Source organism: Triticum urartu, chromosome 2A (genome assembly GCF_056163025.1).
Source record: "Triticum urartu cultivar PI428250 chromosome 2A, HENAU_Tu73, whole genome shotgun sequence".
Taxonomy (NCBI): Eukaryota; Viridiplantae; Streptophyta; class Magnoliopsida; order Poales; family Poaceae; genus Triticum; species Triticum urartu.
Genome location: NC_141874.1, coordinates 170,241,184 through 170,313,272, shown reverse-complemented (window position 1 = coordinate 170,313,272; position 72,089 = coordinate 170,241,184).

Genomic DNA, 72,089 nt, shown 5'->3' with positions numbered 1-72,089 from the left:
GTCTCAACCTGCCCTATCGCTTCGCCACAAAGATCCACCCAGAGGGCCGTCGGGCCAAAGGTCCTTTCAGCCCCCAATCCGTGAATCACTCGCGGGTACTCTACGAGCCGACCCGTCTTTAGTCATCACATGTATCATCTATATGTATATAAGTATATACCGTGATCACTTCCCTAGTGATCACGACCCGATAGTATAGCATGGCAGACGGACAAGTATGTAGGGCACTGATGGAATACTAGCATCCTATACTAACCTTTTAGGATTACAGGTAAAGGTAACAACAGTAGTAGCAAAGACAGGCTATGCATCAGGATAGGATTAACGGAAAGCAGTAACATGCTACACTACTCTAATGCGAGCAGTAGAGAGAAGAATAGGCAATATCTGGTGATCAGGGGGCTTGCCTGGTTGCTCTGGCGAGTAGGGGTCGTCAAAAACGTAGTCAATCGGGGCACCAGCAGCGGCGTCAGTCTCGTAGTCTACCGGAGAGAAGAGGGGGAAGATATATTGAATAAAATGCAAATAGATGCATAACGATGCATGAAACGATAACAAGCGGTGCTAGGCGTGCCCCAACGCGGTAGGAGGTGATACCGGTGAAGGGCGAGAAACATCCGGAAAAGTATCCCTGGAGTTTCGCGTTTTCGGACAGATGAACCGGAGGGGAAAAGTTGCATGTTCACTATGCTAGGGATGTGTGGAGGACGAACGGGCTACGTATTCGGATTTGTCTCGTCGTTCTGAGCAACTTTCATGTACAAAGTATTTTCATCTGAATTACAGATTATTCTATACTAACTTTTAAAGTTTTAAATCATTTTCTAAATTATTAATTCAAATTGAAAATAGTATTATTGCATCAGCATGACGTCATCAGTCAATAGAGGTGTTGACTGGTCAAGCTGACGTGTGGGTCCCGCATGTCATTATCTAACTAACTAACTAACTGTTTAATTAGATTAGTTAGTAGGTTAATTAGGTTTAATAGTTAATTAACAGAATTAATTAAGTTAATTAATTAATTATTTTTATTTAATTAATTCCTTTTTTATTTTTCTTTCTGATTTAATTCATTTTAAATATTTAGGCATCCGTAAAAGCGTGGTTCCTTCACCATAAATACCTAGGAATGAATTGACACCCTACGAACATTTTAGTTTTAGTATTTGAAAATTTTTGATGTTTGACAAAAATTCAAAATTTGAATTTGAACAGTCTTGATCCAACGCGAGATTAGCAATAGTAGCGGAGGTGACGTGGCATTGTTAACGTGGGATTACTTTAGCTTAATTATTCGGGCGTTACACGTGAGTGATAGAAACAGAAACCCGGATAAGTGGGTCATGGCGTATGGGAATAAAGAGGACTTGATACTTTAATGCTATGGTTGGGTTTTACCTTAATGATCTTTAGTAGTAGCGGATGCTTGCTAGAGTTCCAATCATAAGTGCATATAATCCAATAAGAGAAAGTATGTTAGCTTATGCCTCTCCCCCATATAAAATTGTAATAATGATTATCGGTCTAGTTATCGATTGCCTAGGGACAAATAACGTTCTTGTGACAAAAAGATCTCTACTAAAACTAACTTAGTTGTGTCTTTATCTAAACAGCACCTAGTTTATATTTACATGCTCTTTATTATCTTGCAAACCTAGCCTACAACACCTACAAAGTACTTCTAGTTTCATACTTGTTCTAGGTAAAGCGAACGTAAAGCATGCGTAGAGTTGTATCGGTGGTCGATAGAACTTTAGGGAATATTTGTTCTACCTTTAGCTCCTCGTTGGGTTCGACACTCTTACTTATCGAAATAGGATACAACTGATCTCCTATACTTGTGGGTTATCAAGACCTTTTTCTGGCGCCCTTGCCGGGAAGCAATAGTGTGGGGTGAATATTCTCATGTGTGCTTGTTTGTTTTGTCACTAAGTAGATTTTATTTGCTGTTCCAAGTTGTTCTGTATATTTAGTTATGGATACGGAACACGAAATACCAAAAAAATTTAGGTGTACTTGCTACTCATGGAGATGGGAACCTCCTAAAACCCTCGATGATCATTATGTGAAAGATATTATGCACTACTTTAGGATGTCCGCGACGTAGTTCAAGCTCCCAAATCTGACCTGATGGCCAGGGGCGTAGCTTTTGATCTGTTCCAGATGGCCAAGTGAATTGGCCCACGATACGAAGCCACCGAACATGAAGATCTGTCCGGGGAGAAAGGTTTCTCCCTGGATGGCGTCATTATTGACGATTGAAGGCGCCATCAAACCTCTTAGCGACAGCACAGTGGAACTCTCAATGAAAGCACCAATGTCGGTGTCAAAACCGGCGGATCTCGTGTAGGGGGTCCCGAACTATGCGTCTAAGGTCGATGGTAACAGGAGACAAGGGACACAATGTTTACCCAGGTTCGGGCCCTCTCTATGGAGGTAATACCCTACATCCTGCTTGATTGATATTGATGAATATGAGTGTTACAAGAGTTGATCTAGCTCGGGATCGTAATGGCTAAACCCTAGAGGTCTAGCTTGTATGGCTATGATAATGAGTGTCCTATCCGGACTAAGTCCTCCGGTTTATATAGACACCGGGAGGATCTATGGTTACACAAGGTCGGTTACAAAGAAGGGAATCTACATATCCGGTCGTCAAGCTTGACTTCCACGCCAAGGAGAGTCCCATCCGGAATCAGGTGCAGTCTTCGGTCCTCGTATCTTCACAGCCCATCAGTCCGGCCCATGGCTAACGGGCCGGATGCCCGAGGACCCCTTAGTCCAGGACTCCCTCAGTAGCCCCTGAACCTGGCTTCAATGAAAAGGTATCCGATGTGTAGTGCTTTCTTCGGCATTACAAGACGGGTTCCTCCTTCTGAACTCTAGAATATTCTTCGGATGAATTGATTATGTCCGGATCTGCAACACACACCACACACAACCGTAGAGAGAATATAATAATACACGAGTCCAATCCGCTGACAACTTTTACAACATGACATCACGTCCATCCGGTCATAATTTCGAACCGTTTTTTGCGTGCCGCTCCATGTTTCGAGACGCAGTTGCCATTGGCACGTCTTGTCGAAGCAGAGATCGTGTCCCCTTATTATAGGTATCTCATCCGGGTGTGGGTAGCCCAACCGTGCCGTTTACACAGCCCTCGGGAGCAGGTGAATGTTGAGGCGAGTGGGGTGGCGTTCAATATTCACTGCCCTTATAAGGAGATAAGATTCCCCTTTCTTCTCCCACGCCTTCTCTCTTCTCCTGCCTTTCCACTCTTGAGCTCCAGCGCCCAAGTTCTCATTTGTTTCCCACTCGAGAAAGCACTCCAACCATGTCCGGATTAGGAGCTGGTGGCAAGGGGATGGCTTCTTCTATCAAGAAGAAGGACATCAAGGAGCTTCGAGAGGCCGGATACCTAGCCAAGGAGATCGTTCACCATCTCCTGGATGAAGGACAGATCGTCCCTACCCCAGAGCCCCATGAGAGGGTTGTATTTCTTGCACACTTTGTCCGCGGGCTCGGATTCCCACTCCACCCATTTGTCCGCGGACTGATGTTTTACTACGGGCTAGATTTCCATGATCTAGCCCCCAATTTTGTCCTCAACATGTCAGCATTCATAATCGTTTGCAAGGCCTTCCTCCGTATCCCGACTCACTTTGGCATATGGCTGAAGACGTTTAATGTAAAGCCGAAGGTGGTGAAAGGCTCACAAGCAGAGTGCGGAGGCGCCATGGTGGGTAAGATGCCCAACGTGATATGGCCCGAAGGTTCCTTTGTGGAAACGGTGAAGGGGTGGCAGTCGGGGTGGTTCTACATCACCGAGCCGCGCGATACCAACTGGGCAGCACCCCCCGAATTCTGATCCGGAACTCCACTGTGGCTTACCTCCTGGCAAGAGAAGGGACTCGCCTGGGGCTCTTCGAGCGAGCTGACCGGGCTCCAGACGTGCGTTTAGAACATGCTAACCAAGAGGATCAAACTCGTCAACGTGATACAGGTTATGCTCATTCGCCGGATCCTTCCATGCCAACACCAGACTTGCTTTTTGTGGGAGTTCAATCCGGCCAAGCATCAGACGCTACAAGAGCTCTTCGGCATTGTCGATGTTCTGGGAATGGGGGTCCCCAGACTTGCCTGCCTGCGGCCCGCGGCATGGCGGAGCCAGCAGGCCGTACGACCCATCTTCACCAACAAGGCAGCCAAGACCCTCGCGAGGGGCCAAGCCTCGCGAGGAGGACGACTCAAGACCTCCTCAGGAGTGGCCTGGTCAGGCAGGCTCGCGAGGAGAGGAGATATCAAGGCGGGGCAAACCTCGCGAGGCTCTCGTGACGTGAGCCATGACGATCGACACCAGGCAGGCGCCAGCACGCGCAGCATCCTTGTTTCCTCTTTGGTGCAAGGGAGGCAGGCACAGCCGCGGTGTACCGAGGCATCAGGAAAAGGTTGCCATTTCGGTGCAACAAGACCAAGACCAGGAGGACGGCAAGGCGGAGGTCATCGTGGAGTTCGAGATGGCATCACCCCAGCGCCTTTCACAGGCGCAGACTACCTTTTGTCAGGATAGCTTGTACTAGTTGTCCCCTTCAAATTAGCCCGCCATTGTTGGCTCCCTTCTCGCTCGATATTTGAGAAGAGGACCAGGGCCTCTATAAATAGGACTAGCCACCATAGGAGGGGGAGAGGGAATCCTCGCACTACAAGTTCGTACGCACAAGAACACCTCAACCTCAGGAGGCAGTTCATCCCTTGTACTGTTCATCATCAGCCCAAGAGGCAATCCACCACCACCACACTGGAGTGGGGTATTACACCACAACGGTGGCCCGAACCAGTATAAACATTGTGTCTTTCTGTGTTGCGAGTTCATCGAGTTCATCTGCAAGATCTTAGCGAGCTAGAGCGTAGATTGGTAGAAGGGAAAGACTTCACGCGCACCCCAGTGTTCGAACCTTAAGGGTTAGCCGGAACCCCACATCCGACATTTGGCGCGCCAGGTAGGGTTGCACCGTAGCTTCCTTTCCGTTAGTCCGTCGCTCCGCCGTCTCCATGTCGTACGCTCGCCGTGCTCGAGCTGAGCGTCGGGTTGCACTCGCCGCCTGCGTTGCTCAGACGGCTCCCGTCGGCGTGCCACCTCGTCATTCTACGTCCCCTGCCGCCAACGCTACCACCGGCCCGGTGGGGAACGAGCAGCAGGCGTCCTTGTTGCATCCTTCAGTGCGGCAGGACGGCTGCACCGCTACTCCATCACTCACCCCTGCTGGTTCTTCATCCCACGCGCACCGCGCTCCCATGGAAGCACGGGCCGCTCTCATCGCGGCAAATGAGCTCCTGCGTTACTGCTCCGTCGACAACCTCTATGAGGAGTGGCTCGACCGCGTCGCCGAGCTCGTCCGTGCCACAGGGGGCTCTCCGACGTCGTCCCACTCTCTGCCTCCCCCTCAACCAGCCGCGGGCGACGGGGCTCATGGCGTGCCTCCACCGCCTCGACTCCAAGATGGCGCCTTGGCACCATGGCGCGTGCCTCCACGGCATGATCCACCGCGCCCGGCGCCCGCGTGTGAAGAAAGAAGCTGCCAAGAAATCCCGCGGCCGCGAGAAGCTGCATCGGCGCTCCCCGTGCCACCTCGTCAAGACCGCATGCCGCCTGAAGTGGCGCATCGTGGATCTCACCAAGACCAAGCTCCGCCTTAGAAGCGGGCCCCGGCGACCAAGGCTGGCTGCCGCGCCTTCACCACGAACTGTGTACCGTCGCCTAGCCAGGCAAGTTCAAGCCAGATCTACCTCCTTGATACGACTGCACCGCCAACCCTGCGGAGTTCCTGCAGCTCTATGAGTTGAGCATCGAAGCGGCCAATGCCGACAAAAAAGTCATGGGGAACTGGTTTCCCATGGCTCTCAAGGATGGGGCCCGCTCCTGGCTCCTGAACCTGCAGCACGGCTCGATCTCCTCCTGGGACGAGATGCGTGACCGCTTCGTCGCCAACTTCCATGGCACTCGCGACCACCCACCGGCCGCGGGCGATCTACACCGCATCAAGCAACAGCTAGGAGAAACCCTCCAGAAGTACATCCAGCGCTTCAACAACACCCGCCTCAAGATCCCCAAGGTCACGGACGAAGCCATCATCTTAGCGTTCTCAGGCGGCATCCGTGACGTCAAGATGAAGGAAGAGCTGGCTATCCACTAGGAGCTTTGCACATCTCAGGAGCTATTCAACCTGGCGACCAAGTGCACAAGAGCTGAGGAGGGGCGCCTCTCTCTCCTTGAGCTGCCAGCTGCAGGAGTGGAGGAGAAGAAGGCCAAGGCCATGGATGTGAAGCGCAAAGAGGCAGTAGTGCTCGCAGCGGAGCCCGACACCAAGCGAGGCAGAGATCAGCCCGAGTCATCCAAGAACGATCGCCCGTTCTGCGCCTTCCACAACCTGAACACCCACACCACCAGCGACTGTCAAGAGCTCAGAGCCATTCGGGAAGGACGCTTCGGTCGACGCCCCGAGCGCAACGACCGGGGCTACGGCCGCGAAGGAGGACGCGGAGGCGGACGCTGGGACGACCGTGGCCCGCACCAGGAGTGGCGCGACCGGCCTCGTGAAGACCGCTGGCAGGACCAACCTCGCGAGGGCGCCTGGAGGGACCCGCCTCGTGAGGATCGCCCCCAAGGCAACGCCGGTCTTCCCCCGTTGCCGCCACCAAGAAGGAAAGACCACCACCACCAGGATGAGGGGCTGGAGGCTTCCAGGAGCCGCGTGCGATCGCTTGCATCTTAGGCGGTGCTCAGGCCTCAGCCTCTCAGCGCATCTTCAAATAGTTCGCTCGCGAGGTGAACGCGACGCTCCCCAAGCTCGAGGCCACGCGCCCACTCAGGTGGTCCCAATGCGTCATCACCTTCGACTCGGCCGACCAGCTCAAGTGCGCAACCACCGCTGGCACCCTGCCAATGCTGTGCTCCCCAGTCATCAGCAATGTGCAAGTCACCAAAACTCTAATAGACGGTGGCGCAGGGCTTGACGTCTTGTCCGTCGACACGTTCGACAACCTCCATGTGCCCTATGAGCAGCTCCAGCCAACCAAGCCTTTCTCGGGAGTGATCGACGGTTCCACCACACTGGTAGGGAAAGTCCGCCTGCCTGTCACCTTCGAGGAGCGCAACAACTACCGCACTGAGCTCATCGACTTCGATGTCGCGCACATCCGCCTGCCGTACAATGCCATCCTCGGGTATCCGGCCCTGGCCAAGTTCATGGCAGTCACTCACCATGGCTACAACGTCCTCAAGATGCCAGGAAGTGGGGGAATCATCACGGTCCCATGTGAAGAAAGGGAAGCGGTGTGCTCCCTTGAGCGCGCCTTCCAAGCTACAGCAACCGACAATGCTGACAGCAGAAGTGAAGGCCCTCAGGAGACCATCCCCAAGAAGAAGCTGTCGCGCCGTGCAGGACCCCAAGAAGAAGGCGTCGTGTCAGGAGCCTCGTCGGGATTAGCGCCCGCTCCAGGGGCGCCTCCCTCCACTGCATAGGAAAGCGCACCCGGCGCCCTCCTCGGGCAGGGCTCGGGGGCTCTCTTCTGGAGAGCCTCAGACCTTGCCAACCTCACGAGGGAGGCGCTTGGGCACCACTTGGAAGCGTACTTCACGGCACGCTTTCCTCGGGAGAGCACAGGGCAAGGAGTGCCCACCACTCAGGAGTTCATCACCAAGACCACCGAAGAACTGGAAGAAGCAAGGGCCATGCGCGGCCACGGCCGCTCACAAGGCGCATCACCCCATCCAGGTGAGGATGCCGGGCTGCGCGTTTGCATCAACATCCAAGGGCTCAACAGGGATGCAACTCAGTGGCGCTTCTGGCCATCACGTGCGGGCCGCTGTGAGGGTCCACCACACATCTACGTTCGCATGCCCTTCGGCTTGCCAAGCATAGCGTTGGCCTATCAGCGCGACGCCCGGCAAGTCCTGGCGGCTTAGGAGGCCAGGTCCCATGCCGCTCTAGGGGAGATGGGGATGGCCTTCAGGGAACCTCCCGAGCCCCCAGAGCCTCCCGAGGCTCAGGGTCCCGGTGGCTCATGAGGAGCCATTCCATCGACGTGTGGCTTCAGCTGCACCAACTCTACTTCATCTACAGGACCAGGTGACATCTTCCAAGTGCATTGAAGCTGGGAGCGCCCCTCAGGCTGCATTATTCCTAGGCCACATGGGTTCGTCCCTGTGGCATGTATCCCTTTTGCTTATGTCTTTAGCTTACCTTGCTGGGGGCGCCCCTCGGGCTGCATCATCCCCACGCCGCTCGGACCAGACCCAGTGGCATGCATCTTCCTGCATTTATCCAAGTCGATCTGCTATTCATGCTTAACCTGCCAACTGCTATCACCTGCTCGATCACCGCCCGCCGCGGGTCTGTTTATCCCATGCAACCCGCTTGCACGTTAAAAGGGGGGCTCCTGAGCATCGCGACTCATGAGCTCTTACTGGCTCTCCAGCCCTCACCCCTGGCCTTGACCACAGCATCATGACCTGGCATACCAGCGGCGGCTGAGCTCGCACGAGGGCCGGGACCTGAGGACGTAGAGTGCTTTCATCTAACCATCTTGCAAGAACATACAGTCACCAAGACTCAAGACCAGGCGCAACCCGCCTTGAGGTAGGGCTTCGTGAGTCCCGCGCTGGCTCACGAGTGCCCAGATACACCTCATAGCCCTGCCATGCAAGCCACGTGTCAGGGTGGGGCTGTACACGCCCCAAAGGCTCCTCCCGGAGGGGGGAGGGCCATCCCACGCCCAAGTGGAAGCTCCATGCTCCGCGCTGGCTGTCGACACTGCCGAGGAGCGGCTATGCCCGTGCACAAGCGGAAGCACTATGCTCAGCGCTGGTGATAAATAACTGAGGGTGACCCCACGGTCGCACCAACCTCAGGGAGCCTAGAGCTCAGCGCCCAACCTCAAAACGACGCCTCCCCTCAAGAGAGTCGCGCGAGGGGGCTGCGCTTAGGTCACACCCAAGCGCACGCCACCCAACTAGGTCCCCCAGACCTGGGCATCGCGCGGCCCTCCCGAGGCCTTGGCGAGGGTAGGTATGGAAATTGTTTGAACATCAAGGGGGACTCCTGAGCATCGTGACTCAAGAGCCTAACTGGTCACGTAGCCCCTCACTCCTTGGTCCGTCCTCGTCTCTGGTCGGCCCAATGGCAGTTGAGGTATGCGCGGGGCCAGGCTCTGTCGACGAGGAACATTAATCTATCCTCACGAACTCTCCCTATATGCTGTTCGCACATCAAGGGGGACTCCTAAGCATCGCAACTCAGGAGCCTAACTGGTCATGTAGCCCTTCACTCCTTGGACCGTCCTGGTCTTCGGTCGGCCCAATGGCGGTTCAGGTATGTGCGGGGTCGGGCTCTGCCGACGCAGAACAAAGCAAATAGGAAGGAAAATGCAAAATCTCGAAGCAAATATTATGAGCATATTGTTCTCACAATACCAAATGAAAAGTCTAAACGCCTCCACGAGGCCTGATGTATGTCGCAGGGACTTGTCAAGTCGTGCAGTTGCTGAGGCGGCATGGGGAAGCGGAGACGCCCACGTCCAAACAACCGCCACGCGCCAACCAAGGCCGCAGGCTTTTGGGGGCCTGCGGTGCTCCGAACTTGACCCTTGGCTTCGCCGCGAAGCCAAGCCCGCGCACACCTTGGGCCCGGGGGCTACTGTCGGTGTTCTAGGAACGGGGGTCCTCAGACTTGCCTGCCTGCGGCCTACGGCGTGGTGGAGCCAGCAGGCTGTACGACCCCTCTTCACCAACAAGGCACCCAAGACCCTCGCGAGGGGCCAAGCCTCGCGAGGTGGACGACGCAAGACCTCCTCAAGAGTGGCCTGGTCAGGCAGGCTCGCGAGGAGAGGAGATATCAAGGCGGGGCAAACCTCGCGAGGCTCTCGTGACATGAGCCATGACAATCGACACCAGGCGGGCGCCAACACGCGCAGCGTCCTTGTTTCCTCTTTGGTGCAAGGGAGGCAGGCGCAGCCGCGGTGTACCGAGGCATCAGGAAAAGGTTGCCATTTCGGTGCAACAAGACCAAGACCAGGAGGACGGCAAGGCGGAGGTCATTGTGGAGTTCGAGACGGCGTCACCCCAGAGCCTTTCACAGGCGCAGACTACCTTTTGTCAGGATAGCTTGTAGTAGTTGTCCCCTTCAAATTAGCCCGCCATTGTTGGCTCCCTTCCCGCTCGATATTTGAGAAGAGGACCAGGGCCTCTATAAATAGGACTAGCCACCATAGGAGGGGGAGAGGGAATCCTCGCACTACAAGTTCGTACGCACAAGAACACCTCAACCTCAGGAGGCAGTTCCTCCCTTGTACTATTCATCATCAGCCCAAGAGGCAATCCACCACCACCACACTAGAGTAGCGTATTGCACCACAACGGTGGCCAGAACCAGTATAAACCCTGTGTCTTTCTGTGTTGCGAGTTCGTCGAGTTCGTCCGCAAGATCTTAGCTTGCTAGAGCGTAGATTGGTAGAAGGGAAAGACTTCGCGCTCACCCTAGTGTTCGAACCTTAAGGGTTAGCCGGAACCCCACATCCGACAGGCACAACGCACAAAGATATTTGGAAAGTGCTCTTCAAGGCCGGCGAGACACCACCGCCCACGACCGAAGATCGCGAGCTCAACTTAAAGCGCCAGGACAATTCGGTAAGTTCTTTCATGTATTCAAGGTCTAGCCTTTACTGGCATATTTTGGGAAGGAGTCTAAGCCTTCCTATCAATTTTCAGGCCTGGATTGACATAGCGGTGCGGATTAATTGTCCCGCTCCACTTCCCGAAGACGAGGAAACCCCATTCCTAACGAAGATGCTATTCCCGGCGCCTTATGATGTGCCGGAGAAGAAGTCCAAGAAGATAGCCAAAGGGAGCAGGAGCGGCCTTCGCCGAAAGGGTGCTTCGGACATGTCGTCCGAAGATGAGACCGACTCTTCGGTAGCCGGAGACGACGACAAGGGGGGAGAAGAAAGCGGCGTCCCTCCGAAGGGGGGAAATAAGAAAAGAGAGGCCTCCACGAATCTGGAGGCGAAAGCACCCAAGAGGGGGAAGGGCTCCCTTGCGGATAACTCCGCATGGGATGTCGAAAGCAGTCCAGAGCGAATGCCCAGGACCAAGCCTCGATCTGCCTTGTAAGTACCAAAACCCTACGCACCTCCCATTACCTGGCCTTTCTAGTTTATAACATTAATATGTTTAAACTATGCCATTATAGTCCGGCCCCTGACGGCTCCCCGCGATCCTCGACAGAGGATTCGCTAGACTAAAAGAAGATGGCTAGCATGCCTCCGCCGCCGCTCATTCTGCCTCACCCAAGGGTGATGACGAGGTGGCATCCCAAAGGATCTTCGCAGACCAGGGGGAGATTCCAGAAATTGTTAAGGCGCCGCAGGATGACTCCTCGGCTGCCGGACACACGGGGGGAAATCCCCCATGGGGACTGGCAGCGGGGGCCAAGTTCCCTTCGGCCCTCAGCCGGATACCATTCCGGAGACCTATATGGCTCCGGAGTCCAGCGAACGGCCTTCCTCGAAAGGAGGAGGCGTGTATGTTCCACCGATGACCTCTGTCCAACCAGAGGCATCAAACAACCTGCTGGAGGCGCTGCAAGGCGCCGCCATAGTGGACGAGCACCGTTTCCTCATGGGTACGGTGATCGAAAAGGTTCAGTCCGCCAAAAGCGGACTAACCGAGGCCTGCACTAGCCTTTTAACAGGCTTTGAGGTAATAATTATAGAAATATCACAATGTGGACAGTAGCCCCTGATGCCCTGTTCCGTGTCCGGAAAGGAAAAGCCGAACAGGGGATCAAAATAATTTTCGCAGGAGTCTAATATAATATGTCTATGTGAATAAGCAGGCGCCACTGCTGGCTGCTACCGCTCATATTGTGGAGGTCCCCGGACTGAAGTAGGACCTTGTGTGGACCAAGAAAGAGCTCAGCCTCGTGAAGAAGCAACTGGAGGACAACAAAGGTATGCAGTATCCTATGTGTATGTTTGGGAAGGATGAATGGTTCGTGCTAACTAAAGTGCCACGAACTTTATTAGGGGCCACGACCGAGGTGGCGGCCCTCAAGAAGGTATTAAATAAAGCCGAGGACAAAGCGGCCAAGGAATGCACCGCGCGCGAGAAGCACGAGGCCCGGGTTGGCGAGGTTCGGCAAGAGCTCCAGGACGCCGTCAAGAAGTGCGAGTCCTTGGAGCGTGATTCCAAGACGCAAGCGTCCGAACTTGCGAAGGCCCTCCAGAGTGCGCAGGAGGCTCGAGCCGAAGCCTAGAGCACCCTTCAGGAAATCCAGGCGGCCCGGAAGATCGCGGCGGGTAAGGCTTTTGTTATGCAAAGCAAGTCTATGAAGGAAATGTTCCTATTACTTACCTGAATTTGGAGTTCTCCAGGGGCGTTTACGGATTTGCCGCGTAGCATATCAGATGCTACCGAGTTCTATTGGGCCGAAGAAGGTAGTTCTACAGAGAAGCTGTTTTGGTATCAATATCTTGGACCCAAACATCTGTTGTCCTTCAGCGACCAGCTGAAACAGCTCGTCGAGTTGCACAAGGCGGCCGAGCTGGCCATGAAGGAGCTTATAGTCCGACTGTGGCCTGCCGCGCCGATGCCCAGCAGCTACTTCAGACTTGTGAAGCGGCTTGTTGATGCTTGCCCATATCTGGAGGTGATAAAGCGGTCGGTCTGTATCGAAGGTGCATGGATGGCCTTTGCCCGCGTCAAGATGCATTGGGCAAATATGGAAGCCAAGAAGCTAATGACCAAGGGGCCACCTGAGGGCAAGGAGCACCGCCAACCCGAGTTTTATTTTGATGGTTTCTTGGAGGGGTCCCGCATTGTTGCGGATCATTGTGCAAAAGATATTATCTTTGAGTGAATGTACTCAAGCCCCCTCTACCTTGTAAAACAAAATATTTATGCCATATAATGCTTGTTATGTTTTTAAATTTTTACTTCCTGTGCGGCCGTGTTGTATGAAATCTGAGGGTTAACTAGTCGTCGACTTCTGCCCCCACGTAGGTAGTACGGGGGTGTTTGGGATGGAATCTAAACAATCTTGATCCAATTAGATGGTCCTTGAAGGAGTTATTTAGCGCAACGAACCAGGCAACCAGACTATGCGGCTGTAACGCCCTCACTTAGCCATAGGAGTGCGACAATAAAAACATGGGCGCAACCCCTAGTATCCGAACTAGGGAACTATAAGCGTCTGATCGGGAAGTACCAATCCTTCGCGTAATGCGGAAGATATGTGCAATGATTTGCATCCTCCAAACAGCTGACCGGCCCTCGCCGCATCATGACAGTCAGTTTTTGGCTTTCTCTACTAAGGTGCTCCTTTGGATAAACCAAGGAACAATTGCAGTAGTTCTCCCTTTACTACCTTAGCCGATGTAGCGGAACGTAAGGTAGCAAGCATAGGAGCCGGGCAACCCAACTATTGACCAAAGACATGATTCGGACCAATGCATATAATGCTAAATTTGGGGTGCCGAACTATACTTATAAAAAGTGTTCAGACTTTTGTTGTCGTAATGTTGGGTGCTATGGAGCCCCTGGCAAACATCAAGCGTACCAAAGTGTACAAGTGCTACCTAATAGGATTATCCACAAGGGAGCTGAAAAGGAAAAAAGGAAAGATAACAGAAAAGGTACAAAAAAGTCGAGTCCTACAGCTCCAGCCGGAAACTGTTCTCATTGTAATTTAATTAGTACGTCAAGGCGCATTGATACATGTAGTATGATAAGCAACGGGCTATTTGACATGCCGAAACCAAGGCAGAGCTGCATGAGGGTCCTGAAAAATAGGTAAAGTTATCGTTAACGAAATCACCTAAAAAGCCCCCATACGTCTGCGTTTGTCGCCGTCTTGGTGTGTTTATCCTTCAAGAGGACCGATGACCAGGCCATCAGATGGTGCCTGTGGGATTGAGACCTGAAAAAGGAAATAAGTAAAAATAAAAGTGTATGTGTATCCGACGTTGGTTGACCCGTATTACGGACCACAAGTTGGCTATGCCTCCGTGGATGCCCATGGTATTTTGAGTGCGTAATTATGTACGCGCGGCATGTATGCCACCACTTAATCGGAACTACGACGGAGGCCGGATTGCTAGTCGAGCTCCTGATGAGCCGAGCTTTCCTGCTGAAGAGTAGTTCGAACCCTCTTAACGGTGTCCGCGGGCTCGGCAGCCGAATTAAGGTTCTTCTTGAGAAGGCTGCTCTGTACTTCTGCTGCTGAGGCAGCTGTGTGCTCTTCTGTACGAGGGAGAGTTCCGTATTTTCCGTTAACCGTTATGACGCTGCGTGGACCGGGCATCTTGAGCTTGAGATAAGCATAGTGTGGTACTGCATTGAATCAAGCGAACGCAGTTCATCCGAGCAGTGCATGATAGCCGCTGCGAAAGGGGACGATATCGAAGATTAACTCCTCGCTTCGGAAGTTGTCCGGAGATCCAAAGACAACCTCGAGTGTCATTGAGCCCGTACAGCAGGCCTCTACACCTGGTATGACTCCTTTGAAGGTAGTCCTGGTGGGCTTGATCCGAGATGGGTTAATGCCCATTTTTCGCGCTGTAACCTGATAGAGCAGGTTAAGGCTGCTACTGCCGTCCATAAGGACACGAGTCAGGTGGAAACCATCAATTATCGGGTCTAAGACCAGTGCGGCTAAGCCACCGTGACTGATACAGATCGTATGATCTCGGCGATCAAAGGTGATCGGGCATCACGACCATGGATTAAATTTTGGGGCTGATACGTCTCTGTCGTATCTATAATTTTTGATTGTTCCATGCCAATATTCTACAACTTTCCTATACTTTTGGCAACCTTTTATACTATTTTTGGGACTAACATATTGATCCAGTGCCCAGTGCCAGTTCCTATTTGTTGCATGTTGTTTGTTTCACAGAATATCCATATCAAACGGAGTCCAAACGGGATAAAAACTGACGGAGATTTTTTTGGAATATATATGATTTTTGGGAAGAAAAATCCACGCAAGACGGTGCCCGAGGTGGCCACAAGGCAGGGGGGCGCGCCCCTGACCCTCGTGGGCCACCTGTAAGGTGGTTGATGCCCTTCTTCAGCCGCAAGAAAGCTAATTTTCGGAAAAAGAAAATCACGGCGAAGGTTTCGATCCAATCGGAGTTACGGATCTCCATATATACCCGAAACGGTGAAAGGGCACCAGAATGGAACACAGAAACAGAGAGAGACAGAGAGACAGATCCAATCTCGGAGGGGCTCTCGCCCCACCCGTGCCATGGAGGCCATGGACCAGAGGGGAAACCCTTCTCCCATCTAGGGAGGAGGTCAAGGAAGAAGAAGAAGAAGAAGAAGAAGGGGGGCTCTCTCCCCCTCGCTTCCGGTGGCACCGGAGTGCCACCGGGGGCCATCGTCATCACCGCGATCTACACCAACACCTCCGCCATCTTCACCAACATCTCCATCACCTTCCCCCCTCTATCTACATCGGTCCACTCTCCCGCAACCAGCTATACCCTCTACTTGAACATGGTGCTTTATGCTTCATATTATTATCCAATGATCTGTTGCCATCCTATGATGTCTGAGTAGATTTTCGTTGTCCTATCGGTGGTTGATGAATTGCTATGATTGATTTTAATTTGCTTGTGGTTATGTTGTTGTCCTTTGGTGCCCATCATATGATTGCGCGCGTGGATCACACCCTAGGGTTAGTTGTATGTTGATAGGACTTTGTATTGGAGGGCAAGAGTGACAGAAGCTTCAACCTAGCATACAAATTGATGCATACTTGATTGAAAGGGGGCCAATATACCTTAATGCTATGGTTGGGTTTTACCTTAATGAACATTAGTAGTTGCGGATGTTTGCTAATAGTTCCAATCATAAGTGCATAGAATTCCAAGTCAGGGATGACATGCTAGCAGTGGCCTCTCCCACATAATACTTGCTATCGGTCTAGTAAAGTAGTCAATTGCTTAGGGGCAATTTCACAACTCCTAACACCACTTTTCCACACTCGCTATATTTACTTTATTGTTTATTTATCTAAACAGCCCCTACTTTTTATTTACATACTCTTTATTATCTTGCAAACCTATCCAACAACACCTACAAAGTACTTCTAGTTTCATCCTTGTACTAGGTAAAGCGAACGTCAAGCGTGCGTAGATTTGTATCGGTGGTAGATAGAACTTGAGGGAATATTTGTTCTACCTTTAGCTCCTCGTTGGGTTCGACACTCTTACTTATCGAAAACTGTTGCGATCCCCTATACTTGTGGGTTATCAAGACCTTTTTCTGGCGCCGTTGCCGGGGAGCAATAGCGTGGGGTGAATATTCTCGTGTGTGCTTGTTTGCTTTATCACTAAGTAATTTTTATTTGCTGTTCTTTGTTGTTCTCTATCTTTAGTTATGGATATGGAATACAAAATACCAAAAAAATTAGGTGTACTTGCTACTCATGGAGATGGGGAACCTCCTAAAACCCTCGATGCTGGTTATGTGAAAAATATTATGTACTACTTTAATAATCTTGAGAAAACCCCATTCAATTATGTAATGGGAGTAACGTTGGATCAGCTTGACACAAAAAGGGAAACTATTATGGGATCAAAGTCATGTATTGAATTGGTATTCTAGGCAACTATGCTTGAGATATGATTATACTTGTAGCTCTAAGGTGAAGGCTCCACACCTTCCCTTTTCATGTGAATTTAATGATAATGAAACCTTAGCTTCTTATGCTAATGGTATATATGATTACTATGATGTGGAACAAGTAGAAGAATTTGTTGCTTTTAAGGGTTCTTATGAAATTGAATCTTTGTTTGAAAAGCATGAAGCTTATGATGATGATGTTTATAGGCCTGAAAATTTAGCTATCTTAAAATATTGCTATGATAATTATGAATATAATTCCTATATTAATGCGCTTATTGAGAAAATCTCCGCTGTCCAAGAAGAGACTAGTATTTGCAGGAGTCTATGGAAGAAGAAATTGATGAAACTGTGAGCTCATTGGATGAAAAAGATGAGGAGGAGAGTGAAGAACAAAAGGAGGAAGCGCGGATTAGCTACCCGTGCCCACCTTCTAATGAGAGTAACTCTTCAACTCATACATTGTTTAATTTCCCTTCATGCTTACCGGAGGATGGTTGTTATGATGATTGTTATGATCCCATTGATTCTCTTGAAATATCCCTTTTTGATGATGCTTGCTATGCTTGTGGCCAAGATGCCAATATGAATTATTCTTATGGAGATGAACTTGCTATAGTTCCTTATGTTAAACATGAAATTGTTGCTATTGCAACCACACATGATAGTCCTATTATCTTTTTGAATTCTCCCGACTACACTATATCAGAGAAGTTTGCCCTTATTAAGGATTACATTGATGGGTTGTGTTTTACTATTACACATGATGATTTTGATAGATATAATATGCATGTGCTTGCTGCTCCTACTTGCAGTTATTATGAGAGAGGAACTATATCTCCACCTCTCTATGTTGCCAACACGATAAAATTGCAAGAAACTGTTTATACTATGCATTGGCCTTTACTTTGTGTGCATGAATTGTTCTTTTATGACATGCCGATGCATAGGAAGAGAGTTAGACTTTGTTGTTGCATGATATATGTTACTTTGTGCTCACTACTAAATTACAAATCATTGTTAATTAAAATTGGCTTTGATAAACACTGGGATCCAGGTGGATCCATTACTTGAGCACTATATGCCTAGCTTAATGGCTTTAAAGAAAGCGTTGCCAGGGAGACAACCCGGAAGTTTTAGAGAGTCATTTATTTATGTTGAGTGCTTTTATATAGTTTAAAAACAACAAAAATAAAGAGGGGAACCCAAAACTTTTTCAAAAAGGAAAGCGGAAGTGAGAAAGACAAGCATTGTTGAAGTGGGAGCTAGCCTTGAACTTTGTTCATGCTCACGAAAACTTTGTGAATCTTGATTACAGTAACTTTTCAATAAAAATAATTATCCCCTTGTACAATTCCATTGTATTATAAAAATAATGTGCCAAGGTTTTCCTTTAGGATGTTTACATTTGCTTGATGGCTTGTACGGTGTAGGACAGAAACTTTGGCTGTAGTGAGCGATTTTACATTTTTAGCTGGAATGTCAAATAGTTCTGATTATTTTTGCACTGTCTTCCTACACAAATTTTTTTATTTTTTCCTAATTTTGGTAGAATTTTTCAAGTATCAGAAGTATGGTGAATGTTCAGATTATTATGGATTGTTCTGTTTTAGACAGATTTTGTTTTTGATGCATAGTTTGCTTGTTTTGATGAAACTATCAATTTATATTAGTGGATTAAGCCATGGAAAAGTTATATTACAGTATACACAATGAAAAAACAAAATATGAATTGGTTTGCAATAGTACTTAGAGTAGTGATTTGCTTTATTTTACTAACGGATCTTACCGATTTTCTATTGAAGTTTTGTGTGGATGAAGTGTTCGATGATCGAGAAGGTCTCGATGTGAGAAGAAGGAAGAGAGGCAAGAGCTCAAGCTTGGGGATGCCCGAGGCATCCCAAGTAAACATTCAAGGAGACTCAAGCGTCTAAGCTTGGGGATGCCCCGGAAGGCATCCCCTCTTTCTTCAACAAGTATCGGTATGTTTTCGGATTCGTTTCGTTCATGCGATATGTGCAATCTAGGAGCGTCTTTTGCATTTAGTTTTCATTTTTCTTTTATGCACCATGCTGGTATGGGGTAGTCCTTGGTGCTCTATGCACTTCACTTATATCTTTTGAGTATGGCTTTATAGAATGCTTCATGTGCTTCACTTATATCATTTGAAGTTTGGATTGTCTGTTTCTCTTTACATAGACAACCGCCATTTGTAGAATGCTCTTTTGCTTCACTTATATTTGTTAGAGCAAGGACATATCTTTTGTATAAAGAATTAAACTCTTGTGCTTCACTTATATCTATTTAGAGAGATGACAGGAACTGCTCATTCACATGGTTAGTCATAAAATCCTACATAAAACATGTAGATCACTGAATATGATATGTTTGATTTCTTGCAATAGTTTTGAGATATAAAGATGGTGATATTAGAGTCATGCTAGTGGGTAGTTGTGGATTAGTAGAAATACTTGTGTTGAGGTTTGTGATTCCCGTAGCATGCACGTATGGTCAACCGTTATGTAACAAAGTCGGAGCATGATTTATTTATTGATTGTCTTCCTTATGAGTGGCGGTCGGGGACGAGCGATGGTCTTTTCCTACCAATCTATCCCCCTAGGAGCATGCGTGTAGTACTTTGTTTTGATGACTAATAGATTTTTGCAATAAGTATGTGAGTTCTTTATGACTAATGTTGAGTCCATGGATTATACGCACTCTCACCCTTCCACCATTGCTAGCTTCTCTAGTACCGTGCAACTTTCGCCGGTACCATAAACCCACCATATACCTTCCTCAAAACAGCCAGCATACCTACCTATCATGGCATTTCCATAGCCATTCCGAGATATATTGCCATGCAACTTCCATCATCATCATATGCATGACTTGAGCATTCATTGTCATATTGCTTTGCATGATCGTAAGATAGCTAGCATGATGGTTTCATGGCTTGTCTATTTTTTATGTCATTGCTACGCTAGATCATTGCACATCCCAGTACACCGCTGGAGGCATCCATATAGAGTCATACTTTGTTCTAGACATTGAGTTGTAATATTGAGTTGTAAGTAAATAAAAGTGGATGATCATCATTATTAGAGCATTGCCCAAGTGAGGAAAGGATGATGGAGACTATGATTCCCCCATAAGTCGGGATGAGACTCCGGCCTTTACAAAAAAATAAAAGAGGCCAAAGAAGCCTGAATAAAAAAAGAGGCCAAAGAAGCCCAACAAAAAATAAAAATTAAAAAATGGAGAGGAAAAGAGAGAAGGGGCAGTGCTACTATCCTTTTTCCACACTTGTGCTTCAAAGTAGCACCATGTTCTTCATATAGAGAGTCTCTTGAGTTATCACTTTCATATACTAGTGGGAATTTTCACTGTAGAACTTGGCTTGTATATTCCGATGATGGGCTTCCTCAAATGCCCGAGGTCTTCATGAGCAAGCAAGTTGGATGCACACCCACTTAGTTTCAATTGGAGCTTTCATACACTTATAGCTCTAGTGCATCCGTTGCATGGCAATCCCTACTCACTCACATTGATATCTATTGATGGGCATCTCCATAGCCTGTTAATACGCCTAGTTGATGTGAGACTATCTTCTCCTTTTTGTCTTCTCCACAACCACCATTCTATTCCACCCATAGTGCTATATCCATGGCTCACGTCATGTATTGGGTGAAAGTTGAAAAGGTTTGAGAACATCAAAAGTATGAAACAATTGCTTGGCTTGTCATCGGGGTTGTGCATGATGTGAATATTTTGTGTGGTGAAGATGGAGCATAGCCAGACTATATGATTTTGTAGAGATAACTTTCTTTGGCCATGTTATTTTGAAAATACATGATTGCTTTATTGGTAGGCTTGAAGTATTATTGTTTTTATGTCAAATGATAGACTATTGCTTTGAATCACTCGTATCTTAATATTCATGCCATGATTACATTACATGATCAAGATTATGCTAGGTAGCATTCCACATCAAAAATTATCTTTTTTATCATTTACCTACTCGAGGATGAGCAGGAATTAAGCTTGGGGATGCTGATACATATCCGTCGTATCTATAATTGTTGATTGTTCCATGCCAATATTCTACAACTTTCATATACTTTTGGCAACTTTTTATACTATCTTTAGGACTAACATATTGATCCAGTGCCCAGTGCCAGTTCCTGTTTGTTGCATGTTTTTTGTTTTGCAGAATGTCCATATCAAACGGAGTCCAAACGGGATAAAAATTGACAGAGATTTTTTTTGGAATATATAAGATTTTTGGGAAGAAAAATCCACGCGAGACGGTGCCCGAGGTGGCCACGAGGCAGGGGGGCACGCCTGCCCACCTTGGGCGCACCCCTGACACTCGTGGGCCACCCGTAAGGCGGTTGATGCCCTTCTTCGGCCGCAAGAAAGCTAATTTTTGAAAAAAAAAATCACGGCGAAGGTTTCGATCCAATCGGAGTTACGGATCTCCATATATACCCAAAACGGTGAAAGGGCACCAGAACGGAACGCAGAAACAGAGAGAGACAAAGAGACATGTCCAATCTCGGAGGGGCTTTCGCCCCTCCCATGCCATGGAGGCCATGGACCAGAGGGGAAACCCTTCTCCCATCTAGGGAGGAGGTCAAGGAAGAAGAAGAAGAAGAAGAAGGAGGGGGGCTCTCTCCCCCTCGCTTCCGGTGGCACCGGAGTGCCACCGGGGGCCATCATCATCTCCGCGATCTACACCAACACCTCCGCCATCTTCACCAACATCTCCATCACCTTCCCCCCTCTATCTACAGCGGTCCACTCTCCCGCAACCTGCTGTACCCTCTACTTGAACATGGTGCTTTATGCTTCATATTATTATCCAATGATGTGTTGCCATCCTATGATGTCTCAGTAGATTTTCGTTGTCCTAACGGTGGTTGATGAGTTGCTATGATTGATTTAATTTGCTTCTGGTTATGTTGCTTCCCTTTGGTGCCCATCATATGATTGCGCACGTGGATCATACCCTAGGGTTAGTTGTATGTTGATAGGACTATGTATTGGAGGTCAAGAGTGACAGAAGCTTCAACCTAACATAGAAATTGATGCATACGGGATTGAAGGGGGACCAATATACCTTAATGTTATGGTTGGGTTTTACCTTAATGAACATTAGTAGTTGCGGATGCTTGCTAATAGTTCCAATCATAAGTGCATATAATTCCAAGTCAGGGATGACATGCTAGCAGTGGCCTCTCCCACATAATACTTGCTATCGGTCTAGTAAAGTAGTCAATTTCTTAGGGGCAATTTCACAACTCCTAACACCACTTTTCCACACTCGCTATATTTACTTTATTGTTTCTTTATCTAAACAACCCCTACTTTTTATTTACGTACTCTTTATTATCTTGCAAACCTATCCAACAACACCTACAAAGTACTTCTAGTTTCATACTTGTTCTAGTTAAAGCGAACGTCAAGCGTGCGTAGAGTTGTATCGGTGGTCGATAGAACTTGAGGGAATATGTGTTCTACCTTTAGCTCCTTGTTGGGTTCGACACTCTTACTCATCGAAAACTGTTGCGATCCCCTATACTTGTGGGTTATCAGGGGCGACTGGCTCTATCACGTAGACGTCCCTGAGCGCACGCTTGCGCTCCCTCTTGGGGATGTGGGTAGCATATATCATGTTCACCATTTTGACCTGAGGGGGAAACTTCTTTTGTACCCCTGTTTTCGGTTGCTGGGGCTCTTCGTCGTCGTCCTTGCTTTGCGATCCCTTTTCCCTATTCTTGGTGTTTAATTTTCCGGCCTGTTTAAAAACCCAACAATCTCTATTTGTATGATTGGGTGGCTTGTCTGGGGTGCCATGAATCTTGCACGGACGGTCGAGTATGCGGTCTAAGCTGGATGGGCCTGAATTGTTCTTTTGGAACGTCTTCTTCCGCTGACCGGACTTAGGGCCCCTGAATCCGGCGTTGACTGTCGTGTCCTCGGTGTTATCACTGTTGTTTCGGCGCTTGTATCTATTGCTTCGAGACTTGTCTTTGCTAGTTTTAGCTTCAGGGGTGCCGGCATCACTTGCATTGTTTTTTCTACGGGCCAACCAACTGTCCTCGCCCGCACAAAAGCGGGTCATGAGTGCCGTGAGGGCTGCCATGGATTTTGGCTTTTCTTGGCCGAGGTGGCGAGCGAGCCATTCGTCGTGGATACAGTGTTTGAAGGCTTCTAGGGCTTCGGCATCCAGGCAGTCGACGATTTAGTTCTTTTTAGTTAAGAACCTAGTCCAGAATTTCCTGGCAGACTCTCCGGGCTGTTGAACTATATGGCTTAGGTCATCAGCGTCCGGAGGTCAGACATATGTACCTTGGAAATTATCGAGGAAAGCATCTTCCAAATCTTCCCAGCTGCCAACGGAATTTGCAGGCGGACTGTTGAGCCAGTGCCAAGTTGGCCCTTTGAGTTTTAAAGGGAGGTATTTGATGGCGTGGAGGTCATCGCCGCGGACCATATGAATGTGGAGAATGAAGTCTTCGATCCATACCACGGGGTCCGTGGTTCCATCGTATGATTCTATATTCACAGGTTTGAACCCTTCTGGAAATTCATGGTCCAGGACCTCATCAGTGAAGCAATGAGGGTGTGCGGCGCCTCTATATCGGGCCGTATCGCGACGTGGCTTGGATGGAATCTGTCTGCGGCTTTTGGCATGCACGTGACTACGTTTGTCATGTCCGAATAGATGGCCATCGTCGCGTGTCGAGGCATGCCCTCGCGATCCGTAGATTGATCTAGTGTGTCCTGGTTTATTGTTCAGGGTTTGCCGGAGGCCATAGGTATGCCCATGGGCTAAGTTACCTCTGCCTGTGCACTGAGGCAGGGCTGGCTGGTGTTCAGCGTGAGTTATCGTTTTGTCTCGACCACGTGGTGGTCGGTCCGCCGCATTGTACGATGGAGGTATGTAGTTCGGCGCCTCCTCATCAAACTGAGGTAACAGTTTGCGCTTTGGGTAGCTTTTGGTTGGGCACTTGAGGCCGTACTCTTTATCTGCTAGGACATCGGCCCATTTATCATTTAGCAGATCTTGGTCAGCTTGAAGCTGTTGCTGCTTCTTTTTCAGGCTCCGTGCGGTGGCAAATAGCTGGCGCTTGATGCGCTCCTGCTCAAGAGGCTCCCCAGGCACGATGAAATCCTCGGTGCCGAGGCTCACCTCGTCCTCGGAGAGCGGAAGGTAATTATCGTCCTCCGAATCTTTGTGTGTGGCCAGTTTACCGGGGCTAACCTGCCCGCCTTCCCGTTCGTCTTGTCCATTAGTTGTGTCGACGGGGTCTTCATTGTCTTCAGCACCTTCTGGAGTGTTGTCTTCTCCTGTGCCGGTACTGTTGTCTTTGCTGCGGCGTGACTTAGAGCGGCGCCGCTGACGCCGGCGCTTGGACTGTGTTTCAGAAGGTTTATCCTCAGCGGGATCTTCCTTGTCCTCGCCGCTGTTCTCCTTTGGTGCATCCACCATCTATACATCATACGAGGAAGTGGTCGTCCAGCGTTCGGTGAATGACGGGTTCTGGACCTCTTCTTCTCCGATCTTGTTGTCCATACCGTCGATGTCCTCGGAGTCGTAGTCAAGCTCGTCGGTTAATTCCTCGACCGTGGCTATGTAGTGGGTGGCGGGTGGGAAACAAAATTCTCCACCGTCAGCCCCTAGTTCGAGCCGGATATAGTTTGGCTGTGAGTCCTCTGTCAAGGATAGGTTCTTTAATGAATTTAGCACATCGCCCAAAGGAGAGTGCTGGAAGATGTCCGCGGCGCTGAATTCGAAGATCGATAAACGATCAAGCTCGGCGTCCGCGAGCTCACGTGGTTCAGAACTTTCGGCCGGATACGAGTCCGGAGTTCCGCTGACAGAGACGTCGTGAGAGGTTAAGTTTGTATGCGGCTCCAACGCCGTGGAATCTGTGGCTTCCGTGGTGGGGTTGATCCTCCCGTCCTTGGGTGGCGCAGCTTGCTCCAGATCTAGGGCCAGAGCGGTTACAGGAGCGATCTCCTGGACGCAACCTGATGACAGATTTTGGTCATGATCATCGGAGTGGCCGGGAGCGGCTACCGCGGTCTCGAATCTGGCGAAGTTCATGTCTCCATGGATGTCCGCGATGTAGTTCAAGCTCCCAAATCTGACCTGATGGCCAGGGGCATAGCTTTCGATCTGCTCTAGATGGCCAAGTGAATTGGCCCGCGATACGAAGGCGCTGAACATGAAGATCTGTCCGGGGAGAAAGGTTTCTCCTTGGACGATGTCATTATTGACGATTAAAGGGGCCATCAAACCTCTTAGCGATAGCACAGTGAAATCTCAATGAAAGCACCAATGTCAGTGTCAAAACCGGCGGATCTCGGGTAGGGGGTCCCGAACTGTGCGTCTAAGGTTGATGGTAACAGGAGACAAGGGAGACGATGTTTACTCGGGTTCGGGCCCTCTCTATGGAGGTAATACCCTATGTCCTGCTTGATTGATATTGATGAATATGAGTGTTACAAGAGTTGATCTACCTTGAGATCATAATGGCTAAACCCTAGAGGTCTAGCTTGTATGGCTATGATAATGAGTGTCCTATCCGGACTAAGTCCTCCGGTTTATATAGACACCGGGAGGATCCAGGGTTACACAAGGTCGGTTACAAAGAAGGGAATCTACATATCCGGTCGTCAAGCTTGCCTTCCACGCCAAGGAGAGTCCGATCCGGAGTCGGGTGCAGTCTTCGGTCTTCGTATCTTCGCAGCCCATCAGTCCGGCCCATGGCTAACGGGCTGGACGCCCGAGGACCCCTTAGTCCAGGACTCCCTCAACGGCCCCCTTCTCCTAGTCCTAATCGGCCTCCTGCCCAAGGGGGGGTGCACCAACCCCTTGTGGGCTGGTGTGCTTCCCTCTTATGGCCCATAACTTCTCCCGGGGGGTTCCAGTAACCTCCCGGTACTCCAGAAAAATGCCCGAACCACTCGGAACCATTCCGATGTCCAAATGCAGCCTTCCAATATATGAATCTTTACCTCTCGACCATTTAGAGACTCCTCGTCATGTCCGTGAACTCATCCGGAACTCTGAACAAACTTTGGTACATCAAATCACATAACACATAATACAAATCATCATCGAATGTTAAGCGTGCGGACCCTACGAGTTCGAGAACTATGTAGACATGAACGAGACACATCTCCGGTCAATAAACAATAGCGGAACCTGGATGCTCTTATTGGTTCCGACATATTCTATGAAGATCTTTATCGGTCAAACCGCATAACAGCATACGTTATTCCCTTTGTCATCGGTATGTTACTTGCCCGAGATTCGATCGTCGGTATCATCATACCTAGTTCAATCTCGTTACCGGCAAGTCTCTTTACTCGTTCCGTAATTCATCATCCCGTGACTAACTCATTAGTCACATTGCTTGCAAGGCTCATAGTGATGTGCATTACCGAGAGGGCCCAGAGATACCTCTCCGATACATGTAGTGGCATATCCTAATCTCGATCTATGCCAACTCAACAAACACCATCGGAGACACCTGTAGAGCATCTTTATAATCACCCAGTTACATTGTGACGTTTGATGACACACAAGGTGTTCCTCCGGTATTCGGGAGTTGCATAATCTCATAGTCTGAGGAACATGTATAAGTCATGAAGAAAGCAATAGCAATAAACTAAATGATCATAGTGTTAAGCTAACGGGTGGGTCATGTCCATCACATCATTCTCTAATGATGTGATCCTATTCATCAAATGACAACACATGTCTATGGCTAGGAAACTTAACCATCTTTGATTAACGAGCTTGTAACGCCCCGAGACCGATGTGCCAGGTGTCCTCCGCTTATTTGCTGTTGTTGGCTTGTCATTTGCTTGCCTGTTGCATCTTATCATGTCATCATGTGCATTGCATCATCATGTTTTCAAAACTTGCATCCGTCCCGGTCTCCTCGTTCTCTCCGTTGTCCGTTCTGAGCCCAGACACACTTGCACGCACGCGCGGCATGTCCGAAATATTATTTTATAAGTGGCCGAGAAATGTTCTCGGAATGGGTTGAAAGTTGGCATGCGGTGTTGTTTTGTTGTCAGTAGACCGCCTGCCAAGTTTCATCACATTCGGAGTCCGTTTGACATCCCAACGGATAAATATAGCGGCAATAGTAGCCGGTCTAACGTCGGACGTTTTCGGTCTCCGGAAACAGTCGCCGGGCCTCCCTCTCTTCTCTTCTCTCAGCTCGAGACCGTCTGCACAGCCCACCTAGTCCATCCTCCTTCCCCTCTTCGCTTCCGGAGTTGCCCGATGCGACCGCACGGTTCGAAACCCTCTCTGCACAGTGCATCGAACCCCTCACGTGAGCGTCCGAAAGTTGTCCCGGACCCGACCCGAGGTGTCGCCACCATTGTGTCCGGATCATCCCCAAACGTCTACAAAACGTCACCGTTTTCTTAGTTGGACTTCCTAGCTATTTTATTTGCGATCGTAGTGTCGAGATAGCCCCTAACCTAATCCGTGATGTATATATTTAGTCTATCTCTAGTCCATTTTGAACCTAACCCCTTTTTCCTAGGGATCCTCCTAGCCGCCGTCGCCCCACTGTATCTCATCTATTTCTGTGCCCGACCAACCACCGCGCTCCGTTCCTCGATCCCGAGCCGCCGTCCCGAGTGCTCGCCAGCACCGTCGCTCCGCCACTGCCGGCTGGCTCCGCCGCTGCCGAGCCTCAGGCCAGCTCCGCCGCCCCTCCTCTACATCTCCCTGCCTCTCCCTAACCTCTCTCCTTTCCCCTGCAGTGCTCCTCGCCGCCACCGCCATGGAGATTCGTCATTGGCTCCCTGCTGCCGCCCTGCTCCGGCGATGGATCCGGCAGGATCTGGCCCCCACCGCCCGGATCCTTCCATACCCGATGGGATCCGCCTCCCTCCTCCGCCGGAGACCCGCTGCCGCCTCGCCGTTGACCTTCAGCGCCGCCGTTCTGGCTCTGTCGACCAGAGGACGAGCATCGCCTGGGCTGCCTCCCTCGCACGCGTGTGGGCCGGCCTCGCCCCAGCTCCAGCAGCGCCCTTCTCCTCCTCTGTTGTGCTGAACCGGGCCTTAGCCCATGAGTGAGGAGGCCCTCCCTCCAGTCTCCTGTGCACCTGGTCCAGCAGTTTTAGCCCATGTCATGTTTTTTTCCTCTAGACGATTTTGCCTATTATCCAGAGACTGCAGTTTTTACAGAAAAACCCTCATTGTCATGCATATAATAACTCACAATTCGTGCATCGGATTAAAATGATTTATATATGAAACTTGCTCAGAATTTTGTCTAGTTTAATAATATGTCACTTTCATCCATGTTTAAAATGTCATTTGATTAAATTTGCTCATATGCCATGTTAAAATGATTTAATTCATAACTAAATAACCGTAACTCTGATTTTAATAAACTTTATATGTAAATGGGGTACAAAAATGCCTAGTTTAACATGGTGGCATCACTTTGCATGTTTAACAACTATAAAATATGGTTTAGGGCAGAACAGTACCAAATCTATAATATGCTCATGAGGAGTTTCCGGAATTGTTGTTCGTTGTTTCCGGCCTCATTTAAACTTGACTAGATAGGTAGTTTTACTTTGCTTCACCCTCTTGCCATGCTTAAAAACATTTAATATTGTTGGGTACATAAACGAGATCGAACTAAATAACTTGTCGTGGTGTTTCGTCAATATGCAACTCGTTGCATATTGAGCTCCACTTAATTTGTAAGTGTTGTTTGATGCACTTTGCCATGCCATGCCTCATTAAACCGGACATGCATCATATTTGGTTGTGCATCATGTCATGCTTATGTGATGGTTGCTTACTATGGTGTTTGCTTCTTTCCGGTGTTGCTTCTTTGGGTTGGTTCCGATAACATTGCGTTTGTGAGGATCCGTTCCACTACGTCCATTTGTCTTCTTCATGGACTCATTCTTCTTCCTTGCGGGATCTCAGGCAAGATGACCATACCCTCGAAATCACTTCTATCTTTGCTTTGCTAGATGCTCGCTCTTTTGCTATGCCTATGCTGCGATACCTACCACTTGCTTATCATGCCTCCCATATTGTGAACCAAGCCTCTAACCCACCTTGTCCTAGCAAACCGTTGTTTGGCTATGTTACCGCTTTACTCAGCCCCTCTTATAGCGTTGTTAGTTGCAGGTGAAGATTGAAGTTTGTTCCTTGTTGGAACATGGAGATGTTGTTCCTCATTGGAACATGTTTACTTGTTGGGATATCACAATATATCTTACTTAATTAATGCATCTATATACTTGGTAAAGGGTGGAAGGCTCGGCCTTATGCCTGGTGTTTTGTTCCACTCTTGCCGCCCTAGTTTCCGTTATACCGGTGTTATGTTCCCAGATTTTGCGTTCCTTACGCGGTTGGGTTATAATGGGAACCCCTTGACAGTTCGCTTTGAATAAAACTCCTCCGGCAAGGCCCAACCTTGGTTTTACCATTCACCACCTAGCCTTTTTCCCTTGGGAGTCGCGCATCCCGAGGGTCATCTTTATTTTAACCCCCCCGGGCCAGTGCTTGTCTAAGTGTTGGTCCAACCCAGAGCACCGTGCGGGGCCGTTCCTTGGCAACTTGGGTTACGTTGGCTCCCGTACGCTTAGCTTATCCGGTGTGCCCTGAGAACGAGATATGTGCAGCTCCTATCGGGATGTCGGCGCATCGGGTGGTCTTGCTGGACTTGTTTTACCATTGTCGAGGATGTCTTGGAGTACCGGGATACCGAGTCTGATCGGAATGTCTCGGGAGGAGGTACATTCCTTCGTTGACCGTGAGAGCTTGTGATGGGCTAAGTTGGGACACCCCTGCAGGGATTTGAACTTTCAAAAGCCGTGCCCGCGGTTATGGGCAGATGGGAATTTGTTAACGTCCGGTTGTAGAAAACCCGAAGTTGACCTTAATTAAAATATATCAACAGCGTGTGTAACCGTGATGGTCTCTTTCCGGCGGAGTCCGGGAAGTGAACATGGTTGTTGGAGTTATGCTTGACGTAGGTTGCTATAGGATCACTTCTTGATCATACTTTTATCGATCGTGCTTTGCCTTCTCTTCTCGCTCTCATTTGCGTATGTTAGCCACCATATATGCTAGTCGCTTGCTGCAGCTCCACCTCTTACCTTTACCTTACCCATAAGCTTAAATAGTCTTGATCGCGAGGGTGCGAGATTGCTGAGTCCCCGTGGCTCACAAATACTTCCAAAACCAGCTTGCAGGTGCCGATGAGTCCATGCAGATGACGCAACCAAGCTCAGGAGGAGCTCGATGAAGATCTTGTCCTTTGTGTTGTTCCGTTCTAGTTGATCAGTAGTGGAGCCCAGTTGGGGTCGATCGGGGACCCGTGTCGCATTTGGGTTCTTCTTTTATTTTGGTTCCGTAGTTGGACCTTGATTGTATTTGGATGTTGTAATGCTTTATTCATGTAATTGTGTGAAGTGGCGATTGTAAGCCAACTATGTATCTCTTTCCCTTATGTATTACATGGGTTGTGTGAAGATTACCTCTCTTGCGACATTGCTTTCAATGTGGTTATGCCTCTAAGTCGTGCTTCGACACATGGGAGATATAGCCGCATCGAGGGCGTTACAAGTTGGTATCAGAGCCTTCCCCGACCTTAGGAGCCCCCACTGATTGATCGTTTTTAGCGGCCGAGTTGTGTCTAGAAAAATGTTTTGAGTCAATTAGGAATTATATATCAGAGAGTTTAGGAATTCTTTTTACTTCCCAGTCTCCTCATCACTCTGGTAAGGCATCCTGACGTAGAGTTTTGACTCTTCTCTTCTCAAATTTCACTAAAAAAAAATTTTTAGGATCACGCGGGTATCTTGGAATCGTTCCGATGGTTTTATGATGAGAACATTGTCTTGGTGCCTCCTGTCAGGGGTTTAGTGGAAGTGTCCCGGGGAGTTGAGCTCTGAGGTGTTGGCATCATAATTTTATCATTGCAGTTCTGGAATACCTGAGTTTAGTACGCCGACATCGAAAATCTCTTTTATGCAGTTCGTTGGTGAGATAACCTCGACGCCACCCAGTACTGGGGCGGGAGTTTGGGAGTATTGCCATAACTTGTATAACGGATGCTTTTCGAAGGTTGAGGTAGATGATTTCCGAAGGTTTCTTGGTTATGTGTTGAAGGATGGATACAGCTGGATGTAGGATTTGTTAGTTTGGGTGAGATATTATGCTTCCCCTGTATCCCCAACACCTGATTGCATAACCGGAAAATTTCGGGAGTTTCATAGGTGGGAATTCAAGTAGCTCTTAGGATATCTTTCCGACAGATGTATGATATGAAATTGGGGTTCGATGTCTAGTGGTCCGCCTATTCATGGTCGGTTTTACAGTGGTCTCGTTGTGTCTTAAAGAGTCCTTGGCTATGCCGACTCGGGGATGCTTCGTATGTCATGTGCACTACCTTGTACATGATGGTGTTGTACGATCGAGCCCGTCTAGGTCCCACCACGAAAACTTCGGACGACATCTCTATCATATGTTTGTTCCGGCTTATTCTGCGAGCCAAACCTTTGTTTTGTTTTTGAGTTGTGGTATTCGAGTTGCTTTAATGTCAAGTGTTGATTCCATACCTTTCCTAAATGGTGTTCTCATACTCCGATGTGAATACCAATCCTTCTTGGTAATCAAGATTGTCTTGTTAATCCTTTTCCACCGGCGTGTTTCTCTTCAAGTGGATCCGATCATTTCTACATCCGCAAGATCAACTCAAGTCTTCTCAACGGTGTTGTTTCATCCATCCCAAGTTGTCTTTGTTGTCCCTCCCTCCCACCCTTGTTTTCTTGAAGGATTCAGATTTCTTAATCAACTATCCATTTTATTGATGGAAGTCCCTCCATTCTATTTCCTTCATGTTCTTATCAGCTGTTTCTCATGAAGATTTTAGCGGAGCCTCAAGGTCAGCACCCTTAATTCTCTTTCTTCTCCGGGGGAACAAATTCAAGCTTTGTTGATCATACCCTTCCCTCTTCTCAAATGCCTTCTCGTGCCGGTGCACCTCTCTATCTTTCACTTCTCGCTATTCAATTGTTCCGGAGTGCTCAAGATATCTCGAAGATTCGTGTCTCCACTCTACGTTCGTTCAAGTCTTTTAATTCAACAGGTGCATTCTCTCTTTTAAATCCTTCAACGGTGTTTTATTTTGAGTGGGCCCTAACCCACAGGTCTTTTCCCAGGATCTTACCTAACTCTTCTTATTTTCCCGGAGCTATCCTAAATTCTTTTAAAGTTTGACGTAATAATGAGTTATCATCAGTCATATGTATTTCTCCAAGATCTGTCAATTCTTTTCATCGTCGGCTCAACCTTTCCATTCTTCATTCCGGAGTGTCTAAATAATTCATGATGGTGTTTCTCATCGTCATTCTCAGATATTGAAGACCGAAGTAGAGTTTCTCTTTAATCTTGCTCCATTCTCTTCAAGATTCATGGTGCTAGCTTGTTGCCATCCTCTCATATTTATTTTCGATTGTGAGAGTCTTTTTCACCCATCAGGAGATATTCAAGAGTCTTTTTAGTTTGTTATCCGGAGTCCATCAATTCAGGTTTATTCATTCTCAGCTGTCAGTTATCATTCTCCTATCTTGCCGGTGCATCAATCAAATATCCTCTAATCAGTTCTTGATGTCTTCGTTCTCATGTATCTAGTTTGTCTCAAGCACCTTCGTTCATTTGCTGATTCTTACCAGTGATGCACCCCTACTTCGATCATTTTTCAATTCTTACGGTGGTTCGTGCAAGAGTTCGCGTCATTCGTTATCATATCAATTCATGCATTGTTCCAATCCTACCGGTGGTTCATTGAAGACGTTCTCAAATTTATGATATATCTCTCTTAATCCTTGATACGAGAATAAGTAGTGTGCCAAATCTGTTGTTTGTCATCAATTTAATTGGTGAAGGTTAAGCATAGTATAATTCTTATTCTTGTTTCATCAAGTTTATTCAATTTCTTTTCTGGAGTGGTTCATCGTATCACATTCTGGGTTTGAGATGCTTTATCTTTCTTTTCCCGGAATTCCTAGCTCTCGCAATTACATCACCACGGAGATCCATCTAAATCATTGCAAGGATTCACCTTGTGTTTTCAATTTCTCTTTCTTTTCATTCTTTTTGTTTACCGGAGTTCTTCATGAAGGTTCTACATGATGGTTCATCAAGTATTTATATTCCTTCTCGAAGTGTTCATCGAGATTCTTTTTAGAGGAGCTCTAGCATTCTTCATCTTGCATTTTAAAGTCCAATTCTTTCAACTGTATCATTCGAGGTGGTATTATGTTAGTCTTGATAATTTGAGTTCATGTTTCATAATTCACATGTTGTTAAGAATGAGGTATTTTAAATCCATCGACCTCTTCGTTGGAGTTATCTTGTGTCATGTTTCACCTAAAGCATTTCCTAAGGATTGTTGCTATTTAGGGTGTTCATAAATGACCCAAGTTCTTCTTTTATCCTCCCGGTGAAATAGTTTCTCATCTCCTTGTTTTTATCAATCCAATCTCTTCCGTGAGTGGCAGGTTGTCACCTCATAATTTTGGAATGTTTTCCATAAGCCCACTTCAAGCCTATCTTTTTCGGTGTGGATTGTTCCAACAACTCCGTTCAACCTTTTCTTTGTAAGCTTTCTCTTTCAATTTTATTTGCGAGAGTTGTCATTCATCTTCTCCGTTTTTTTTTCTTTCCAACCATCTAGTTTTCCATTCTTTCATTCCGGAGGCCTTGTGATGTTGCTTTCTTCAACCATCATCTCGTTTCATTTAAGATCATGTTCTTTCCTGTGCCTATCCATTTAACCGGAGTGTTGTGCCCTTTTGCTCAAGTTCTTTTCGCCTTGTCAAGCCTTGCACCTCTTTTCTACCGGAGTGCTGTATGAGATCTTTGTTACCCCTTGTTCCTTTCATTCAATAGTTCCGGAGGCAGTGTGTTGTGATTTCATCAAGTATCTTCTCATCTTATCAAGTTCTTACTCAATTCCTTTTCTTTTCAATCGGAGTGCTACCCAAAGTTGTTCTCCCTTGTTCATCTTTACTAACGGAGTGTTTTCAACTTTGTTCACCTTCGTTGTATTCTTTTCTCAAATTTGCTCAACCTCGCAAGGTTCTTTGGTTTCACTCATTTGTCAAAGAAGCAATTTGTTTTACTCCTTCTCTTTCTAGTCTGTTTTCCCTCCGGTGCCATTCTAGATCTCGGGACGAGATCCTCTCGTAGTGGTGGAGTGTTGTAACGCCCCGAGATCGATGTGCCAGGTGTCCTCCGCTTATTTGCTGTTGTTGGCTTGTCATTTGCTTGCGTGTTGCATCTTATCATGTCATCATGTGCATTGCATCATCATGTTTTCAAAACTTGCATCCGTCCCGGTCTCCTCGTTCTCTCCGTTGTCCGTTCTGAGCCCAGAAACACTTGCACGCACGCGCGGCATGTCCGAAATATTATTTTATAAGTGGCCGGGAAATGTTCTCGGAATGGGTTGAAAGTTGGCATGCGGTGTTGTTTTGTTGTCAGTAGACCGCCTGCCAAGTTTCATCGCATTCGGAGTCCGTTTGACATCCCAACGGATAAATATAGCGGCAATAGTAGCCGGTCTAACGTCGGACGTTTTCGGTCTCCGGAAACAGTCGCCGGGCCTCCCTCTCTTCTCTTCTCTCAGCTCGAGACCGTCTGCACAGCCCACCTAGTCCATCCTCCTTCCCCTCTTCGCTTCCGGAGTTGCCCGATGCGACCGCACGGTTCGAAACCCTCTCTGCACAGTGCATCGAACCCCTCACGTGAGCGTCCGAAAGTTGTCCCGGACCCGACCCGAGGTGTCGCCACCATTGTGTCCGGATCATCCCCAAACGTCTACAAAACGTCACCGTTTTCTTAGTTGGACTTCCTAGCTATTTTATTTGCGATCGTAGTGTCGAGATAGCCCCTAACCTAATCCGTGATGTATATATTTAGTCTATCTCTAGTCCATTTTGAACCTAACCCCTTTTTCCTAGGGATCCTCCTAGCCGCCGTCGCCCCACTGTATCTCATCTATTTCTGTGCCCGACCAACCACCGCGCTCCGTTCCTCGATCCCGAGCCGCCGTCCCGAGTGCTCGCCAGCACCGTCGCTCCGCCACTGCCGGCTGGCTCCGCCGCTGCCGAGCCTCAGGCCAGCTCCGCCGCCCCTCCTCTACATCTCCCTGCCTCTCCCTAACCTCTCTCCTTTCCCCTGCAGTGCTCCTCGCCGCCACCGCCATGGAGATTCGTCATTGGCTCCCTGCTGCCGCCCTGCTCCGGCGATGGATCCGGCAGGATCCGGCCCCCACCGCCCGGATCCTTCCATACCCGATGGGATCCGCCTCCCTCCTCCGCCGGAGACCCGCTGCCGCCTCGCCGTTGACCTTCAGCGCCGCCGTTCTGGCTCTGTCGAGCAGAGGACGAGCATCGCCTGGGCTGCCTCCCTCGCACGCGTGTGGGCCGGCCTCGCCCCAGCTCCAGCAGCGCCCTTCTCCTCCTCTGTTGTGCTGAACCGGGCCTTAGCCCATGAGTGAGGAGGCCCTCCCTCCAGTCTCCTGTGCACCTGGTCCAGCAGTTTTAGCCCATGTCATGTTTTTTTCCTCTAGACGATTTTGCCTATTATCCAGAGACTGCAGTTTTTACAGAAAAACCCTCATTGTCATGCATATAATAACTCACAATTCGTGCATCGGATTAAAATGATTTATATATGAAACTTGCTCAGAATTTTGTCTAGTTTAATAATATGTCACTTTCATCCATGTTTAAAATGTCGTTTGATTAAATTTGCTCATATGCCATGTTAAAATGATTTAATTCATAACTAAATAACCGTAACTCCGATTTTAATAAACTTTATATGTAAATGGGGTACAAAAATGCCTAGTTTAACATGGTGGCATCACTTTGCATGTTTAACAACTATAAAATATGGTTTAGGGCAGAACAGTACCAAATCTATAATATGCTCATGAGGAGTTTCCGGAATTGTTGTTCGTTGTTTCCGGCCTCATTTAAACTTGACTAGATAGGTAGTTTTACTTTGCTTCACCCTCTTGCCATGCTTAACAACATTTAATATTGTTGGGTACATAAACGAGATCGAACTAAATAACTTGTCGTGGTGTTTCGTCAATATGCAACTCGTTGCATATTGAGCTCCACTTAATTTGTAAGTGTTGTTTGATGCACTTTGCCATGCCATGCCTCATTAAACCGGACATGCATCATATTTGGTTGTGCATCATGTCATGCTTATGTGATGGTTGCTTACTATGGTGTTTGCTTCTTTCCGGTGTTGCTTCTTTGGGTTGGTTCCGATAACATTGCGTTTGTGAGGATCCGTTCCACTACATCCATTTGTCTTCTTCATGGACTCATTCTTCTTCCTTGCGGGATCTCAGGCAAGATGACCATACCCTCGAAATCACTTCTATCTTTGCTTTGCTAGATGCTCGCTCTTTTGCTATGCCTATGCTGCGATACCTACCACTTGCTTATCATGCCTCCCATATTGTGAACCAAGCCTCTAACCCACCTTGTCCTAGCAAACCGTTGTTTGGCTATGTTACCGCTTTACTCAGCCCCTCTTATAGCGTTGTTAGTTGCAGGTGAAGATTGAAGTTTGTTCCTTGTTCGAACATGGAGATGTTGTTCCTCGTTGGAACATGTTTACTTGTTGGGATATCACAATATATCTTACTTAATTAATGCATCTATATACTTGGTAAAGGTTGGAAGGTTCGGCCTTATGCCTGGTGTTTTGTTCCACTCTTGCCGCCCTAGTTTCCGTTATACCGGTGTTATGTTCCCGGATTTTGCGTTCCTTACGCGGTTGGGTTATAATGGGAACCCCTTGACAGTTCGCTTTGAATAAAACTCCTCCGGCAAGGCCCAACCTTGGTTTTACCATTCACCACCTAGCCTTTTTCCCTTGGGAGTCGCGCATCCCGAGGGTCATCTTTATTTTAACCCCCCCGGGCCAGTGCTTGTCTAAGTGTTGGTCCAACCCAGAGCACCGTGCGGGGCCGTCCCTTGGCAACTTGGGTTACGTTGGCTCCCGTATGCTTAGCTTATCCGGTGTGCCCTGAGAACGAGATATGTGCAGCTCCTATCGGGATGTCGGCGCATCGGGTGGTCTTGCTGGACTTGTTTTACCATTGTCGAGGATGTCTTGGAGTACCGGGATACCGAGTCTGATCGGAATGTCTCGGGAGGAGGTACATTCCTTCGTTGACCGTGAGAGCTTGTGATGGGCTAAGTTGGGACACCCCTGCAGGGATTTGAACTTTCAAAAGCCGTGCCCGCAGTTATGGGCAGATGGGAATTTGTTAACGTCCGGTTGTAGAAAACCCGAAGTTGACCTTAATTAAAATATATCAACAGCGTGTGTAACCGTGATGGTCTCTTTCCGGCGGAGTCCGGGAAGTGAACATGGTTGTTGGAGTTATGCTTGACGTAGGTTGCTATAGGATCACTTCTTGATCATACTTTTATCGATCGTGCTTTGCCTTCTCTTCTCGCTCTCATTTGCGTATGTTAGCCACCATATATGCTAGTCGCTTGCTGCAGCTCCACCTCTTACCTTTACCTTACCCATAAGCTTAAATAGTCTTGATCGCGAGGGTGCGAGATTGCTGAGTCCCCGTGGCTCACAAATACTTCCAAAACCAGCTTGCAGGTGCCGATGAGTCCATGCAGATGACGCAACCAAGCTCAGGAGGAGCTCGATGAAGATCTTGTCCTTTGTGTTGTTCCGTTCTAGTTGATCAGTAGTGGAGCCCAGTTGGGGTCGATCGGGGACCCGTGTCGCATTTGGGTTCTTCTTTTATTTTGGTTCCGTAGTTGGACCTTGATTGTATTTGGATGTTGTAATGCTTTATTCATGTAATTGTGTGAAGTGGCGATTGTAAGCCAACTATGTATCTCTTTCCCTTATGTATTACATGGGTTGTGTGAAGATTACCTCTCTTGCGACATTGCTTTCAATGTGGTTATGCCTCTAAGTCGTGCTTCGACACATGGGAGATATAGCCGCATCGAGGGCGTTACAAGTTGGTATCAGAGCCTTCCCCGACCTTAGGAGCCCCCACTGATTGATCGTTTTTAGCGGCCGAGTTGTGTCTAGAAAAATGTTTTGAGTCAATTAGGAATTATATATCAGAGAGTTTAGGAATTCTTTTTACTTCCCAGTCTCCTCATCACTCTGGTAAGGCATCCTGACGTAGAGTTTTGACTCTTCTCTTCTCAAATTTCACTAAAAAAAATTTTTTAGGATCACGCGGGTATCTTGGAATCGTTCCGATGGTTTTATGATGAGAACATTGTCTTGGTGCCTCCTGTCAGGGGTTTAGTGGAAGTGTCCCGGGGAGTTGAGCTCTGAGGTGTTGGCATCATAATTTTATCATTGCAGTTCTGGAATACCTGAGTTTAGTACGCCGACATCGAAAATCTCTTTTATGCAGTTCGTTGGTGAGATAACCTCGACGCCACCCAGTACTGGGGCGGGAGTTTGGGAGTATTGCCATAACTTGTATAACGGATGCTTTTCGAAGGTTGAGGTAGATGATTTCCGAAGGTTTCTTGGTTATGTGTTGAAGGATGGATACAGCTGGATGTAGGATTTGTTAGTTTGGGTGAGATATTATGCTTCCCCTGTATCCCCAACACCTGATTGCATAACCGGAAAATTTCGGGAGTTTCATAGGTGGGAATTCAAGTAGCTCTTAAGATATCTTTCCGACAGATGTATGATATGAAATTGGGGTTCGATGTCTAGTGGTCCGCCTATTCATGGTCGGTTTTACAGTGGTCTCGTTGTGTCTTAAAGAGTCCTTGGCTATGCCGACTCGGGGATGCTTCGTATGTCATGTGCACTACCTTGTACATAATGGTGTTGTACGATCGAGCCCGTGTAGGCCCCACCATGAAAACTTCGGACGACATCTCTATCATATGTTTGTTCCGGCTTATTCTGCGAGCCAAACCTTTGTTTTGTTTTTGAGTTGTGGTATTCGAGTTGCTTTAATGTCAAGTGTTGATTCCATACCTTTCCTAAATGGTGTTCTCATACTCCGATGTGAATACCAATCCTTCTTGGTAATCAAGATTGTCTTGTTAATCCTTTTCCACCGGCGTGTTTCTCTTCAAGTGGATCCGATCATTTCTACATCCGCAAGATCAACTCAAGTCTTCTCAACGGTGTTGTTTCATCCATCCCAAGTTGTCTTTGTTGTCCCTCCCTCCCACCCTTGTTTTCTTGAAGGATTCAGATTTCTTAATCAACTATCCATTTTATTGATGGAAGTCCCTCCATTCTATTTCCTTCATGTTCTTATCAGCTGTTTCTCATGAAGATTTTAGCGGAGCCTCAAGGTCAGCACCCTTAATTCTCTTTCTTCTCCGGGGGAACAAATTCAAGCTTTGTTGATCATACCCTTCCCTCTTCTCAAATGCCTTCTCGTGCCGGTGCACCTCTCTATCTTTCACTTCTCGCTATTCAATTGTTCCGGAGTGCTCAAGATATCTCGAAGATTCGTGTCTCCACTCTACGTTCGTTCAAGTCTTTTAATTCAACAGGTGCATTCTCTCTTTTAAATCCTTCAACGGTGTTTTATTTTGAGTGGGCCCTAACCCACAGGTCTTTTCCCAGGATCTTACCTAACTCTTCTTATTTTCCCGGAGCTATCCTAAATTCTTTTAAAGTTTGACGTAATAATGAGTTATCATCAGTCATATGTATTTCTCCAAGATCTGTCAATTCTTTTCATCGTCGGCTCAACCTTTCCATTCTTCATTCCGGAGTGTCTAAATAATTCATGATGGTGTTTCTCATCGTCATTCTCAGATATTGAAGACCGAAGTAGAGTTTCTCTTTAATCTTGCTCCATTCTCTTCAAGATTCATGGTGCTAGCTTGTTGCCATCCTCTCATATTTATTTTCGATTGTGAGAGTCTTTTTCACCCATCAGGAGATATTCAAGAGTCTTTTCAGTTTGTTATCCGGAGTCCATCAATTCAGGTTTATTCATTCTCAGCTGTCAGTTATCATTCTCCTATCTTGCCGGTGGATCAATCAAATATCCTCTAATCAGTTCTTGATGTCTTCGTTCTCATGTATCTAGTTTGTCTCAAGCACCTTCATTCATTTGCTGATTCTTACCGGTGATGCACCCCTACTTCGATCATTTTTCAATTCTTACGGTGGTTCGTGCAAGAGTTCGCGTCATTCGTTATCATATCAATTCATGCATTGTTCCAATCCTACCGGTGGTTCATTGAAGACGTTCTCAAATTTATGATATATCTCTCTTAATCCTTGATACGAGAATAAGTAGTGTGCCAAATCTGTTGTTTGTCATCAATTTAATTGGTGAAGGTTAAGCATAGTATAATTCTTATTCTTGTTTCATCAAGTTTATTCAATTTCTTTTCCGGAGTGGTTCATCGTATCACATTCTGGGTTTGAGATGCTTTATCTTTCTTTTCCCGGAATTCCTAGCTCTCGCAATTACATCACCACGGAGATCCATCTAAATCATTGCAAGGATTCATCTTGTGTTTTCAATTTCTCTTTCTTTTCATTCTTTTTGTTTACCGGAGTTCTTCATGAAGGTTCTACATGATGGTTCATCAAGTATTTATATTCCTTCTCGAAGTGTTCATCGAGATTCTTTTTAGAGGAGCTCTAGCATTCTTCATCTTGCATTTTAAAGTCCAATTCTTTCAACTGTATCATTCGAGGTGGTATTATGTTAGTCTTGATAATTTGAGTTCATGTTTCATAATTCACATGTTGTTAAGAATGAGGTATTTTAAATCCATCGACCTCTTCATTGGAGTTATCTTGTGTCATGTTTCACCTAAAGCATTTCCTAAGGATTGTTGCTATTTAGGGTGTTCATAAATGACCCAAGTTCTTCTTTTATCCTCCCGGTGAAATAGTTTCTCGTCTCCTTGTTTTTATCAATCCAATCTCTTCCGTGAGTGGCAGGTTGTCACCTCATAATTTTGGAATGTTTTCCATAAGCCCACTTCAAGCCTATCTTTTTCGGTGTGGATTGTTCCAACAACTCCGTTCAACCTTTTCTTCGTAAGCTTTCTCTTTCAATTTTATTTGCGAGAGTTGTCATTCATCTTCTCCGTTTTTTTTCTTTCCAACCATCTAGTTTTCCATTCTTTCATTCCGGAGGCCTTGTGATGTTGCTTTCTTCAACCATCATCTCGTTTCATTTAAGATCATGTTCTTTCCTGTGCCTATCCATTTAACCGGAGTGTTGTGCCCTTTTGCTCAAGTTCTTTTCGCCTTGTCAAGCCTTGCACCTCTTTTCTACCGGAGTGCTGTATGAGATCTTTGTTACCCCTTGTTCCTTCCATTCAATAGTTCCGGAGGCAGTGTGTTGTGATTTCATCAAGTATCTTCTCATCTTATCAAGTTCTTACTCAATTCCTTTTCTTTTCAATCGGAGTGCTACCCAAAGTTGTTCTCCCTTGTTCATCTTTACTAACGGAGTGTTTTCAACTTTGTTCACCTTCGTTGTATTCTTTTCTCAAATTTGCTCAACCTCGCAAGGTTCTTTGGTTTCACTCATTTGTCAAAGAAGCAATTTGTTTTACTCCTTCTCTTTCTAGTCTGTTTTCCCTCCGGTGCCATTCTAGATCTCGGGACGAGATCCTCTCGTAGTGGTGGAGTGTTGTAATGCCCCGAGATCGATGTGCCAGGTGTCCTCCGCTTATTTGCTGTTGTTGGCTTGTCATTTGCTTGCGTGTTGCATCTTATCATGTCATCATGTGCATTGCATCATCATGTTTTCAAAACTTGCATCCGTCCCGGTCTCCTCGTTCTCTCCGTTGTCCGTTCTGAGCCCAGACACACTTGCACGCACGCGCGGCATGTCCGAAATATTATTTTATAAGTGGCCGGGAAATGTTCTCGGAATGGGTTGAAAGTTGGCATGCGGTGTTGTTTTGTTGTCAGTAGACCGCCTGCCAAGTTTCATCGCATTCGGAGTCCGTTTGACATCCCAACGGATAAATATAGCGGCAATAGTAGCCGGTCTAACGTCGGACGTTTTCGGTCTCCGGAAACAGTCGCCGGGCCTCCCTCTCTTCTCTTCTCTCAGCTCGAGACCGTCTGCACAGCCCACCTAGTCCATCCTCCTTCCCCTCTTCGCTTCCGGAGTTGCCCGATGCGACCGCACGGTTCGAAACCCTCTCTGCATAGTGCATCGAACCCCTCACGTTAGCGTCCGAAAGTTGTCCCGGACCCGACCCGAGGTGTCGCCACCATTGTGTCCGGATCATCCCCAAACGTCTACAAAACGTCACCGTTTTCTTAGTTGGACTTCCTAGCTATTTTATTTGCGATCGTAGTGTCGAGATAGCCCCTAACCTAATCCGTGATGTATATATTTAGTCTATCTCTAGTCCATTTTGAACCTAACCCCTTTTTCCTAGGGATCCTCCTAGCCGCCGTCGCCCCACTGTATCTCATCTATTTCTGTGCCCGACCAACCACCGCGCTCCGTTCCTCGATCCCGAGCCGCCGTCCCGAGTGCTCGCCAGCACCGTCGCTCCGCCACTGCCGGCTGGCTCCGCCGCTGCCGAGCCTCAGGCCAGCTCCGCCGCCCCTCCTCTACATCTCCCTGCCTCTCCCTAACCTCTCTCCTTTCCCCTGCAGTGCTCCTCGCTGCCACCGCCATGGAGATTCGTCGTTGGCTCCCTGCCGCCGCCTTGCTCCGGCGATGGATCCGGCAGGATCCGGCCCCCACCGCCCGGATCCTTCCATCCCCGATGGGATCCGCCTCCCTCCTCCGTCGGAGACCCGTTGCCGCCTCGCCGTTGACCTTCAGCGCCGCCGTTCTGGCTCTGTCGAGCAGAGGACGAGCATCCCCTGGGCTGCCTCCCTCGCACGCGTGTGGGCCGGCCTCGCCCCGGCTCCAGCAGCGCCCTTCTCCTCCTCTGTTGTGCCGAACCGGGCCTTAGCCCATGAGTGAGCAGGCCCTCCCTCCAGTCTCCTGTGCACCTGGTCCAGCAGTTTTAGCCCATGTCATGTTTTTTTCCTCTAGACGATTTTGCCTATTATCCAGAGACTGCAGTTTTTACAGAAAAACCCTCATTGTCATGCATATAATAACTCACAATTCGTGCATCGGATTAAAATGATTTATATATGAAACTTGCTCAGAATTTTGTCTAGTTTAATAATATGTCACTTTCATCCATGTTTAAAATGTCGTTTGATTAAATTTGCTCCTATGCCATGTTAAAATGATTTAATTCATAACTAAATAACCGTAACTCCGATTTTAATAAACTTTATATGTAAATGGGGTACAAAAATGCCTAGTTTAACATGGTGGCATCACTTTGCATGTTTAACAACTATAAAATATGGTTTAGGGCAGAACAGTACCAAATCTATAATATGCTCATGAGGAGTTTCCGGAATTGTTGTTCGTTGTTTCCGGCCTCATTTAAACTTGACTAGATAGGTAGTTTTACTTTGCTTCACCCTCTTGCCATGCTTAACAACATTTAATATTGTTGGGTACATAAACGAGATCGAACTAAATAACTTGTCATGGTGTTTCGTCAATATGCAACTCGTTGCATACTGAGCTCCACTTAATTTGTAAGTGTTGTTTGATGCACTTTGCCATGCCATGCCTCATTAAACCGGACATGCATCATATTTGGTTGTGCATCATGTCATGCTTATGTGATGGTTGCTTACTATGGTGTTTGCTTCTTTTCGGTGTTGCATCTTCAGGTTGGTTCCGATAACGTTGCGTTTGTGAGGATCTGTTCGACTACGTCCGTTTGTCTTCTTCATGGACTCATTCTTCTTCCTTGCGGGATCTCAGGCAAGATGACCATACCCTCGAAATCACTTCTATCTTTGCTTTGCTAGATGCTCGCTCTTTTGCTATGCCTATGCTGCGATACCTACCACTTGCTTATAATGCCTCCCATATTGTGAACCAAGCCTCTAACCCACCTTGTCCTAGCAAACCGTTGTTTGGCTATGTTACCGCTTTTCTTAGCCCCTCTTATAGCGTTGTTAGTTGCAGGTGAAGATTGAAGTTTGTTCCTTGTTGGAACATGGAGATGTTGTTCCTCGTTGGAACATGTTTACTTGTTGGGATATCGCAATATATCTTACTTAATTAATGCATCTATATACTTGGTAAAGGGTGGAAGGCTCGGCCTTATGCCTGGTGTTTTGTTCCACTCTTGCCGCCCTAGTTTCCGTTATACCGGTGTTATGTTCCCGGATTTTGCGTTCCTTACGCGGTTGGGTTATAATGGGAACCCCTTGACAGTTCGCTTTGAATAAAACTCCTCCGGCAAGGCCCAACCTTGGTTTTACCATTCGCCACCTAGCCTTTTTCCCTTGGGAGTCGTGCATCCCGAGGGTCATCTTTATTTTAACCCCCCCCCCGGGCCAGTGCTTGTCTAAGTGTTGGTCCAACCCAGAGCACTGTGCGGGGCCGTCCCTTGGCAACTTGGGTTACGTTGGCTCCCGTACGCTTAGCTTATCCGGTGTGCCCTGAGAACGAGATATGTGCAGCTCCTATCGGGATGTCGGCGCATCGGGTGGTCTTGCTGGACTTGTTTTACCATTGTCGAGGATGTCTTGGAGTACCGGGATACCGAGTCTGGTCGGAATGTCTCGGGAGGAGGTACATTCCTTCGTTGACCGTGAGAGCTTGTGATGGGCTAAGTTGGGACACCCCTGCAGGGATTTGAACTTTCAAAAGTCGTGCCCGTGGTTATGGGCAGATGGGAATTTGTTAACGTCCGGTTGTAGTAAACCCGAAGTTGACCTTAATTAAAATATATCAACAGCGTGTGTAACCGTGATGGTCTCTTTCCGGCGGAGTCCGGGAAGTGAACACGGTTGTTGGAGTTATGCTTGACGTAGGTTGCTATAGGATCACTTCTTGATCATACTTTTATCGACCGTGCTTTGCCTTCTCTTCTCGCTCTCATTTGCGTATGTTAGCCACCATATATGCTAGTCGCTTGCTGCAGCTCCACCTCTTACCTTTACCTTACCCATAAGCTTAAATAGTCTTGATCGCGAGGGTGCGAGATTGCTGAGTCCCCGTGGCTCATAGATACTTCCAAAACCAGCTTGCAGGTGCCGATGAGTCCATGCAGATGACGCAACCAAGCTCAGGAGGAGCTCGATGAAGATCTTGTCCTTTGTGTTGTTCCGTTCTAGTTGATCAGTAGTGGAGCCCAGTTGGGGTCGATCGGGGACCCGTGTCGCATTTGGGTTCTTCTTTTATTTTGGTTCCGTAGTCGGACCTTGATTGTATTTGGATGTTGTAATGCTTTATTCATGTAATTGTGTGAAGTGGCGATTGTAAGCCAACTATGTATCTCTTTCCCTTATGTATTACATGGGTTGTGTGAAGATTACCTCTCTTGCGACATTGCTTTCAATGCGGTTATGCCTCTAAGTCGTGCTTCGACACGTGGGAGATATAGCCGCATCGAAAGCCTTACAGAGCTAGTCAAGTAGAGGCATACTAGGGACACTTTGTTTGTCTATGTATTCACACATGTACTGAGTTTCCGGTTAATACAATTCTAGCATGAATGATAAACATTTATCATGATATAAAGAAATATAAATAAAAACTTTATTATTGCCTCTAGGGCATATTTCCTTCAGTCTCCCACTTACACTAGAGTCAATAATCTAGTTCAGATCGTCATGTGATTTCACACCAATAGTTCACATCTTTATGTCATTAGTTCACATCTTCATGTGACTAATACCCAAAGGGTTTACTAGAGTTAATAATCTAGTTCACATCGCTATGTGACACTACAAAAAAAAAGACACATCCGTGACATTTTGGGCCGACCGAAAAAAAATCTGTCATGCTTATGAAACTTCTATGAAGATAATTGTGACAAAACCCGGTATCATCATAGATGTGCTGGGCTCCTACTTCTATGACAAAAGATCATGACAGAAAATGGGTTTTCGTCCTAGGCAGGCCGGAGACGCAGCTGCATGACATTCTTTGGGTCGTCCATGATGGAGAAAACCATGGTAGAAGCGAGGGCAAGGAAAATATCGGGGGAGTTCCCGGTTACGGTGGGTGGTCGGGGGCCGAGCGATGCGTGTTTCTCTCGTACGTACACACATGTATGCGAGGCCTTGCGCTCTAACTGAACCCGAGCGAGGCGTTGGGATCTAACTGAACCCGAGCGATTGCACTGCAGGCTACGCGTTACTGAACCCGAGCAATCGATCGATCCCTTGCTGTTAACTGAACCCGAGTGATTCCTTCACTACTGCTACTAACTGAAGCCGATCAATGCTGCCTCTGGATGAACAGTGAGCATTGTTGGGGGGGTTGGATGAATAGTCCTGGTGGGGGTTGGATGAACAGGAACCCGTGGTAGTAGAGGTCGTTGCCGCTGGATGAACTGTACCTCGATCGATCGAGCCGGTGGATGAACAGGACCCCGTGGAGGGCTGGATGAACAGGACCTCGTGGAGGGCTGGTTGAACAGTAGTCGTTGGAGGGCTGGATGAATAGTAGCCCGTGGAGGGGTGGTTGAACAGGACCTCGTGGAGAGGGCTGGTTGAACAATAGCCAGTGGAGGCTCGATGAACAGGAGCCCGTGGATGAACAGTCGTAGGTGGAGGCTGGAGGAGATCGACGGTGGATGAACAGTAGCCCGTGGAGGCTGGAGGAGGTCGATGGTGGAGATGAACAGTATCCCATGGAGTCCCGTTTTGCGGTATGCAACACCCCTCCCGATGAAAAGGACCCCCGTTTCGACTGTAGCGCTCCAACACAAGTCCGTTTCCTCCGTTTTGCGGTACGCACACCCCTCCTGATCAACAGGACCCCGTTTCGACCGTAGGAGGTCCGTTTCCTCCATTTTGCGATACCCAGACCCATCCCGATGAACAGGATCCCGTTTCGACCGTGGCCGGTTGAACACAAGGCCGTTTCCTTTGTGCTGCGGTACGCCAGGCCCTGTTTCCATCGGCTGTTCCATCCAAGCCAGTTGGCTCCCGATGAACAGCACGCGTTCCGTTGCCTCCCGATGAACACGACGCATTCCGTTGCCTCCCCATGAACACGACGACGACACGGTTTCTCTGTTCCAACCCAGCCATCTACATGAGCCCTGGCCGTACGTATGCATGAGTAGGCATTCGAGACCCCACCCGTATATACGTACGTGGCCGTATTTTCTTTCTTGCACCTTGGCCGCTATACGTACATGTAAATGCTACGTGCGCGCCTCTACTACGGCACGTGCACGCCTCTACTACAACACGTGTCCTTCCTTACATGGCCACGGTTCATCGCTGCATCCTGCAGACAGACCGATCGACCAGTATGTACGTACACGTTCGCGACCAGAATGACAAGGCTACGTACGCTTCGACTGGGTGGGTCCCGACTGTAAGGCGATTCCTTGTGTGCGAAGATGTAGCTGGTGGGTCCCAGCAATTAGGGGGGCGAATCATTTTTTTGCCTGTAATATGGACGCACTTCCTTGTGTGCGAAGATGTAGCTGGTGGGTCCCGGCAGTCAGGGGGAGCAAACATTATTTTTTAGGGTAAAAATGATGCAGCTGCATGCATGCGTCCATGGGCGTGGTGCATCCCCACCGTCAGCCTCTCATGTACAGTCATCTTCCGATGACTCTCGTTTGTTGACCACGTTGACCACACCGTGCCGAGCGCACCACGGCCGATGGACGACGGCGAGGCCCCAGACTGGAACGACCCGGAGATGGGGAAGACGCGGCAGTGGAGTCGCAGATGGAGAGGAGTGGGAAACTTTACTGGTTCGGGTGCGCGGCAGCACTGCCGCCCACGGGAGACAGGAGCAAGAACAGATGTTGAAGAAGGAGCACGGCTGTTGGATTAATATCCAATGGTCCAGCTGCTAGAATCATTTGTTGATTAAGTTGACAAAGCCCTGCGTACACGTTTGCTTAGTACGCCCACAAGTCAGCCACCAAATCTGTCGGGGCCCAGCTGTCATCGGGAGGAATGGTTTTTTTTCGCATAACAAGGAGGCACTTCCTTCCGTGCGAAGATACAGCCGGTGGGTCCCAGCTGTTAGGGGGAGGAAACAGCTTAACAAGGAGGAACTTTCCTTTCGTGTGACCATGGACCTCGTGGGTCCCAGCCGTCAGGCTCTCCACGTACAGTCCTCTTCCGATGACTCTCGTGTGTTGACCACGCCATGCCGAGCGTAGCAAGGTGATGGACGATGGCGAGGCCCCATACTGGAACGACCCGGAGATGGGGAAGACGCGACAATGGAGTCGCAGATGGAGAGGAGTGGGAAACTTGACTGGTTCGGGTGTGGGGTGGGCCTACACTCGGCAGAGAATAACAGGAGGTGCAGAGTGGAGGGATGGCCTGGCCGTCGGCGGGGTAGCATTTCGCTTAGGCGCGCAAAACAATGTCGCTAGATCCCGAAGGCTGGAGCAGGCAGTCCCGGTAGCGGAGGGGGAAGAAGACGAGAGATTGAAGAAGAATGATGGCCGTTGGATGTAAATCCAACACCTTGCTTAGGCTTCGACCTACTGGCCCACATGTCAGCCAATCGATTTGTTTTTTTAGTCCATTTGGTGGGCTGGGTGAAACTATGATGTAGCATCTATGAAGCCCGTTTATATATATGGTAGAATTTAAAACCCATTTGCATTTTTCTCGAAATCTGTGGAGTTGCTGGGCTGGGTGAAAATGTCATGTTGGGCTGGACGGAGAAATGTTATAAAAACATAAACACATGATTGCACGTCTATTACTGCATTGGTCAGTAAAATCTTTGCAAGCTTATGTAAGCAATCACTAGGAGTTAACTTGCCAAGTTATATATAAACAATTATTATTATTATTATTTTGTAACAACTTTCAATTTATGAAATAAAATATCATTTTAATTTGATGCGTTAATAGGACGTGGGGTATTATTTTTTTAGGCTAGACGTGGGACCGTTGAGTTGGTTCTAGGGAAAAGTACTGGGAGAAAACTCAGTTTACATCAAAAAAGAAAGTGGGAGAAAATTCAGATATAGGATTAATGAAAATGAAAAATGAAGGAAGTGGGAAGGTCTATAAAATGGTTGGATGAATGACAGGTTTAACGGAACCTTATGTTGTTTCTATTATATATATATGTGTGTAATAAAATAAGATATACATATATGTTTAGTTTTACATTCTTAGAGAAAACATAGGTTCAGTTTTGCATTCTTATAGAAAAATAGAACTGAGCTGCGCGTCATCTTGAAAAAACAAACATAACTTGTGTTGCTGATGTTATAAACAAGCTAGGTTGGGAGGCCCAGAGGCGGCTTGATACCTGCTGGATCCAAAAAATGTTGAAACATGTCGTGGGCTGCCCATGTTAAAAAACAAAACCTAGGCCATGGACCTCGTGGGCCCGGGACTATCAGCCTCTCGATTCCTCTTGTTTTACTGACAATGTTTGGAACGACAGACGGCGACATCGCGGCGAGAGAACCAAGGTAGAGGACGACGTCTAGACCTCGGATCGAATGAACCGGAGCGGGGGAAGACGCGGGCGGAGGGGAGTACGAGGGTTGACTTGTTCGGGTGCAGGGTGGGCCGGTGGAGCTGCTTCCACCAGACAATGTGTGGGAGTAGAGGGATGGCTTGGCCAACGCCATAGGCTATGATGGCTAGCCGCTATATAGGAAGAGGACGAAAGATTGAACAAAATGAAGAAATACAAATGGATAGGTGGTTGGTCCCATATGTCTGTGTACGAGACCTGCTGGGTCCACCTGAGAAGGGGAATATGTTGGGAGGAAGCAGATTCAAAGCACGGCAGCCGAGTGAACTACTTTTTTTATACGGACGAGTGAACTAGTTACATACATAAGCAAATAGGCACTAAAAAAGCAAATAGGTTAATGGGTTCTTAAAAGAAATATTTTGGACAAAACAGATAATTCCGACACATAGGCTAATGCATGAAACACTCAGATGATAAAGGTGCTTATAAACAGATAAAGTACACCATCTAGACCTTCCTGGCACGCTTGATCATGACGCTGCGGCTGTCCGTGTACTCGTCGGTTACGGGAAGCAGACACGCCCTCATGTCCAAGATCCGCTTGTACATGTCGTAGCATGCGTATGCGTCCTTGGCCGCGTAGGTTATGTAGGCTAGATTCAGTGGTACCTTCCACGTGTTCAAGTCCTTTGGTATCGTTATCTTCTTTCATGTTGGCGTATCAGGGGTTGATGATGGTCTCGACGAGGTCAACCACGGAGTCCTTCTCCTGCCCGTTGCCGATGATCTTGTATTGCTTCAGGATGTCGACAAGCTTGTTGCACTAGATGGCTGAATCATCGCGTTCTTCCTTCTCTCCACCGTAGCGAAGGTGCAGTGAGCGCTGCCGATGAAATGGGCGAATGCTCCAGAACCTCTGATGGCCCTACAGCAGTGGTAGACGATAACCTTGTCCCGCACACATACCTAGGCGATGGCGATCCGCTGGTCCCTGTCAGGAGACGAACGGATGGGCACAAGGTCTAGTCCTGCGACCTTGTGCTTTCTCCTCCTGTAGGTACTGCTAGAACTCGGCGAGGCAGAGCTTCACCGAGTCCGGATCGTTGGTGCATCACATTCAACTTGGTGCAGCCATAGTACTGAATGGCGAACTCAAAGGGGAACTCCTTGCTGAAGTCCATATCCAGCAGGCTCACCCCTCGGATCGCCATTGGAGTCTCTTCAAGTGAACGAGTGGGTAGGCGGCAGCAGTTCATTTTTCAGCTCTTGGGGAACTGGATTCAATAGTAAACTGAGTGTGTATAGGCGACAACAGTTACTACCCCTCCCTCGCCGCTGCACGCCCGGCAGAAGATGCACCCTCGGCGCATTCAAACGCCTCCATTAAGAAACCTACTCCGGCCACACGTCGGTTCACGAGCGGGTCTGTATTAATACTGTAATATCAAGAGTTAGTGGTCACTTTACTTAAATTTAATTAGCTTTAACAGAAATTAATACTTAAAACAAGCAATGCATTGGCTCGTTCTATCAGTGCCACATGATCAACATGCACAACAATTAGAATTATTATTCTCAAGACGCACATGATCATCACATTTGTCGCACTTTCACACAGATAATACTACCAAGTTTGAACTATTTGTTATGGTTGTTGTCATCTACATCATCATGCCGTGTTTCCCAGCTTGCAAGATTCAGAACCAACAAATAAGATCCAAATAATAAGTACAACAACGATGCCTACACATCTCATTGATTCCCAGCTTGCAAGATTCAAAACCAACAAATAAGATTCAAATAATAAGTACAACAAAGATGCCTACACATCTCATTGATTCCCAGCTTGCAAGATTCAGAACCGACCCATTAGAGCCTTTTGATAAAGTGAATATTGGGATTAAATCCATCTTGGCTAGCCTTTTTAGATATTTCAAATGGAATACAACATACGGATGTATGTAGACATATTTTAGAGTGTACTAGATTCACTCATTTTGTTCCGTATTTAGTCACTCGCTGGAATCTCTATAAAGACTTATATTTTGGAAAGGAGGGAGTACTATACTAATAATACATTAAGTCCATGAGGTGATGTAGTGCTGGTTACAGGAGGCAAGAAGAAGAGATGCATCCATCGACGACGTCCACCTCCTCGACTCAGGGCACCGGCCCACCGAACGGCAGGTAAGTAGCAGCGGCTTTCGTGGCCAGGTAGACATGCTTCTGAAAAATGGCGTCCAAAGATTCCAGTCGCTGGAAGAAGGCCAATGTCTTTCTGTCCTCGCTGGCCTTGTAGTGGCCTATGTAGATGATTTCCTCGTAGATGTGGATGTGCAGGTCGACGGTTTCTTGCATGGCAAGGCGCGGCGAGCGCGGCCTCGAGGTGCACATTCTTCATCGCGACCTCCGGCACCTGCAGGGCCACCAGGGCATGAAAGAGTTCTCACCATGGAGGCCGATTAGGGTGGCAGGCAATGAGGAGCCTGGGCGCGCGGGCTGGAGCAGTACGACAAGGTCGTCCGCGCGCTTCTTGACGGTGGTGAACTTGCAGATGGAGTTGACCATCATGTCGTCCATGCGAGAGGCGAAGCCGGCGTCGGCGAGGGCTATGACACCGGTGGTCGCCGACACCGTCTGGAAATGTTGTGCGGTGCGGGGCCGCAGGTGGGCGCCTTGGATGATTTGGCACAGCCGACTGCCACTCGCGTCCATCGCCTCCATAGGTGCTTGTGGCTTCTGGTCACTTGGTCTTGGATTGGAGTGAACAGTGTTGCGCAGAGACTACGAGTAGATGGATTGGAGTGGTGCGGCACCTTCATATGAGAGTCCAAACACTGCTGCATTCACATCGCGCTAGCTCTATTCTTCTTCTCCAATTAATTTCCTCTGCATGTAATTGAGGATGCATCATTGACCGTTCAACATCTTGGGAACCGCTACCCTCTTCCTCGTTGGCATTCAAGCACCTATGGAGGCGACTGTCGCTCGCGTCTATCGCGTGTCAGGAGACGTCCCCGTCGATGACGAGGTGCCTATGGTGACTTCATCAATTTCAAGATGATAGTATACTCAATATTGTGTACCGCAACCAAGGCGGAGAGGAAAACGAGAGAACTATGTATTTATATATGGTGTAGATTCACTCATTTTTGCTCCATATGTACTCCGTGTTGGTGTAGTCTAGTCACTTGTTGAAATCACTAGAAAGGCAAATACTCCTTTCTTGTTTACAGGGCTATACTAGCAAGTACTACAATAGTGGGCTCACATACCTGGCTATATGCGTGCTCCAAGGTTCGCAACTGCCACATTCAGGTTGCGCTTGGCTCTTCGCCTCTTCGAGAAGACGAACAATGATGTTACTACTACTGCTTCTATAGTATCGAATCCACTGCTGCATGTTCGTCCACCGTGAGCGGGAGGGATAGCTTGTTGTAGTAATACTCCCTCCTTTCCGGTTTATAGGGCTTATCTCAAAATATGATGCACGTTTCATTCGGAGAGTGGCGTGCCAGAACGACCGACCGCCTGGTGTGCCACGCGAACGCGACAGGCATGTTGTATACTGTACTCCGTAAATGTGTGCCGCCGTTTTCTTGAGGCTTTGCTCCATGGCGCAATCCATGCACTACAAAAAATACACTTCCGTGATGATACGTGTTTGTCACAGTAGGTCACGTTTTCTGTCATGCATGTACATCCATGACAAATTTATGATAGAATCAAGATAGTCATACCTGTGTTGTCGTAGAAGTGTTCCATGACATTACCAAAATTATCATCACGGAAGTGTCCACTTCCATGACGATAAATCACACGTCACATAAGTGCTTCGTCAAGGGTGACCGACACATGACATCCACCATAACGGAACACCGTTAAGCTATTGGGTCCGGTTTTGGATCCAATAACCCGTTAATAGCCCCGACCAATGGGCATTTTCCATGTGTAAAATCATCATTGGTTGGAGGAAACATGTGTCGGCTCACCGTTGGGACAGATGTCATCCACTCATTGGACCCAAAGTGCCTATGATACGTCGACACGTGGCACAGCCCAACAGAGGCCCATTCCTGTGAAAAAGGTCGGCCCATTTGACTTGGTCAAAAGGTGGCGGGCCGGCCCACGGCAAGCGTGTTAACGGTTTGTTCACATATAGCCCATTTACAGCCCGCTAACCCAGGTCCCGTTTACGGCCTATCCGAATTAGGCCCAGTAGCGTCATCTGGGCCGTCCAGTATAATTCCAGCCCATTTTAACTTCCGGCCCATGTATGGCCCATGACGTCTTTTGGCCCATATGAGGCCCCTAGTAACCCTCGGCCCATTAACGGCACGTGGTGAAATTGGCCCGTAATGAACAGTGTATCACTTTATACCCATTAACGGCCCATTATTCCATTGGGCCGTTTCCAGCCCATGTTATCTTTCGGCCTTCTCAGCGCCCATTTATTCTTGGGATCATTTGCAGTATTTGTTTACTTACGACCCGTTACTGTCATTTTCTGCTTGTGGGCCAAATTTAGCCCGTGGTTACAGTCGGCCATTTGTGGCCCATTAATACATTGGGCCGTTTTCATAGCGTCATCAAATACGGCCGATTAACGACGGCCCGTTATGGTCGGCCCATGAATGGACGATTTCAACTCTAGCCCATTTACGGCCATAATGTGGTCTGTTGTTGGCCCATGTTTGGCCAACCGATCATACGACGCGGAGAAGGCCCATTGATGTTACGGCCCGTAGAAGGCCCATTGTGTCTATGGCCCGTATAAGGCTTGTTTCTACGCCCCGTAGAAGGCCCATTGTTTCTACGGCCCGTAGGAGCCCCATGTTAACTACAGTAAATATGTAGCCCATGGTTATTGTGGCCTAGTTTAAAAAAATAGGTTATTGCGGCCACTAGCAAGTCGCAGAAAAAGAACTGCATTGACTACAAGAAAACAAATAAACAAGACAATAAGGAAATAAATTAGCAAGCAACTTACGCTAGGCTATCACGACTATTACACATATTACATCCACTGGGCATCAAAGTTTGCCACCCGTGCAAATATAGGGAACAAAGCAGCATATAAACGCCGCAGCAAAACAAGTACGGAACTGAAACCACTTCAGAAGAGCTCAAGAAACAATATCCTGGGTACCCATAATGCTGGCAAGATGCTTAGCAAGCTTATTAACTTTCTCTTGTTTGGCGCTTCAATCCTCCAACACTTGGTGCTGCACCAGAAAGTATGCATCTGAATTCTGCAAGGACTTCCTTAGTCCTTCGGCTTCCTGTCGCATAACATCTGATCGATGTCTTTCAACTTGAAGTTGGGACTCAAGAAGCCGAACTGATTCAGGCAGCGAGTTCAAAGAGCTGGTGCTAGCAGTAGTAGCCAGTAACAAGAACACTACATCAAGACAAGACTTTGGGGTTGTCTCAGTGTTTTCAATATAGTTTTTATCAGCTTTCTTGGAGACCAACAGGGATGTCTCACTATCTTTAACCTTATCTGCATTACATCCTTTACCATTGAATAACGGGGTACTCTTCTCCAATATTTTATCCGCGTTCTAAAAGAGAAACAAACAAACACATCATAGGTTTACAATGTAGTATATGAAACTCATTTTGGTAAACCAGTTCAGTAGTAAGGTGGACAGGATAATAGCATGAAACAAACATATATCTATGTAGTATGGTCACTGTATGGTCTATATCATTCTAGTTTATGTTGCCAAATCAAGATAGATACAGTTCGAATCATATCTATTTAAGACAAAGCAGCATAGACAGAATATAAGTGTGGGAAATTACACAGCAATAACAACACTTCTAATGTGCATGGCATGAGAACATAACTATTTATTCAATTGAAACTGAAATCAACATAGAGCAAGTTAAAACAGCAAACACGTTAAAGAAACAGGTTTAAAACATACCTATTGCGCCATTGGAGTTTCAATTGCATCCTTCAAATTTGAAATTAGTTGGTATGAGTAAATACAGTGATGCAAGAGCAAAGTAGTATGAACCATAGCTACGGAACCTGACCTGAGAACAATTCTTCTTCTGCTTCAAGCGTTGACTTGGGGTTCGGAGTGGTGGTCCTCGTGCTTTGGGCACTGCAGTTGCCTTACTAACTGCTCGTGTTTGGGTGCTCTGTGGTGGAGACGGTGTTGTGTCAATGGGAACTGGGTTACTATCTGCTGGGGTTGGGGTTAGAAGGGGTGTAGCTGGTTCTTTGTCCAACTGGGTAGGGGTACAATCCGCATGAGTCTGGGTTATGTGTGGTGGGGCTGGTTCTTGGGCAAGTACAACCGTGGTTCTATCTCCATCGATAGGTAGCACGATATTTTCTAAAGACCGTGTTTTTACTCCCACAGATACTGCCATCACCCCCTCCAATTGAAATGGCTGATAAACAAGAAAAGTAATTGAATGTATAGACATTGTAAGATAGACAGGTGCAATGGATAGTAGGGAAGAAAACGGGGCATGAAATAATTCACATTTATGTAGTCTAACCAAATAGAATAGCAGGACATAATTTCACATATATGATGGCTAATTAAACAGGATAGCATGACACAATTTCACATGTATGAAGGCTAACTAAACAGGATAGAATGACATACTTCAAAATATGATGACTATGTAAACAGGATGACATGATATAACTTTACGATGTGTCTATTAAAGTGGTTGGCATGCCATAAATCCAAACATGCCGTCGATGGAAACATGATGGCATGATATAATTCATGGATAGAATGACATAATTCAAAATATGCTGTCTATGTAAACAGGATGAGATGATATAACTATATTATGTCTTTAGAAAATGGGTTGGCATGCCATACTTCAGATACATGCTTCTATGTAAACATCATGGCATGATATAATTCAAATATATGATTTATATACTAAGGAAGTGAGCAAAGGGCAATCACATATATGATGTGTCTACTAAGGAGATGGCATTCAGTATCGTGTATATGATGTAAAAACTAAGCATTGCAATACAACATATGCATGATATGAGTAATATGATCCTGTCAAGTTTGAGCATACACCTCAGGGGGATAATAGGACTGGTCATCTGCCTCTGAATCCTCCTCTGAAGAGCTATCTGTAACCAGCAAGATATCCGCTTCAGCAGGTAGCATTGTCTGCTCTGAAGACCTTGTTTTCACTCCAGATTTCTCCATCACCAATTCAAATGGCTAATGCACGGGAAGAGCAGTTGAATATACAAACATTGTCAACAAAATCAATGAGAAATACAAAAAAGTACGGCATGATATAATTCACATATATGACACTTGGCTAAACAGCATGGCATTGCATAATTCACATATATAATGCCTTGCAACAAGATAGCATTGCATAATTCACATATATAATGTCTTGCAACAAGATGACATTGCATAATTCACATATATGGTAATTAGACACTAAACAGGTGGAATTCGCACAAAGCATGTCTAAACTAAGCAAATGGCATAGCAATGCAAGATACCATACGCACGATATGAGCAACATAACCCTGCCAAGTTAGATCATGCACCTCGGGGGGGGGGGCATAGGACTGGTCATCTATCTCTGAATCCTCCTCTGAGGAGCTATCTGTAACCAGCAAGACATGTGCTTCGTCAGATAGCATTTTCTGCTCCGAAGACCTTGTTTCCACTCCAGATTTTTCCATGACCGTGCCGAATGGCTGATGCACAGGAAGAGTAATTGAGTGTACTAAAATTGTTGACAAATTTAACATGTAATAAAAAATGATGTCATGATATAATTCACATATAAGATGACTGGCTAACCAGGGTGGCATTGCAAAATTCACATATATGATGCCTGGCTAAACAAGATGGCATTGCATGATTCACATATACGATAAAGAAACTAAACAGATGGCATTGACACAAAGCATGTCTAAACTAAGCAGATGACATCTTTGATGTATACAGTAAGCAATGCAAGGCACTATATGCATGATATTACCAACATCAGCATGCCAAGTTAGAGCAAAGACCTCATGGGGTAAATAGGAGTGGTCTTCTGCTTCTGAATCCCCCTCAGAACAGTTATCTTCCTCCTGATTACGATCCAAAATGGGTGGAGGGGGGCTGCCTTTGCGCCCACCATGGAGCGACGCCTGCACGAAATTTTATTTCCATGCAAGGCTCGTCTCTTTTGCTCTACATGTTCAGTTCCATTGTGTACAATAACTGACATGCATAGGAATAAAACATAGTGAGACTATGTAAGGAGTGCACACACTAATCCAGAGTGTTGGTAGCAAACTGTGGATAGACCCAAAACCAATGATAGCAGGCAGATAATAGCTTTAGTTAAAAATACAGATAATGGCTCCTTTAATGTTTGTTTGCACCCAACATGAAACTCATAGTAGACACCCGAGATTAACTAGATAGTAGACAGATAGTACCGATTGATGCCGCCAATATGCACCCCACAACCATTTAAAAACTCAAGTTTCAGCATAAGTTTGGACCTGACTCGGAGTCTAATAGGTGAACACGACGATAAAGTAGCATGTCATCATATTAAGCGATGCATAACGTAAGCAGACACAGAAGAGTGCGACCTCTCTTGTGGACCCGTGTAGTCCTCAAGGTCATCTGCTCAGTTGATGATGGTAATGCAGTTGTCGTGGCTGCCGGCGGCGGGGAAGAAGATCTGAGGTGGCAGAAGAAAGTCTGGAGAGTGGATCCCTGCTGTTGTGAACCCTTCCGTCGTTGGAGCAGCTGAGCTGGGGTGGAACACAGCACCGTAGGAGCAGGACAAACCACACAAGGTTTTCTTTGACACATATCTGTAACAGAAGTAATTGTGCAAGGGCTTGTTTGAATTTGAGGATTCTAACAATGCAGGGATAGGAAATAGACAGGAATAGGATAGGAATGCACGTGCAAAATAGAGAATTTAAAAACACAGGATTTCTGCCAATCTGGGTGTTTGGTTCACAAGAATTGGAAGAACACGGGATGGAAAGAAGCATGGAGAGATTAAGTCAAACCACAAGAAAATGTACGGTTATAATGCTATTATGCTACTATCTCTTCGTCTTGTGCTTCATGAATATGAATTTGAAAAGGAGGACAAGTGGAAATTAAAATTCCTATGGTTTTTCTTACAAGGAGACACTAAAGGAACAAATCCTACAGTTTTCGTTTGCTCCATTCCTTTGCACCAAATTCATGAAAAGTAGTACCATAGGAAACTTTCCAATCCCTATGTTTTTCATTCACTTTTCCTTTCAAGCACTAGCGATTCTAGTAGGCAGGCTTGAGCAAGGAAAAGCCTACACTAAAAATGTTTTTATGCTACTTCTATTACTTTGGACCCAGGCCACTGCCCTACTAGCTCAGCTCCCAGGGCCATCGACAAATGCACAGCTCAAATGCGTAGAGATAAATAATGATGGTGTTCAAGAGAGTCCATCACGGATAGCTAAGTTGCCTGGTACCTCGCTACTTGTCATATAGTAGGATAAAATAATCGTATTTCCCGTTACTCTATGTGCTCAATGGATAATATATATATAACATGTAGAGTAAAAAAGAGATGCAACAAGTGTACATCCTCTTTGGCGAAGCCATGTCGATCTCAGCATGAGTGGGTTGGCTGGTGAGGATGCTCCGGCTGACTTGGCTGTTGGAGGAGGGGAAGAAGATCTTAGGCGTCTGGAGATGGAGCCCGAGGTACTGCTCTGGTGTGATGGAGGGTTTCATCATTGAAGAAACTCCGGTGAGTTGTACGACGCCGAGGCTGAAGCAGGACAAGAGAGACAACGTTAAACTAAGTGGAATTCTAATAGCATCTCCAATAGATGACGTAAAATACATAACCACAAAGTGCTAGATATAAAATACATCAGCCGCTCATCTCTGAACTTAACTGTCGAAACCGAATTTAACTGTCGAAACTGAACTTAACTGTCAAAACTGAATTTTGCTGTCGAAACTGAACGCACTAGAGGTGAGGCTACACATCAGTCGACTGACTTTTTCATCTCTGGTCAGTCGATTTTGCAGCCGTTGGATACGAAATCAAGGGCCTATAGTTCATCTTCAACCTCCACCCCCCTGAGCCGCCCGCCACCACTGGCTAAACAGCCGCCCGCGGCCGGCGGTGCGCCGCCCCGCCCGCCCTAAAAACACTCCCCACCGCCGATCCGCCGCCGCCCCGGCCATCCCTCTAGCCCCCCCCCCTGTGCCAAGCTTTTTCTCCGGCGATCCCCACGCCACCATCCCACCACCACCAGCGACCACCGCCCGCTCCCACCCTGAACCCTAAGATAGATAGTGAGGTACCTCTCCGGTGAGCCCCCTCTCCGCTGCGGCTGGTTCTTCCTTAACTCCGGCGAGCCCCCCCCCACCCCCTGAAAATCGACAAACCTAAAAGTCGATTCAGTTGACTAAAGTGTAGCTAAATCGGAGCAGCATCGCAAGAAAGAGCAAGAGCGAGAGCAGCAGCGCGAGCAAGAGTAGACAAGGCAGGGGACCGAGAGCAAGAGCAGAGCAACAGCGTGAGTGAGAGCTAAAGCAGCAGAAGCTCCTACTGATGTGGACGTCGCCACCGAGGGAGCGATGCCATGGAGGAAGTGGCCGGCAACGCCGCCGTGGATGGAGCCGGGCCATGTCGGGTCGAGACCGAGCGCCGGCACCACCATGAGATCAAATCAAGAAGAAAGTGCAGCGATTAGTGTATAACCTCTTTGGTGGCGCCGATTAGGCCGCAGCTTCATCTGAGGAAACAGTGATGATGATGCCCTTCCGGTGGTGCAGGTGAAGACGGCGGTGTTGGAATGGAGGTGGCGCGAAAGACGAGGGGAACATCGAGGCAACTCCTTGGAGGTGGAGGACGGGGTGGCTGAACCGGCGGGACGACCAGATCAACAATGGATCCTCATCTGGTACGGTGGATGAGGAACGTCGAGGTGTTGCTGTGGACGATGTTGTCGGGGAAGAGGCTCCGGCTGGGTGGCGGATGGAGGAGGGTGTGGGGCTTCGCGGGTTTTCCCGGCCTCGGTGTACGAATGGGTGGATGGATGGGATGGGAGTGGGGAACCAAGGCTTAGGGACGCGCTTGTCCAAAATGTGGGGTAAGTTATGAAAGTACCCCTACCGATTTGAGGCGGTTCTTTCGGTTCAGGGGTATCACGGGCATTTCGCGTGTCGGGATTTCACAGGAGGTGGGTGTTTTCGCGCGCGTTGTAATTTTGGAATAGCAAGGCGCGGGTTGAGATGGACGGTGTTGTCGGAGCACAACGAGACAAAGATATATCTTAAATATTTCGGGCTAACAAGGCGTGGGTTGAAATTTCCGGACAAGCCTAACGCATATTGTACCAAATCAGTTCGCACTACAAATGTCATTCAAAACTTTGAATTCATGTTATGTTCAATTAAAATATTTCGCTACGTGTATAATGCATTCAACCTACTACTCAAATGAACGTTTTAGCGCATTCCAAACATATATACTACCGCTTCAATATGAACTAAATTTGAATTCGTTTCTCTATTTGAATAAGATCTACAATAATGATTGTTATGAAGTCAAAGCATTTGAATTCATTTCTCCATTTTAATAAGATCTACAATCATCATTATTGTCAAGTTAAACCATCGTTTGTGTATTATCTTCACAGCACACCACATGATTAGTCTCGAGTTACATATGAACTATGTGTACTATATGAACTCGAACTCAATTTTTTGAATCCACTTTATGTTGATTTCAAATCATAGTACATTTCAAGCTCTAGCTAGATATTCATAATCTAAACCATGTCTCATATGTATAATGTGTTTATCACATTATGTATGGTGCCCCGCCCCCTACGCCTACAAGTATTTAGATGTGAGTTGCAAACACCACACATTACCACAAATTCAAATAAAATGTGAGAATGTTCGATATATAGTATTGTTTAGATTGTTCGATATTTAGTTGTAAGCTGCAAATGCCACACATTATCACAAATTCAAATAAAATGTGAGATTGTTCGATGTATAGTATGGTTTAGATTGTTCGACATTTAGCTGTGAGTTGCAAACGCCATGCATTATCACATTATGGTATAACATGTGCAAAACCACAACACGCGTATCACCGCTATATTCATGCATGCATATGTTTAAAACACTATGTTCTCCTATTCAAATATATGAATCCACTTTCATATCATATTATGATCTTTGTTAGTCTCTTACACCCACACAATCCACTAACCTTTGTAGCTACCACTAACTTTCTCTCGTGCATGCACACTCTCTCCTCACCCTCCCCCCTCCCTCAGCATTCTATCCATCGCGCACATTCATTTTTTTTTCTTTAGGTCGTTCTCCCACAGTCTCCACAACTCCTTTCCGACACACACCAATCGATAAACCTCTCCAGCGATGTCTACCTACAACATACACACGCACCTTCAATCTCCTCCTTTATGTGTCCTTGGCTCATGTCTCTCATACGGTCCCACACACGTGTAAACTCTCGCCCCTCTTTTCATTGATCTCACAACCGCACACTCCTCCCCTATCTAGCTAGTAGCTGGGCCTCTCGCACCACCTCCTAACTCCATTCTCTCTGTCTATCCGTCTCGCCGGGCCTTATTTGCCTCTAACAAATGGACGTACACCGACCGATCTCCCGCTATACATATAGCTAGCTAGGTCCTTATAACTCGTTATTCCCATGCGTCGATCGATCTACCTCATTAGTTATGTCTCTCCCTTCCTCCGACAAACAACAATTGATATACTCGATCTTGTTAGGTTTGCTTACCAAACACATGGTTCCCCTTCATCATCCATGGATGCGTCCTGACAGATCTATCACGCGCAGGTACACACAGAAACACATCCCCACTCTTATTGATAATATTGCAGTTCCACCCTCAGTTTGTCTAGTAGGCCTCTCCCACCATCTTCGAGAAGCAACTCCATCACCCATCCAGCACTCTACCCCTCTCCCTCCCTCTCTCTCTCTCTCCTCTCTCTTTTTGTCCCATCCTATTTCCCATCCTTCAGTTATGTATGGATGTCGACCGATCTCCCTCAAGACATAGTTGGGTCTCTCCTTCACAACACATACACGAGTCGTTCTACCTCTATAGTTAGGCATCTGCCTACCCCTCCCCCCACACACACACACTGATACATCGAGCGCTCTAGTCATGTCTCCCTGCCACACACAAACTTGACTTGTGCCCTCTCATGTTCCGGTAGGTCAGTCGCCCTATATCTTTGACTTGCACACACACCCACACACACACAATTTCGATGGCTCTCTTCATCGATCTCGCACCCACCCACTTGATCCTCTCTTCGACTCTATCAATATCTATGACCCCTCCCTCTCTTTTGGTGGATCGCCCGGCCCTCTATATATGATATGGATAGGCCTCCATTTCACACACATTGCATGCAAAATTTTGTTTGAGATGTCATCGACACATATTCCCACAAATACATTCACGAAATCAACCTCCCCCCCCAAAACAAAAAACACTCACGAACGCACAAGCCATTTGTCTAGGTTTGTATCTCTTACACACACCCACGTAGGTGGGGAACATGCACGAAGAGAAGAGGTGCATGCATGGCGCAAGTACTCCCGTCTCTTTCCCAACCACACCCGCGCGGGTACATGGTGGAGCTCATTTCTGTACGAAAAGGCAGCCCACGTGGTAATTTGACACGTGTACTGGTTGTCCACTAGATGGAGGGAGGATCGTCTACCATGGGTGAACAAACAAATTGCGACTTGACGCGTTATGTCAAAAAACAGGCAAACCATGTGGGGCCTACCTTAGAGGCAAGGCTCTATACACTGGAGTACTTTTGATGTGTCCCGTCAACTCGCAGAATGAGGAGAAGCTTGCTTAACACGCCGTCTCCCTCGCCCACGGGCGCGGTGGCTCACAGGATGAGATGAATCTTGCTTACTAGTAGTAGTACTGTACGCCTTACGCCCGCTCCCTCGCCCACGCGCGCACTGGCTCGTGGGACGAGGAGAAAATTTTACTACTCCCTCCGTTTACTCCCCGTCCCTACTACCTTGGTTAGAGAGATTATCATATTGTTTGGAATATATATGTCCTTTAGTAGATTTCAATATGAACTACTAGTACATACTCCAAACATTGATGTATATAGACGTATTTTAGAGTGTAGATTCACTCATTTTGCTTTGTATGTAGTCCATATTGAGGCCCTGTTTGGTTCATAAGTCCTAGGACTTTTTCTAGTCCCAACTAAAAAGTCCCTACTCCTTAAAAAGTCCCTCCCTGTTTGTTTTCAGGGACTAAAAAGTCCCTAGTCCCTCCCTAGAGGTTTTTGAATGACCATGTTACCCCCAGTATACAGAAAAATAACAACCAAACAACACCATGGGGCGGCGGGGCAATGGTTGCAGGGAGGGGCATTGTTGGAAAAGTCCCCAAAAATTCTCCTTGAGAGTCTTCTTCATTAAGTCCCAAAAAGAAAGTTTTAGTCCCTAGTAGTCCCTCCTGTTTGGTTAAAAAGTCCCTAAGAGGGACTTTTTTCTAGTCCCTACACTAAAAAGTCCCTGGAAACAAACACCCCCTGCATAAAGTTGAGACACTTATTTTGGAATGGAGGGAGTACATATTTGCTATGATCTGTCAATCATTGAGATGCAATAGCATGCATGTTAGTCTCCTTTGTATTTGATGAAATGTTGCAACGGGCAACCTTGGACGCAAGATACATGTAACAAAAGCTGGAAGCTTCATAGCATTGTACTATCTCACTGATAAATTACAGTACGTATTATACTAGTACTTCCTCTGTTCCTAAATATAAGTCTTTGTAGAGATTTCACCATGAACCACATACGGATGTATATAGATGCATTTTAGGTGTAGATTCATTCATTTTGTTCCGTATGTAGTCCACCTAGTGGAATCTCTACAAAGACTTATATATTTAGGAACAAAGGGAGTACTATGTAAAGAGTTAGGTGTCGCACGGTGTCCAGAAAATATGGTGATAGTGTGAGGTGGGCCATGTAATCACTGAGCCTGCGTGTTTTCACTGATCTTGCACTCCTCCGCCGTAAGAATGGAGAAAATTGTAATCTAGTAGTACCTCCTTTCGCCGAAAGCGTGGGACATCCAGCAGTCCTACCACCTCAGTAATAATGAACAATGAGCCGTCAAATCACATAGACCCAGCAGTAAGTTGGACGGACGAAGCAACCTTCAGTCTTGAATCCGCTTCTCCCTTCAACGCAGGCGCCAGTGAAAGGTCACATCCACTCTGCCCAGGCATGATTGCGGCACCGATTCTATGTAGCAGCGCAGACCGTTTTGGGCGGGAAGCGCGCGCGGGCGATGGAGGGGCTTTGGGTGGGCCAGGCTGGTCAGGAGCGGGCATGGCAGTTGTCTGCCTGTCCCTCTACCAGACGCCCGGAAACGAGAGGATGCACCGACTCTCGCGGCTAAAATCGTACACTACACACCATCTCTCTATAGGAGTAGGTCGATCTGTCGCTCTCTCTAACACACACATGCTGTTAAACACACACACACACACACACACACACAGGTTCATAGAATAGGAAAATCGTGTGAGTGTGAAGCCACAAAAAGTGAGATACAAATGGAGTACGTACAAGAAGCAAAGAGGTGACGAGTATTCCATCAAACCTAGACTGAGGAGTAGTACTCCCTCCATCTAGGTGTTAAGTCATCTTATGGAAATCAGATATTCCCAAAATGTTTAGGCGTCGTCCATTAACTTCGCATCTCAATCCCCTCCTGGCCTCGTTGCTAGAGAGCATTGTTACTTAGGGAGCGTTTGGATCCTTAGCAAGAACAGCTTATAGAATAGACGGGCAAGGTTAGGTGTTTGGAACTGTTAAAATATGTTATCTTTTGTGGGCCAGCTAGCTTGGGTGGGCTAGAAAAACCTTGCTAGCTCAGGAGAGCCAGATCGGCTCGCTTCCGACGGCAAATTTCGCGTAGTAGTAACATAGACTAGTAACATATGCATGTTACTAGTCCAAGTTACTCACCACTATGACCAGCCTAAGCAATGTAACCAAACGCTCCTTACTCTGCCTTGTTATCTCCCCCAGAAACCCAATGCATGGAGCGCAACTACGCGTTGATCAGTCAAGAAATCAAAGTCGGCTTGCATGCGAGTTAATACGTGGCCCTGCATGGTAGCTAAAACGGTATCTCTTAGTTGTTTGGATTAATTGTTACGTTTAGAGATAGAAATCAGGGCTTTGATTGGAGGAATGACCGGTCAAGTTTCTCCTTCTCCTCCAATCTTCTTGCACCTTGGTCCCGCTGCACCTTATAATGTGAATTATTACACCTAGACGGAGGGAGTCGTACGAGATACAGTGGTACACTGACTTAGGTCGAATACAAGTGCCCAAAATTGTGTGCATGTTATAATAAGGATTCACTTAAAATAGTACGTGAGCGAACAGAGGGATCAATTGGATGGTGTTCCCGAGCAGTAGCGAGATGTGTGAGGTAACATACACCGCTGGCGCTTTTAATTTTTCTTATTAATTTGTTTGTTTCACCCTCTAACTGGTGGGACCCAACATACTACGTGGAGAGAGGTAAGGTGACTAAGGCTGCATTATTTCTGCACTACTATGGATAGTCTTACCACCAAAGCCACATGACACGATTATGATTTAAATCACAATCACTCCCACACAAAAAAAACGGCATGCTTGTCACACGAATGCAGGAATGTATAAAAGGTTATTTTTCCTCTTGTTGAACATAACGGGAGGGTTGTGTAGCTGGTTAGCCTGTTCGCTCATCAAACTTGAGGTCTCGGGTTCGATAACTACACTTGAGCATAATTCGTGCCAGGAGGATTCTTTGACTGCTCAAAATGGATGGATACGGAGCTATACGATCAGCTGCAGCCTCGGGGCTTGTTTTCTAGGGTTTGTACTCCTCACACTCTCTCGAGTATATATACACGCTGGAGCCTCAACTCTTGTTGTTGCTCTCTTCACACTCTCTCACCCTCTCCAGATCTAAACAAGACTTCGTTGGCCTCTCTCTCTCTCTCCCGTCATTGTTGGTCTGCTTGTAGTTGCTCTCTTCACACTCTCTCACCCTCTCCAGATCTAAATAAGACTTCGTTGGCCTATCTCTCTCCCCTCACTTCTGGTCAAAGAGCTGGCAGGATCCATCCGCCGGGAAGGGAAGGAGGCTTAATGTTGTCGCCGTCGGCGAGGGAGGGAATCCACTACCAGCGCAGCTGTTCACTTTCACCCAGCGGCGGCATGGGAGGGCCTCCGACCCCTTCTTCTTTGCCGCCGTACATAGTGTGGGCCGAACGTCCTCCGGTCTCCCACCGAACCACACCCCAAGAACCTTAAGGTATAATTTACTTATTCCATATGCATTGCTCTAGCTGCATGTGGACTTTTTCCGCTTCTGCACTCGAATCTAGGTGTTGGATCAAACAGGAAAGTGGTGGGGAAAGTTGTATACCATGAATCTAGGACGTGGTTCAAAGAGGAAAGGAATGGGGGAAAGTAGTGGGAAAATTTGTATAGCATGAATCTAGGACGTGGTTCTAAAAGGAAAGGAAGGGGAAAGTAGTGGGGAAAGTTGTATCGCATGAATCTAAGACATGGTTCAAAGAGGAAAGGAATGGGGGAAAGTAGTGGGGAAAGTTGTATAGCATAAATCTAGGACGTGGTTCAAAGAGGAAAGGAAGGGGGAAAGTACTAGTACAGACTGGCTATCCAGCACCTAAATTGCTCGAAAAGGGTAAACAATGACAAACGCAGTACGCACATCTGTAACAAACTGATCTTTTGTTTTGTTTTGGACAAGGCTGTAGAGTTTCAGCAGGACTAGATTTGTTGCGCTCACATAGGGAAAGGTGTCTAGAGATAACAAAACTGGGACCAACACAAGTATGCTCTTTGGTTGTTTGTTCTTTGTTGCAACAAACTGTGCATCACCCCAGTACATCGGTAGATGCACATGGTGCTGGTGCGTCCATTGTCCCGTGCAACTCTTTAGCTGTTGTTAATCTAAACCCCTGTTTGGTTAAAAACTCCCTAGTCCCTACCTACTTGGTTCCAGGGACTAAACATGGAGTAGAGGTTATTAAATGACATGCTAAAAGACCATGTTACCCCTAGTAATGAACTAATAGAGACAAGGTGCGATGCGTGGCAGGGTCTTCTTTCTTTAGTCCCAAATGCCCACTTTTAGTCCCTAAAAGTCCCTCCTGTTTGGTTTAGATGGGACTGACACGGAGTTTTTTTAGTCCCTCCACCAAAATGTCCCTGTAAACAAACACCCTCTAATAATTCCGCTGGAAAATTGCTGCAATGCTACAGTTAAAAAGCAAGTTACATATTTAATGAATTTTATTATTAATATAATCTCCCTATTAATATTAATCAATGCCATTGTTTGAGAAATGCTACTGTCTTGCTTTCTTTCCCATTTAGATAAGGTAGATGCTTCTTTTTGTTGGCTTCTGTGTCATCCACCATTATTGACCACTAGTTGTTTCCTTTGCACCTCTGTGTAAACAGGGTTATCTACTTCACCTCATTGCCATTGGGACCTTTTGTTGCACTACACAAAACACTTTTGTTTTAAGAGTGTTTTGTGCAGTTCAACCAAAATGTCACACTCACAATGTTGCTTGATTGCTTGATCTTAGTGGAACTGCACAAGAGGAGATCTTACTTCCTATCCGTATTGGCAAATTTGGTTCAGATCTTCTTCTTGTGAGTTGTTTGAATTCCGTGTCATGAGAGGTCAGTACTAGCCTTCTTTCACATGATTTTGCAGTGTGCTTTCATATGTTGTGCTACTTGTACGGTAATGTTGCTTGATTTTAGTGAACTGCACAAATGGAGACAAGACTTCCAATCTGTATGTGCACCGTTATATCCAATTGAGGTAAGATAAGGATATTTCACAACTGTTGGCCTGTATTTTGCCACTTTCATCCGAAAATTAATGTCATTGTTTAGTGCTATACTTGTGCAACCTAATTGACATGCCAAATCTTACATTGAAGGCGAAGCTTGTCTGTTATTGAACCAAGTGATGAAGGGGAAGAACAAGCGGAAGAAAAAACAAAAATCAACTCCCGGTGCTGTAATGAAGCACTGGAACTGTGGTGACACTGGAACTGTGGTGACACAAGTATTGATATATTTTTGCATCTTAATTTATTGCTATGGCTGGAACGAGCAATTGTTTTGCCACTGATTTGATGCCACTCTTAATGTAATACGTAATTATCTCTACTTGTGCAAACAGGGATCTTCTTTGAACATACCATATATTTTAGTGGAGCTGGACAAGAAGATATTGGAAACATTAAACTAATCGAGGAGTATATAGTAAGCATGGCCACCACAGTAGATAGCAACAGTTGGTTCCGAAGAAATGCTTCACCTGTATGCTCTACACAATAAGCCTCCTGACAAAGGTTGGTACTCGCCCACTGATTTCATCCATATGATTGAGCTTTGTCATCTCTATTGGTGTTGTGCTACTGTTTAGATACTGTCATCAAAAAGTGGTATTGTCCTTGAGAAGTGCTTCATTTGTGCTGTTTTAAATATTTCCTTTCCTTTTTTTCGAGAAAATAGGTATGCTAGCATTTAGTTGTCCTCTTGTCTTTGCACAACAGGATCATCCTCCTCTGAAGAAGAATATGGAGTACGTGAAGTGACTAGTTCCGATTATGCCAGGATAAAGAAGCCATGTCTATCTTCTCATCAGAAGGAGCAATTGAAGGATGGTTACATTACCCCCACATGACCAAACTAACTTCAGCTCAAAAGGACTGACAAATCTCCATTTTCTTGATGTGATGCACGAGTAAAATGTTGTTCTAGGATTCTTTCCGGTGAGTTCCATTTTTCTAAAAGTGTGCTCTACATGGACCATGTAGGTACCTGTTTAAACTGTCAATTCATAGTATAGTTTGCTTTATACTAATCACTTTTTTTGTATTTGTGCAAATAGGGGTGCTCAGCTTGATTCCAATGGGAACTGCACAAAATGTTCATGAATACATCGAATCATTCATTTCCACCATAAGAAAGGAGGCGCCGAGCGAATTTGGTTGATTTTGGTGGAACTGCACAAGAAGAACATCTGGTTTATTTAGCACGAGGTGCCATGTCAATGTCCGAACTGATGGCAAACCCTGCCCATTCCACAATTGTAGGCATTTGATATTTTCGAATGGGACAACCTTGTCAAATTTTGCTCATTGATTTTAGCAAGAAGACATGCCTTTGATATTTTCGAATGGGATGCCCTTTGCTGTCAGCAGCGTCGATCCATTTTTTCTTTATTCTTTAGTTGTGAAGTAAATATTGGCTCTGACATGTGAATCACTGAGATGCATAATCATCGATTCTTTTGAATGTTCTCTATGAATTGCCAGGCTTGTGTGTTTGATTGCAATGTACAGGAACGCTGAAAAGCTGCTCAAACTCTTTGTACTCCTTTTGTTCATTTTTACTTTGCACATTGTGAAAGTGCATACTTTTTTCTATAATATTGGTCAAAGAAGAGATACTTTGACTGCAGACAAAACTTGTATGCAGACTGGAAAGGACCGGAGGGAGTACATGTGAATCTGCTGCAAACGAGGTGATCACCCTGGGAATAATGCTAGTACGTATTGTTTTGCATGTTCACCCAATGCCAGTGATACAAGAATTCGAACTAATTGAAATATATTCATTCATACACGGTCGGATTTCATATAAACGTGCCGGATTTCATTACATTTCATACATTCTTCAACTAAAAAGGGGTGCGCTGGATGTATAATTAATTAACCGAAGCTACCCACCTGTGTCCGGTAGCATACAACTGAAGTGCTACAGTTCTCTAGCAAATGACTGTATCTCATGAGCTTGCTCAACCACGGAGCGGTCTTCAATCATCCTGTAATCATAGAAGTGCTCCATGATGTACAGCTCAATGCCAGCAACCGGAGGGTAGCAGCGGTGGTCTTACTTGGACCCGAGCGGCGACGACCTATCGTGTTCTACCCTTCCTCGTTTTTTGTGTGGTGTGGCCTCGTTGGTAGTGGGGCGGGGCCTCAGCAGAGCCGGTGATGTCCTCTATCTCGTTTCCGGCGAGCGGCGCCTCGGCAGAGTGGGGGAAATCCTCCCCCTTGTTGCTGGCAGGGTGGGGCCTCGGTAGAGCCGGCGGTGTCCTCTGCCTCGTTGTTGGCGCCGTGGGGCCTCGACGGAGCCAGCGGTGTCCTCTGCCTCGTTGTTGGCGCCACGGGGCCTTGCCGGAGCAGGGCCTCGTCGACGCCAGCGGAGCAGGGACTCGTCGGAGCCAGCATTGTCCTCTGTCTCGTCCTCGGTCTCGCCAAACAGCGCCTCGCCCGCTTCATCGCCCTCTTTGTAGGCTGCCGTAGCATCCGCCACCCGCATGCGGTACTGTCAGCGCTCGAGGCGGCCCTCGCGGACAAAGCGGTACGAGTCGATTAGTGCCTCCTGCTCCGCCAGCTCCGCGTCGATCTGCTCCTCTGCCTAGATGTGCTCCTGGAGGACATGGTGGTTGTAGGCGTCGGCCTGCGCCTCCCGGAACTGCTCCTCACGCTTCTTCCTCACCGTGTCCATCCATTGGGCACGGTCCTCGCCGATGGTCATGGTGCAATGCACCGCGCGAGGATGGCGCGGAGGAGGGGTTGGCGCCGGATCATCGACTACCATGTTCTCCATTGGGACGTCGTCATCCTCCGGCTGCCTGCCGGCCAGCCAGTCGGCAGCAATGGCTGCCATCTCCTAGTGGTCCGTCTTCTACCCGTCCAGAAGAGCGCTGGAGCGCGAGGAAGCCATGCTGGGCAGTAGTGGTGTGTGATGTGTACTACACAACCTTCTTCTTGTAGACGTTGTTGGCCCTCCAAGTGCAGATGTTTGAAGGACAGTAGCAAATTTCCCTCAAGTGGATGACCTCAGGTTTATCAATCCGTGGGAGGCATAGGATGAAGATGGTCTCTCTCAAACAACCCTGCAACCAAATAACAAAGAGTCTCTTGTGTCCCCAACACACCGAATACAATGGTAAATTGTATAGGTGCACTAGTTCGGCGAAGAGATGGTGATACAAGTGCAATATGGATGGTAGATATAGGTTTTTGTAATATGAAAATATAAAAACAGCAAGGTAACTAATGATAAAAGTGAGCGTAAACGGTATTGCAATGCTAGGAAACAAGGCCTAGGGTTCATACTTTCACCAGTGCAAGTTCTCTCAACAATAATGACATAATTGGATCATATAACTATCCCTCAATATGCAACAAAGAGTCACTCCAAAGTCACTAATAGCGGAGAACAAACGAAGAGATTATGGTAGGGTACGAAACCACCTCAAAGTTATCCTTTCTGATCGATCTATTCAAGAGTCTGTAGTAAAATAACACGAAGCTATTCTTTCTGTTCAATATATCATAGAGTTCGTACTAGAATAACACCTTAAGACACACATCAACCAAAACCCTAATGTCACCTAGATACTCCAATGTCACCTCAAGTATCTGTGGGTATGATTATACGATATGCATCACACAATCTCAGATTCATCTATTCAACCAACACAAAGAACTTCAAAGAGTGCCACAAAGTTTCTACCGAAGAGTCAAGACGAAAACGTTTGCCAACCCCTATGCATAAGTTCACGAGGTCACGGAACTCGCAAGTTGATCACCAAAACATACATCAAGTGGATCACATGACATCCCATTATCACCACA